This window comes from Patella vulgata, chromosome 2, assembly GCF_932274485.2.
Source record: "Patella vulgata chromosome 2, xgPatVulg1.2, whole genome shotgun sequence".
NCBI classification, from domain to species: Eukaryota; Metazoa; Mollusca; class Gastropoda; family Patellidae; genus Patella; species Patella vulgata.
This window is the reverse complement of record NC_065880.2, coordinates 23,484,879-23,556,967: the sequence shown is the minus strand read 5'-3', so window position 1 is coordinate 23,556,967 and position 72,089 is coordinate 23,484,879. Positions and strand designations below refer to the sequence as shown.

The following is a 72,089-nucleotide window of genomic DNA, read 5'->3' as shown; positions in this document are numbered from 1 at the left end:
CCAAATAGCACACTGTATGGCATATGCCAGTCTTCATTAACCCAGTCGGAACAGAAAAGTAGGGCGTTAAACCCTATTTCATTTCCTTTAATTTCTCCGCTCCAGTACGAATTGCGCATCATTTGCGGTCCACTGGGGAGCCGCGGTGGCTCGGTTAGTATGGCATCGGCACCTAACCTGGATGTCCCGTTGTTGGCTGAAAAATATCATCGGTATTTTGTACCGGCGTGGCTACCCTTGGTCAGTGTTGCAAGACTGATCAGCAAAGCACTTGAACAGAATTATTTTAATTAAGTTCACGGAAACTACTTGGAATCCTAACGATGCCGCTTTCCCGCTAAGGAAGAACTATACTTGTGACATATGTGAGATACGGCTTACTCGGATATCAGTTGGAATAAAATATAAGAGTAGGCTGTAGGACCCGTGTACATATTGGCGTGCAACTCAAAGAACCCTTGACAGTTGGAATTTCATATAAGAGACGTCGTAGTTCCACTATCCGTGCAAAATTGCCCTCATAGCACACTGTATGACATATGTCCGTCTTCATTAGCCCAGTCGATGCAGAACAATAGAACGTTAAACATAATTTCATTTCTTTTCTATGCGTTCCACTATCAGATTTTATCGTCCCCTCGGCTACAGGAAATATTTTCAAAAATGATTATTAAAATTTAACATTTGCTTTAAGTAATTATTTCAAACAAATTTCTCCAAAATTCGGCTTTTCACTTAGTCAATTCTGTTTCCGTGGAGTGGGTGATTAACCACTGCTGAACCACTAGTAAATTAGAATCCTCTATCGTTATTGACACTACCTTTTTGGCGCAAACAATGTTTATAAATCGGCATCAGCAAAAAGTTCAGGAAAACTGTGACACTTACATTTATGGTTTGAACCAGCTTCCCATATTCTTTTTAAAATTCGAGTTTCATCCCTGCTTTGCCAAACAGAAATGTCAGATGCTTATAGTACTATGAAGATGCCCATAACATGGGGGTTAATGTCCTACTTTTCTTCACCAACATTGTTAATGAAGTGTGATACGGGAAATTTTGCGCTACACCTACTTCCACCTGTACACATCGGTTTTACGTCCCACCCAAACAAATATACGCTTGCCAGGCCCCCCGTCCTGCACCACTGTCACTGATAACTGGAAACCTCACTGGAAAATCCCTAAGAACTTCAAAGCCAATCATCGGGATCTCGAAGACGAGTAGGCTGAAGCGACGCTGTTCGGGCAAAATGGCCCGTCATAGCACATTGTCCGTCTTCATTAATCCAGTTGTTAGAAAAGAGCAGAATGTTAAACCCAATTTCATTTGTTTTTCGCTAGATATGGGGAACGAAATTATCGGTTCAGCATGTAACTAAATCGACAGGAAAGTACTTAGGCGATATAATTTTCAAATTTTCTTTGAGAGGACCCTCGAACCCTGGTGACTAGGGCCTTTCAGAACGTGCCGATCCCTTAATCTTAATCCGCCCCTGATTAGGGCATTAATTCAAACCTTTATAACTGTTTGTAAATGTTTATAAATATCTCCACGTATTGATTATGTCAGTTCTCATTGAACAATCTATCGGTGTTTCAGAGTTATTTCCCTTCACCCAGACTGGCGTGAAATCACAAGTACACTATTCAAAGAGCCCCTCAACATTGAAAATAAATTACATTACAAATAAAAAAAACAAAACCGATTTTTTTCGAATAAGATATTAATTATGTTCTGAAATTTTTATACGCCCACATTTTCATGTGGTCGTATATTGTCGTCGCCCCTGTCCGTCCGTCCGTAATTGTTTGTGAACAGTCTACAGGTCACAATTTTTATCCGATTTCAATGAAACTTGAAATATAGGTTTATCACCCTAAAATCTCGGTTCCTTTCGATATTCGTATGTATCGGACTGTAACTTCATGGATTATGGCCCCTGGTTGTACGAAAAATCACGTTTTTAGCTTGTGAACACTGTAGAGGTCACAATTTTTATCCGATTTGGTTTAAACTTGATATGTATGTTTATAACCCACATATCACGGTTCCTTTTGATATTCGCGCATATCGGACCATAACTTCTTGAATTATGGTCCCTTATTGTACGAAAAATCGCGTTTTTAGCTTGTGGACACCATAAAGGTCACAATTTTTATCCGATTGAAAAAAACGTGTGAATATATCACCGTTACACCCCAAGAATGGTTGAGTTCGAATTTCGTAAAAATCGGACCGAAACTGACGGACAAAATGGCCGCCTCTCGTTCGGAAATAGTGTCAAAATATTACGTATCAGGGTTGTGGACCCTCTGGAGGTCACAATTTTCATCTGATTTTGATGAAACTTGAAATGCATGTTTATAACCCACATATCTCGGTTCCTTGTGATATTCGCGCATATCGGACCATAACTTCCTGAATTATGGCCCCTGATTGTACGAAAAATTGCGTTTTTAGCTTGTGGACCCCATAGAGGTCACAATTTTTATCCGATTTACAAAATCGTATGGATATATCACCGTTACACCCTAAGGATGGTTGAGTTCGAATTTCGTAAAAGTCGGACCGAAACTGACGGACAAAATGGCCGCCCCTCGTTCGCAGATAGTGTCAAAATATTACGTATCAGGGTTGTGGATCCTCTGGAGGTCATACTTTTAATCCGATTTTGATGAAACTTGAAATGCGTGTTTATAACCCAACGATGTCGGTTCCTGTAAATATTCGCGCATATCGAATTGTAACTTCCTGAATTATGGCCTCTGGTTGTACGAAAAATCGCGTTTTTAGCTTGTGGTCCCTCTAGAGGTCACAATTATTATTCGATTTAAAAAAGCCGTCGAATATATGACCGTTACACTGTAATGTTTGTTGAAAATTGGGCCAAAACTTCTGGACAAAATGGCCGCCCCTCGAACGCATATAGTGTAAACATCTGGTAAATCAAGGTTGTGGACCCTCTAGTGGTCACAATTTTGGTCCGTAAAAGATCCCTTGGGAGTTGGAATTCGATATAAGAGTAGGCCGTAGCTCCGCTGCCCGGGCAAAATTTTCCACATAGCACACTGTATGGCGTATGCCCGTCTTCATTAACCCAGTTTAGGAGCAGAACAGTAGGACGTTAAACCTCATTTCATTTCATTTCTTCAATCACACATACACGTTGCATTCCCATTACCTTTCTAGAATATGTAATAGTTATATACCTTGTTTTCAAGGTGTATGGGTTGATACACCGTCTCTTTTTTGAGTGGGGCTCCGAGGCGAATTTCAAAAGCATTTTTCATTTCACAAATTTATCAAAGTTTCACATTCAGAGCCCCCCAATTATCTCATCGCAAACGCTTATTTCTACTCAGGTAAATGATGTCAGTACACCGCACGTGCATTTCATCGTTTAAATCAGGTCAGGGGAAATGTTCATAACAGGGATATTGATTGGTTGAGAAAAGCAAAGGTCATCCAATCATTTTGTATAATAGCCATTTCTTGTTGTTTTGCCAACATCCTGACTGCATCGATTGTAGTCGATGGCAGAAATGAATGCGGGAATTCATCGAAGAATCCTACTTTATAATGTCACAGATATATATTTCTAAGACCGAGAATATCAGTTCTGCAAGAGATGTCAATGATCGCGAAGATTTAGAAGCCCGATCCTTCACAGAACAAGAAATTAAAGCCACGCAGATGAGTCGAATTTCGCCAAACACGAGGAAAAATACCAATTGCATAGGAATATGGTGACACTTCGAGATCAGTACAAAAGATTGGATTTTAACTTTTTTGATAAGCAAGGTACATTTTCTAATTTTTCGCACATATCAATTCATTAACTTCGCGAGGTATTGACATCCACTGACAGACAAAAATAAGAACAGCCATTAAATGAAGACGAGTTGGAATTGTAGAGTTCTCAAGTTTGTAGTGTAGAAAATGCCAATGGATTAATTTATACAAGTAATATATTTGGATTACGTGCTGCGGATGAGCATAAACCGCGACAAAATGTGAAAGTTTTTACTGTTGAAAATATTTGGATTATGTGTTGCGGATGATCATAAGCCGCGACAAAATGTGAAAGTGCGACAAAATGTGAAAGTGCGACTAGATATCAAAATGTGAGACAAAATGTAAGAATATGACTGAGAGTCGCACATTCGAAAAATGCTGAGACAGTTGAAAACGATGACTCTTTTACCATAACATGTTCAAAACGGGTTGTAGATGTTCAAATAAATATGTAAATCATGATTTTGTGACTTTTGTCCCTTTTCAACTGATACACGGCCACTTTTCAACTGATAAGTGGCCGTGAAAAGTGGACGTGTATCGGTGTATACCCTCCCATTTTCATCAAAGAGTCGAGAAAAAGTATGGGTATAAAATTACTTATCACAGTGTTCTCTGATAGAGGATGGTCGTTTATGTGTCAAACATTAGTAACCCGCTGTTATTTTTCTGTTTACAGATTTACAAATGCATTATTATGACACTTTCTCCATGTTGTTTATTATAACTGTGTATTAATAGATCTGCGGCATGGTTGTTCAAAGCTCCGTTAACTTATAACGACTCGTTAACATGGAGTTAACAGATCGTTATCTTCATCAGAGAGACAGTCTGTTGCTGGAAGCCCCGTTAAGTTTAACATGTCGTTAACTTGCCGTATATGCCGAAGTGTTGGTCTCCGTTATCTGTTTAACTTTAAATGAAATGAAATGAAATTGGGTTTAACGTCCTACTCTTCTGCACCTAACCTGGGCTAATTGAAGACGGGCATACGCCATACAGTGTGCTATGAGGGAAATTTTGCCCGGGCAGCGGCGCTACGGCCTACTCTTATATCGAATTCCAACTGCCAAGGGAAGTTTTACGTGCACGCCAATGTGTACACGGGACCTCGGTTTTTCGTCCCATCCGAACGACTAGGCAGCTGTCCTTGTCAGGCCCTCCGTTCTGCATCACTGACAAGGGGAAACCACGCCGGAAAATCGAGATGAACTTTCTCGGCCAATGCAGGGATCGAACACCCGACCTCCAGGCTAGCGAGCCAGCGCCTTACCCACTTAACCACGTGATCCCCTGTTTGACTTTAAAGGACAATATTAATGCCAGTCATTATCACATATGTGATAGAACTAGTTAAACACGTTCCAAATATGATTTTATCACAGAGATCATTGCTACGATAGATGCGTAATCAATGCTTCAGCAATCGGAAGTGACGAACGCAAAAGGAAAACACGAGTTATCCCTCTATATAACTGACTGAAGTGACGAGAGATAACAGATACATGGGCGAATTTCTGCTCACTAATAATTCCTTCGAAGACCAAAAGTTGTTATATACTATTCAAAAAAAGTAGGGGATATTTGATTTTGGGGGCATAATACTAAAATATGCAAATGACTACGAAAAAGTCACTATAGAACCTAACAGAAGAAACATTTCCAGTTACATGTGACGCCCAAACGCACCAATAGCTACCGCATGGAATGCAGGTGATGCTTGGGATCATCATGGGGGTCCAACCCAAGATTTGCACGACTCTGACTTTGAATGTTACAGTCATTGTGGCATTGAATTCCAGGGTGGGAACATCAGTTTAATTGTTTTAGTGACCAGAAAACAAATTTTGATATGCGTCGGCTTACCCAAAATGAAAGGTTACGTGCCCTTGGCATGCTACAGATCGGCACAACACAGGCGGTTGTGGCGCGGACGATGAATGTTTCTCAGTCTGTCATAAGCAGGCTATGGTCCAGATACCGTGATACACAATCTGTACAGGACAGACCACGCTCAGGTCGACCAAGGGCGACAACTCAAGCTCAGGATCGATTTATCCGTACCTTGGCCTTGAGAAATCGTGTCATCACAGCAAATCAGATCAGCGCTTGTCTTCAAACAGACACTGGTGTGAGAGTGAGTGGCCAGACGATTCGGAATCGACTGCATAGGGGTCACCTTCGCGCCCGACGTCCTCGCGTGATTCCTTGTTTGAGAGATCATCACATTCAGGCAAGACGTCGTTGGTGTAGGGATCGTCAACACTGGGATAATCGACGCTGGAGCAATGTGATGTTTTCAGATGAGTCAAGGTTCACTGTTGATTTTTTGGACAGACGTAGGAGGATGTGGCGTCGTCGAAACGAGCGCTTCCAAGACGTTAACGTCATCAGACATGATCGATTTGGGGGTGGTTCTGTTATGGTGTGGGGAGGCATCACTGTTGCTGGAAGAACGGCTTTACATGTTGTTGCAGGGCGTGTTACAGGCCAGTACTACCGGGACAACATCTTGGCAGTCCATGTTGTGCCGTTCGCACGACGTCATGGCCGCCGTTTCATCTTCCAGGATGACAACGCAAGATGTCACAGGGCCAGGATCGTTACAGGTTACCTCCAACAACAGAACATCACCACATTACCTTGGCCAGCACTGAGTCCCGACCTCTCTCCCATCGAGCATGTCTGGGACATGCTTGGACAGAGGTTACGTCAACGTCAACAACGTCCTGCCAATGTCCAAGAACTTGCTGCTGCGTTGCAACAGGAATGGGACAATCTGGACCAAAATGACCTTAGACGTCTCATTAGGAGTATGCCACGTCGGATCAATGCTTGTTTGGCAAACAGAGGAGGATTTACCCGTTACTGACTTGGTTGTGATGCTGTGGTAACTTTGCTGTTTGACCCCGGGTATCATTTTACCCTTATAATGGTCAGTCTGTGCCTTACTTAGTCTAACGATCATTTGGAATAAATCGATGAATGTGAACTTCATTTCATTTTGTCATTTGTTTCTTCGTCAGTTTCATTAGGTGACTTTAATAACACTTAAAAATCAAATATCCCCTACTTTTTTTGAATAGTATATGAGACTGTAAAAGTATATCTGACAATTCAACAAAAAGTAATTAAATGTCGATCCTGGTGCGGGCCGAGAAAGTTCTTCGGGATTTTCTAGCGAGATTTTCAAAGTAGTACAGGACGTAGGGACTGACACGGATAGCGTCTAATCGTTTGGGTTGTATGAAAAACGAGGTCCCGAGAATCCTTTATAAGAGTAAACCTTAGCACGACTCTCCGGGCAAAATTGGACCATCCTCGGTATCCCAAGTGGTCTCATTCCGTTCTACTCCAGTCGGTATTCACGTATTAAATTATCTGCCCTTGATGGTAGCTTGATTCTACGAACCAATAAAAACAGTTTACAAACCAGTCTTAGCCCCATTGTTTAAGTCCACAAGAATATGGCGGCTTGACCTCTCGATTGTAAGAAAGGTTGCAAGAAATTTAATATGAAAGAAGTGACATGCACACAAATATAGCGGAAATGACCTCGACAGATTGAATTCTTTGCCATATTTTAATCATAGTATATTTACATAATGTATTGAATACGTCTTTTCGATCTTTTTTTTTACTTAAGCCGTGGTGTGAATAAACATAAGTGTTCATATAGATGCATTTATCTGTTGTGCAATCCCAGGAATATTTTCTTTGATATGGCTGTAATCGGAAAATTGGCAAGTGTTTTTGAGCCTGTGGCATGTAATCAGTCATATATCGAATAATTTAAATCCAGTTTGTATAACGCAAATAATCAAACAAAGTATTTTTATGTGACCATTTTATGTGCTCATTACACCCTTGCAAAATAAACATGCCGCGTGAAAATGATATCGAAATCCCTCCCTTAACAAACAATATCGTACACAAAGTCATGTAAATTGATCAGACCATAAGACCGGAAAATAAAGAACAAGGAAATATTTTACAAACCGATTGTCTAATGCTATTTGAAATAAAGTAAGAAAATCACAAATCATTGTAATATTAAAATGTTTTTTATTTCTATGGTCAGGTGTGCATTTCTAGATTTCTAGTGTCAAGGTTGAGTGCTAAGATTTATTGGTTTCATTTCATCGCTATTTTATCTTCGTCATTAACAACCTATTATTATAAATGATACCATGACCAAATAAACAATAACCATAGATCAATTCGTCTTCACACCACTGTTTCAAGGTTCGTATTGGTTTTATTTGAAGATATTATCTTTTTATTATTGTTGGAGCCGCAGTGGTTCAATGAGTAATACACTGATTCGCAAACCAAGAGGTCTCGAGTCCGCTCCCTGTATCTGCCAAGAAACCCCCTTGTCAGTGGAGAAGGGTGGGGAGTCTGGCAATGACATTATCTAGTCCCCTGGATGGGACGATAAATCAAGTTCCCGCGTGTATATTGGCGCAAAAACACCCCCGACGGTTGAATGAAATTCGGAACTGTACGAATAAAGTTTCCATCATGGCGCACGGTATGGCGTATGTCCGTCTTCATTTTCTTTATTATTAAATATAATAACTGCTTGTTGATGTATTTGTTTGTTTTGTATATCAAATTCTAGTAAGAATAAAACTGTGATCGTCTTCTGGATCAGTGAAATCGGAGTAAATTAGTAAATTGTTCGTGTGAATAAACAACATATTTCATCACACAAGAGGGAAAATAATTTTCAACTGTATTATCAGAACTGTTCCTGGTATGCATTGAATGACTTCTTTGTTAATAACCAACACTTTCCTCGTCGTATAATAATCAATCCAAGATGTATAACGACTCATCTTTCCTAGCCCTTAATCGGTTTATTTATAATTCCCTAACAGCCATATGTATAGCCATATACACATAGAATGATTCAAACTAAAAAAAAAAGAAAAATACAGCTGTGAACTTACTTTATTGCATTGTTTCGAATTTCATCAGTCAAATAGCTAGCTTCTTTAGTGAGAAATTTTCTTACATTAGTGTGCCCTTCAAAATTTATCGGCACACTTGGACCATAAGTCGGTCATTGAGTCATTTGGCTTGGATTCATCCGTACATTTGTACGTGAGGAGTAGGATCGCCTGTCCGGTTTCATCTCACAGCTAAAGTCCCATATGCGAGAACGAATTATTGAAACATAATTGAACCATTTGTCAGTCTAAAACTGACCCAGTGGACGTTAAACACTATTTCTCTTTCTGTGTTTATATATAACAATAATATCGTCCTGTGTAAAGTCATTTTAACTGTGGATTAAATTAATGTCAGCCCACTGATTGGCGATCAAGTCCTTGGTCTCCTGTTTGGATAACATTTCTTCTGAGTTAGCAGCTTACTCAGTTCTTGATTTTGTATAGAGAGTCGCAAAGGCTCGGTGAGTAAGACGTTGGCTCGCTAACCTTTAGATGCCGTATTGGGCACGAAAGTTCATCGTAATTTTACGGCGTATAGTCGTTCGGGTGGGACAAAAAAAAAACGTGTACTTATTGGAGTACAGGAAAGTAAAAATCTAAACCACATTTCATTTCGTTGAATTTCTATCGTATGTATGTGTCGGAGTAAATGGAGCGGTTTCATATAATTGACACAAACCAATTATTTATGACCTATCCATCTTGAATCTCCGGTTGTAGGGTCGCCTGTCCAACCTCTTGAGTTTTCTCCGGGTCCTCCGGTTTCCTCCACCTGCTAAAGACCCCTACGCGCAAGCGAATTATTGAAATAAAATTTAACCATATGTTAGTACCGAAATGACCTAGTTTGTGTCGAGTGGACGTTAAACCCCACCTCTCTCTCTCTCTCTCTCTCTCTCTCTCTCTCTCTCTCTCTCCTATTCATCTTTATTAACAATAGATTATAATGTAAATAAATCTTATCATTAACTTTATCTATATAACATAATCAATGAAGTCTGACTACACCACTTCCTTCAAAATAGCAGTCAATGGTTCTTCGGATAATCAGTATAGTCAATCAGTTGCCGCGGTAGCTCAGTAAATAAAACCCTTGTCGCTAACCAGGAGGTTTCGGGCCGCCCCTGGTTTTGGCCGGGAGGAAGTTTCCCCTTGTTAGGGGTGTAGGACAAGAACCTGGGGTCCCGTGTACACAGAGCCCAGTCGGTGCAGAAAAGTAGTACATTAAACTCCATTTCATTTTAGCTTGCGGGCCCTGTAGTTGTCTTAGTTTTTATCCGATTGTGAATAACATTAAAAAAAAATTCATAGATACACCCTGATGATGGTTGAGTTCGAATGTATAAGGCTCAATTTTTGTCGGATTTGTACGAAACATAAAATATATGTTTACATCCCAAATATCTCAGTTCCTGTCGATATTCGCGCATTTCAGACCATAACTTCCTGGATTATGGCCGTCGTTGTACGAAAATTCGGGGTTTTTTTTTTTTAGCAATAACTAACTTCTGTAATATTATATGGTATATCAATATGTGGTATGTAGTATATGTTACGTATTTCATTTGTTTGGTCGTGTTCTGGCAATACAGCCACTCGAGCTATAAAGTCATGTGGTTCCTTGAATAATTAATCAGTCTGATTGGTCGAACTTCTAAATTCATGACCGTTGTATGAATTTTAGCACGCTCTTAACGTTCAATTAATGTTCAAAAAGTATTACCCTTGAGAGAAAAGAATTGGATACTATTAATTGAAGGTGATAAAGATACATTATCCCAGGGCTAAATTTGCCTATTGCAGGTCTTTAATTAGGCCATTAATGTTATATAAATTATTAATATGGCAAGACCATAATCAACTCTCTAGTCCATTGGATGGCTAAGTAGATTAGAACGGTTCGGCCATTTAATGTTTTGATTTAAAATGGAGAAGCGAGGCCAAGTCTCGAATATACCAGTACCGTGGTTACGATAATAAACAATCAATGCACACATCTTATCGAAACTACAAACAGTGATAACTTGGCTCATAATAAAGTAATCTGAATGAAATAAATCTCGCATAATGTATCTTTAACCTTAGTTTAATTAATGTCGAGTTATTTATTTTTTTATTATTATTAACATGTTGTAACCGAATTATAGCCGAGTTTAATAGATATTATATATATGTAGCTTAAAGTAACGATGCGTCATTTTTGAGACCGATATTCCTAGAAGAGATTCATTTTTCACATATTATAGTTTCCTACTGCACTAAACGGTGCAGCGAGACTTTAATAATTTTCATAAAACAAAAATTTATTAATCTATATAATATTCTTTTTAAAATTTGTTCTTGGTCGATTACCAGTCTATTTTAGTTTAAGGATAAACAAATCAGTCACTGGTATTGATTTGTGTAACATATTGTATGAAAATCTGTCAACGATGAAAATAGGTGAGTTATGTTGGTGTCATTTATCACACATTGAACATTAATTTTATTGGCGTCTTATGTTTTATAAACATTGTTTTTTATTGAATATTGGGATTTGAAAAGCCTATATAATTCCCCTCCCTCAAAATATACATCTACAACGGTAATATAAATACAACATTATATACACTATTTACAATATCATACATAAATATAAGTACATTCAATTTCTCTTGCATTCACTTCACTGTGGGTCAGAAACACAGTCATTACTTAGTTTTATTGAATACTAGGATTGGGAAAGAGGAAACCCCTCGTCATCCCAATAGATGTTCAAAAATAAGATAGTAATACAAACACAACATTATATTCACTATTACTTTAGATATGTATCAGTTTCAAACCCACCCCAATTCATTCTCTAGGTCCTTAAAAATAAACTTCTTTAGAAAATAAAATAAACCATTTCATCCATGACTAAAACTTAAAAAAAAATCTCTATTTATTAACTTTGGTATATAGACTATAAAACCGAACTTCGAGTTTCTTTATACGACACGTTTAAAAGTAGACACACCCCGTTGTAACTTAATGCTAAATCCATACAATAAAACACGCAATACAATACAGCAGTCATTATATAGGATGATTATCTTTTCCTTATATTATATATAAAGTGATAACAGGACAATGCACAGAATGCTAACCAATGAAACATCAGCTTTATCTTCAAAATAACAGTCATAGATGTCCTGACATTGTCCCAAAATCTGTGTAAGACGAGACCAATGATTAGTTTTAGAGGGCATTCGCAAGCGAACTGGTGATCAGCAACAGTCTAAATGTACATCATGATATTAATAAGTACATGAACTTAACGTTGATTAGTACATTGTCTTGTTACCGGAATAAAGCATCCTTGACGCTACGATTAAGACAAAAGGAATTGTGTTTAATTACATTTATCTCACTGTTGTTATTCCGCTTGCTTGCGGATTTGAATAATGAACAGTTTGTGCATGGCAGCACGAATCAACGAAAAAAGTCAAAATCATTAAACATGCATTTCAAAGATGATTAATTTTCCAATAAATCTTATGTATTAACTTTTCAGCCCGTGGATTTATAAACATATGTTACCATAAAGATTTTACTTAGTATACCAGCCCTGGATTAACCATAAAGCGAAATAAATCAAGCACCACAGATTAGTTATTCCAGTGCCATTAATCTAGGTTGACTGAAATTATCCAGGAATTTGGAAGCAGAAAAAGAGCTATTTTAATTTCAACAAACACGTAAGTTTGCTTCTATTTCCAAAGATACACGTTTATTATACGCTTCAATACCGTTTTAATCTTTGAATTACATGATAATATTGGGGGTACTATAATCTTGTCGGTACTTAGGATATCTAAAGTTCTAAATCCGATCATGTTCATTGGGAACTTAAGCAACAGATTATGGCCATTTTTGGGTTTAAAACACGGAAATATAACGGATCTTGTTAATTGTAGCTCAATATAAGATGTTAAAAGTTTGACCGATTAATATTGAATGTTCACGGCCTTCGGTAAGAGGATAATGTTTAAATATAGCATAATTGGGAAATACATTTCATTAAAAGAAGGATGAGACCACGCTGATTAATTGAAATGATGGTTACTTCTTCCGTGACCATATTGATACTTTGAGTAATTAGTCAATTAGTCATAAAGCATACTTTGTAATTTTTAAAGTGGTTAGAAGCTTCCAAAGTTGTTCACATGGACAATTCTCGAAGAGTACCATTAAGGCGTAGTAATCTGGGGGACAGTGACCGGTGAGTGGGTCAATAATATTTATTAATTGAGAAGGTGAGCGGGTCAATAATGAGAAATATAAGAAACTGGCGTGTGCAGAAGAGTTACACATAGGCATAGTCTGTTTCTCAATACAAATTTAGATTTACTGAATAAAAATATTGTTTATAAAAAAAACAAATGTAAAAGATGTTTAATTGACACTGATTGATATTGGAAAATATTAGTTAACTGTTCGTGCAATTAAAACACTACAGAGCTATTGCATAGAATCTCAACAACCAACATCACACCAATCAGACAGCTGACAAGTTGACAAGTTATATTATAGACATGTCATTTTACATATGGTTATAAATATGATCACTGGTTTCACAAATAGATAATCGAAATAGTGCGGATAAAAGTATATTCTCAGCATAGGTTATTGTTTTTCTTCTCGGTTTTTTTTTCAGAAACGCCGCACATTGGAAGCTTTTATTTTGAAACAACACTATTGAACGTTACAATGTCCATCCATGTTAGGAACTACAATATCTAATGTATTTAACTGCATTTGAAAAAAGAAAGAATTATCTCGCAGCGACGAAGTACAAGAAATGGATGTTATTAATCTGAAGGTACACGGATTCTAGGAATATTAAGCAACACATGGATTTTAACTGAGCTTAAAAATAGAAAGTTATAAATATGAAGCTCCGGGAAATCTTATGCAAGTTGATTATGAGTGGTATTGTGATAATATATAAATTAGCCTGAATATATCTATATATGTGTATAAACGTATTTACCCGGTATCTGATAGTATTCAATTTCATTAATTTGCCATCGGATTTTATTTAATTTGTTACGTAGGATTTTATGGAGAACCTTATTAACTGGTGTTTACTAAAATTTAACTTTTAACGTCGGATTTTATGGAACACCTCATTAACTGTTGTTTACTAATATTTAACTTTAAACGTCGGATTTTATGGAGAACCTTATTAACGTCTGATTCTTGGAAAACCTTATTAACTGGTGTTTACTAATATTTAACTTTAAACGTCGGATTTTATGGATAACCTTATTAACTGGTGTTTACTAATATTTAACTTTAAACGTCGGATTTTATGGAGAACCTTATTCGATGATGTTTATAGATATACAATTTGAAACGCTGGATATTATGGAGAATCTTAGCTGGTGTTTATAGATATTTATAGATTGTCTTTGATAATTAGCCGCAACAAACAACGGTTGAATTAGTATTGTCACCATTTATAGCTTTAAACAGGGAATTTGTGTAGTGTATTGATGATGAATCTTAACAGAGGATATTAGTTATCTAAGTGGGTATACTTCATTTCACATCCTTCCGATCTTTATAATTAGAATCTTAAAGGTCGATAGTCAATATAATATATCATTTCGAGGATATTCGCAGTAATACAGAACGTCATTTGGAGACCACAGAAATTCTTATGACATTTTAATGTAACCTGGAAATTGCTTGAAGTTTGGGACCGATGTTTAAATTGTATTCAAGAGTTTTGTTGTTTAAAAAAACAAGTTGAATCAGAGAGAATAGGGAAGTAACAGAGCCATGTATTGCAATTACAACTGCTCACATGGAAATACCACAGAACCAATGATGTGGCAAAATTATGTTTTCATCACAATTAACGTTGTGCTGATTATTTTTATCTGTTCAGGAAATGTCCTTACCATCATTGCTGTGTTGAGAACTCCTGTGTTACAAACTGTACCAAATATGTACGTAACGTCTTTGGCTGTGGCTGATTTACTTGCTGGAGCTGTGCTACCGTTACAAATCCTGATCTTTATACCATCGGCAAAACATATCGTCAATGATATTAAGTATTTGTGTTTATTTCGTCACGTGACATTTTTTGTTTCTGTATCTATGTCAGTGGCCAGTATGATGGCAATAGCAGTTGACCGTGCCCTTTATATATCTTACCCATTGCGTTACGAGCAATTACCAACGACACAAAGAACGTGGATGGTTATTGTATGCATGTGGATATTTTCTTTGTTAATTGGCACTATGCCTTTATATTATAATAACTGGGAACCATGTATTGAATGTTCGATATTTCGAGTGTTGAAAATGGAATATCAAGTATACATACAAACTTCATTATTTGTAGGTTCGTGTATTTTAACAGCCTGTTGTTATGGAAGCATTCTAAGAATTGCTCGGCGACAACAGCGACACATTTTAAAGCAAACTGCGTCACAATCTAGTAAACCACAATTGGCAAAGGATCTCAAGCTTGTTAAGCTATTTGTTTTAGTATTTGGAGTTTTTTTTATTTGTTATCTTCCAGCAGTTATTTCCGTAGCAGCCGGCCATCTTGGAGTTTACGTTCCGCAGATGGTCACTAATATTACTGTGCCTATTTTAGTGCTTAATTCAGGAATGAATTTTGTAGTTTACGCCGTCAAAAATAAAGACTTTAGACGAGCGTTTGTTAAGATGATTTGTACCAAGAGAGCTAAACGTAACTTAGTGGGCCCAACTGTGGTAGCGACTGTTTTAAATCGATCAGACTATAATAACAGATAACTTGTATTGTGGTGTGCTACATAAAATGAACTAAGAGAAAATTGTGAAGTCACTGATGGTCAGTTGAATCTCTAAAAGGAATATCCCCAGACCTAAATGGTTGAATTCCGTTCACTATTTATCGTCTGTTACAGACGATACAAACAAACCAGCACCACATATAAGGGCTGTGTAAACTGAATCCAAGACCTAAGATCTTCCATTGTTAATATTTTGTGTTCTTTTTTTTAATTAAATAGATTTATCCGTGAAAAGTTATATATTGTACAAAAATGCAAATGACGTTCAGTGGTATAAATAAAAACAATAATAAATATTTTTGAAATATTGTCACCAATTTGTTGATGGCTACTGGTAAAATATAAAACGTGATTCCGCTGTTTCATTTTCTTGGTGTTTCTGTGTGTTTGAAAAAGAAATATGCCAAACATCGGCATATCATTCACTAACTATAGTGTCAGTGGTTTGTAACGCCATCATTATTGTTCGATTTCCTATTAGACGCTTAACTATAATCAAAGCCATTCTCGGTATCCCCAGTTGCATCATTCCGTTCTAAACCACTAAGTCCTAGCTCCATTCACGGGGGAGACACATAGTGGGCGGAAGGAAGAAACTAGCATTTTATTGAAACTGAGATTATTGTGATTGACGTAAACATTGACGCTAAGAGCAATATGACTTAATGTATTATAGTTTATAGTGACTGTATCTCATATAAGTTATGGTGACTTTATCTAATATAAGGTATAATGACGATTTCTAGTATAAGTAAGAGTGATTTTATCTCATATAAGTTATAGTGACTTTATATAATATCAGTTGTAGTGACTGTATCTGATATAAGTTATAGTGACGTTGATATATATATATATATCAACTGAGCGTAATACATTTCGTGGGCACCCATTTTGCGCGTTATGACATAATGTAGCCGCGTTTGTCACCAGACAATTTACGGTACCATATTTAAAACTCTGGTTAATTCTGATTGATTTTGTTTCGTAGTAATGTACTGGTTGTGGTTGTTGATCGGACTGTTAACCAGTCATAATTTGGGACAGACTTTTGCGCTGAGCATGGTAGTGTTTGTGTGGGATTAGGTCTAATCAAACGAAACACTGCGAGGGGTATGATGTTACAGTGACTTTATGCAATATAAGTTTATAAACCCGCATTTTGGTTGTTAAATAAAATGAATTCGCTGAAGTATTATAGGCCTGCAGCCAAAATTACTAGCTTGGTTCGAAACACAAAATACGGTTACTCTTCACTTAAAATGTCATCAAAGTTATTCGTTATCATCATCACTGTCTCTACATGTATAAACATCAAATTCGGTTTCTTTAACAGTCTTTTTGTTTCATTTTCACATTTACTACACTTACACAGATTAGATATGTACAGGACAACCCCCGATGCGGTTTCCCCCTGTCAGTGAGATGGGAAGGGAATGGAAGGACAACGCCCAGTCGTTCGGATGGGAGAGAAAACAATAGTTTAAACAATATTTGATTAAACAAAAGGTAAGGGTCTACATAGGCGTAGGAGGCCAATTACTTTGTTTCTTTGTCACCCGAACTTTCTGAATGGATGCATCATTATCTAAAACAATTTTTCCATAAAGCTGTGATGGTTGTTTATTTTCAATTAATTACACAATTATAAAATTATATTTCCATGATATATGGTCGTATTCTTTGATGTGTGTGCCCGTAAAACTGACATACATTGCCCAAAAAATGGACGGTTCTCCGAATCTGGGAGGTGTGTGTGGCTGGGACGGGTTGTAGCACCATGGGCCTTTCTGTCAGACGTGGAGAGCGGACACGTACTAAAACCGGTCGCCACATCCTACATACAACCCATGCATCTCTTCTTACTACATATTTCTGTAGCCTGTGATCGTCAAGAATTTGTCCCTGTCTTTACTTCTGCTTCACGTTGTGTGTTTGCTTCTTACTGTTTTCTTAAGACGTTTGTCTTACCAGGAATAACAATGCAACAGTTCGTTTCTACATTTTATATAGCATAGCCGAATACATGTGTACAAGCATGGCACAGATTACAATACTAGCTAAAACCATTTCTCCACCCTAGCCAGCCTAACGGCTGTCTGGGAACTCAGATGGAACCTCTCTGAAATCTAATGGAAGTCTGACTTAAAAGTTTCAAATAGATATCTTATATAGCACTCACGTCCGGACACCTGTTACCACTGTTTGTCGTGTATTTTATACACGAAGAGCAGTCCATTTGTTGATTACACTATTTTGCTTGAATACACTATTTTGCCTATAACGTTTTTTAGGACTTCGAATTCTGTCTTATGGTTTTGATTGTTCGTACTTGTTTTTGTTTATTTATATCACGCATAGCAACGCGTGTTCATGGCCCTGAACTTGTGTAATTTCTGATATGATTGGTTAAGTTAAGCCAAATGATGCAATTAGAATAATTCCGCTCACGTGTAATCTGGTGGTATTTTATTGACACATGTTTTGGCTAAATAACTCTTTTTATGTGTCAACTGTCAATTACAGAGTAAGTTGACTTTAGTACAATTCTACATATATCTGAATTTAATAACTTGCCACCAAAGATATTAATTAATGAAATATAATGCCATCTTTTTTCTCTATTCTTTGTCTATAAATTTAAAACAATGTCGCAACGACAATATTGCTACATGGGAGGGGGCATATTATATGTTCTCCCAAAACAGTATTTCTACTAATATATCTGTAAACCTTTAGTTCAGATTAGATTTTAGGCTAAATTCCTAACAAATACAAATTTTCTCACTAAAATAGATACATGTAAAATATAGCAAAACTGCAGTAGTAGTATTATGTTTAAGAATTTGCCTTCTCTAAGAGCCCCGGGGAAGAACGATCTAAGTCACTTTTTCAATGAACCCTATTTAATGGCGCCATCTGGTAAATTGTATAAGCTTTCTGTGGAACAGTCAATTTCAGGTAAAAACGATTGGAGTCACATCGAACCAAGGCCCTTCTAAAATGGCCTCCCGGGCAAATACGTCTATCGTACGCTTTATTTGACCTTAATTTGACTGAAAAGTTGAAGTCAGTTGCTGTACTGGGAATTAGGATTCGTATTAAACATCATGTTGAAGTTATAATTAAACCCACCCGTAGTTCTGTTCGCGTCAAGCATTCTCGTCCAAAAGTCGGTAGTGCCTTTTATGCGAAAAGACAAAAAATGTGACTTAGATCGTTCTTCCCATGGATTCTTCATATGATATATATTTGAACTGTTATGATAAATTATTCTCATTCACGGCCTCGTATTATATAGATTGATTTTACATTGTTTTACGACACTGATGGTAATACGATACCCTGTCAATAAAAAATAGACAAAAACCTGCATTATTTTTATTACTCAATAAAATTGTCAGATATTTTTTTTCTTGCTGTTATACTTTATTCGTTGGATCCCAACGTTTAAAAATTGATTAGAAGACTTTGTTATTGTGTTTAATTATGTCTAAGTGTATTGAGAATGAAAAAATGCATTTTAGCAATTTATGTATAGGTCATTGTTATGCCGTATACAATCAATAACTTAAAGGGCAACATCAGCAGTCAAATATTTTATATGTGTATATATATTTATGCGATATAAATAATTACATGAATTCCAAATATATTTTCAGTATAGATATCTTTGCTATAGTTGATCCATAATAACATGTATTTAGTTATTGTTACAGCTGTGCACAGTCGATTTTCGTCCTGCTGATAATCCCTCTTAAGACCACGAGTTGTTATATGAGAATGTGAAAACCGACTATCAGGGGCATGGGCGTCACACATTGGGGGCGGGGGGGGGGGGGGGTCATCTGAATATACTTGGACCCCCCCCCCCAATTTAGATAGTAGGCCCTAACTCCTATTTATTTACAACAATTATTAGGATTAGTTAAGATTCTGTCTGTATAAAAACTGTACAGATCCCAATATGCATACGGCATACGGAACTAATTTCATCCTATCTGGAATTTCGAAAACAACGAGTAGTCTTAGGGGCATGTCATTCAACTGTTACTGATGTGAATGTGGGATCCAATATTGGTCCATTACTTTTCTTGATTTTTATAAACGATCTCCCACTTCATGTCAGTAAATGCCATACTGATATTTTTGCTGACGACAGTACCCTTCACTTCTCTAGCAACAATCTAGCTAATATAGAGATTGCCCTTCAAGAGGATTTACTAAATGTATTTAATTGGTGTAATGATAATGGTATGGTAATGAATGCTAAAAAGACCAAAGCCATGCTAATCGTTTCAAAACACCAAACAAACACAAACTGCTTATCACTACAAATTAATGGAGAATCATTAGAAAATGTATCTGAAGCAGTGTTACTTGGACTTACTGTTGACCAATATTTAGATTGGAATCTCCAAATTAACAAAATTTCCAAGATCATATCCTCCAAAATCTACCTCCAGACAATTAAAACCTTATTTACCACACCATCTTAGAATTTTATTTTTCAACGGCTATATTTTACCATACTTAGATTACTGTTCCACAGTTTGGGGTAATGCCAATAAAGGTAAACTAGAGGTCCTGTATAAACTTCAAAAGCGTGTTGCAAGGAGCATTTTGGATGAAAAACCTGATTCACATTCGGCACCTTTGTTTGAGTCTCTAAATTGGCTTACAATCAAACCAACGCATTCAACATAACCAAGGAATGCTCACCTTCAAAATTCTAAGAGACAAATTACCATCATATTTATATAACACATTCTGTGAAAATTCTAAATTGACCGAAACTACCATGACATTGAGATCAGAAAGTCAACTTAAATTAGCAATTCCAAAAAGTAAGAAAAAGGCAATGACAAGAACATTCCAATATACCGCCTCTGTATTCTGGAATTCACTACCTCAAACTGTGAAACACGCGTCTTCAAGTTTTATCTTCAGAAAGGAGTTAGTAAAACACGTTAAATCTTTGAAACCTTGTTAATTACTGTTGTCCTCTGAAGATATGTTTATTTGCCCTGTTTTTCTTTCTTTAGTGTTTGTTTGTTTCATATTACTTTATTATAAGCTTATATAATATGATATATATACACTTTGTAAATATTATTACTGTGTAGTTGCTAGTTTTATAGAGTAGTAGGGACATGTTGAAAATTAGAACTCATGTACTAAATATGTTCCCTCAGAAAATAAAGTCAGATATTATTATCATTATTATAATTTTTTAAATTACTTCATTCTGCGCGAGGTTATGTTCGTTTGAAGAATAGTGTTGTCTCGATTGTCATTGTTACCGTTGTTACAGTAATAAACAAAGTCTAGATTATTTAATTTTAATTAAATCATTAACTGACGACCACCCGAAGTTCTAGAGTGTTGATTATTGGCGTGGCATGTGAATAAATGTCTAATTGATGATTTATATCACATTTAAGACAAAACGAGAGATCTACATGAACCCTAACTCACCCTAATAAAACTAGGAAATATCACGAAACAAATTTTCATCATCCTAGGCCAGTGCTTATGTGGAGACTTAAACCTCTCCACCAAATTCTTAAACCTAACCCATTCACCGTAAAAATAGATAATCGAAACTTTGTTTATTACCGTAATAACGGTAGCAATGCCAACCGAGACTACACTGTTCTGCAAACGACGATAATTCAGCTCATAATGAGGTAAGTTTACTGAACTTGTCAACGTATTCCCTTTTCATTATCTACTTTTTAACTATTATAGCCAGAACTGTTAGCTCTTTATCTAAATAAGGCATCTTTAAGCTTGAATTTCACATAGTGCGGTAATGTCACATGTATAATGTACAGTTTGTGTGAATACTTCAAGGTAGTAAGTGATGTAAATCTATATCAAATCAATACTTATTTAAAAACCTATGTCAAGATGCCCCTACTCGTCATTGTATATTTAATATATTGATCTGGTTCTTAACAGCAAAACGATTATCAAAACCAATTTACACGTTTATTTACTCGCATATATTATGGCCAAGCCAATTAAATTTTCAGTTATTCTGGTCAGGATAAATAAATAGCCAATTGAATGACATAAAGGTGTTTAGTTTAAATATTTTCAAAACTTTAAATGTTTTCAAATCTTTAAATTATTTTCAAAACTTAAAATGTTTTCAAAAACTAAAATCTATTGAACAGTGCAACCATTTCTCTTACTTAAAAAAAATAAGATAACATTTAACAGAGGTTCCCAAGAATAGACAATCTAACTGGTGTGGCCTAATACGTTTTCTATGTTAGAACTATAGATAAGACATAATCCTTCGAGGGTTTTGATAAGACTCTTTTGACATGAATCGAGAAATCAAATGGTAAGATTGTCATAAACAAATAGCTCACAAGAAACTCGATGTTCAAGCTTTTCAATGAGTTATAATGTCATGGGGATAATTAATTATACCTAACCTTCTAACTCAATATTTTCCTTAATATTCGAAATTAAAAACATAAATGAGAATTCAATATTGGTCCATTTCAATTAATATTGATGCTATTATCTTTGCGTGAAAATATTGGATCCTGATATTCAATATTTAACACACAATGAATTAACATTTCAAAATCAGTACGCAAGTCGTGTACTTTATGGTTTTGGGCGTAATTTGTAATGAACAAAGAAAACACATCTTACAATACAATGCTGAAGTAATCCGTAATGGCTGATTCACAAAACGACGAAATACTAATAATAAAGACATATAAACGACTGCCGTTTTCACCGAAAATAATTAAATGTATTAGCAATTACAGCCATATTTAATTAATAGGCCTATGCGATTTTATACCCATTTTCGTCTATTTTAAGTTTCAAAAATATCAAACCATACACCCTTTCACTACAGCACGAACGTTGTGGAGATATGGGCAATATCATCATTCATTTAGAACTGAATTCGGAAACCATGGTCACGGAGGTCATTCCTCTTTAAATACTACTTATCACATTTCTAGGAGAGATTGTTAGCATCAATTAACAAATACCGAGCAATCTGGAGCATCTGGCCACTTCCGGTGCTTAACGAGAATATAAGATTTCATACAAAGGGGAACAACCCGAGAACAACCTTTTTAAGTAAGGCGCACATAGACTGAGGAGGCTAACTTGTAGACTCTTCCTCGTTGAACTCAGTGTTAAATTCACACCATTCCTTGGCCTTTAAGCAGGGGCGTCGTACAAAAAGAATTCGGGGAGCGGGGGGCAATTTTCTGCAAGTGTGTTCATGGTAAATTAAATTTACTGGCCGCGGAGCGTGTGGGCCCCACATCGAATGCCGCAGGCATGAGCATGCAAGGGAGGTCTGCGGGGCCTTCCCCCGGAAAATTTTTAAAATTAGAAGCCGGGAAACGCCATTTCGATGGATTAGAGACAATAAAGTTACTCTAAAATTGAATTATATTTTATTCATCTCAACTTCGATTTAATTATTGAATGGACATTTCGAACAACTTCATGCAAAACCCCATTCCTTCCTCCACCACAACCCATGCCAGGGTTATGGTCAAATAGGTATTTAGATTAAATTAAAAACACTTATATGGATATACTACTTCTGAATTTATTAACATGCTACGTTTCGATACACATACAGATTAATGATTAATCTGTTACATGGTTTCCAATTGTTAACTATATATTGCACAACATTTTTGTTATAAATCATTATTTGCTTGATAATGATATCTGTATGTGTATCGAAACGTAGCATGTTAATAAATTCAGAAGTAGTATCAGTGGCGGCGCCAGCCGTCGGTGATTGGAGGGGCAAAGCTGGGGCAAAGTCCAAGGTTAAGGAGGCAAAGGCACGAGCTTCAACTAGAGGTAGGGGGCCTCCCCCAGAAAATTTTGAAAAACAGGTTGCCGGAAATGCAGCCTGGCAGTATTTCAGGCACTGATCGATGAGGTAAAGTGTCAAACGAACGGACTTGCGAATCACGACGAAGCCCACTCACGAGCGTCAAAGTAGGGTGTCCTCCACCAGAAAATTTTGAAAAATAGACTGCCGGAAATGCTTTCTTACAGTATTCTGTCAGGCACCGATCGTCGAGATAAATAGATCTGGCCAGACTTTTTGAAACGTAGAAAATATTTTCATACGAGTTCAAATTCCAAATTTTTTTTAGATACTTTCAGAAACCAATGTATTGATTTCTTTGTCGTGTAAAATTAAGAAATTAGTTTTTAATTTTAATATTTAATGATATATAATAGTTACCGATAAAACGCCGAAAATGAAACATAAAAGTCAATTTTTTGTTTAAAATGTTCAAACTGGAATGTAGAAACAAGAATCATGAATATTGTCCCATTTGGGCTTCCATACCGCACAGTGGACCAGAATGCAGTCGAAGTGTGGCAAAATTATATACTCATTGGTGAAGTTTGATGACATTAATATAGGGAGTACCTAGGGTTTTTTTAGACCAGCAGAGTGCAATGAATGTCTTTATGCATCTGTATAACGTTATCAAAATATAAGGTTTACATTTCATAAAGTCACAACGAATTCTTAAAAGTTGCCACTTTTATTGCTTTTAGAGCAAACTTTTAACCTTTTCGTGTTCACAGTGGTAAATAACGCTATAAAAGCTTTAGTTCAGTACATGTGGTGCAGGACGGGAGCCTGACAAGAACAGTGTCTAGTCGTTAAAACCGAGATCCTGTGTATACATGGGCATGCACGTAAATGATCCCGTGGCAGTTGGAATTCGGTATAAGAGTAGGTCACATCGTGCCGCTGTCCGGGCAAAATTTCCCTCATAGCACACAGTATGGCGTATGCCCGTCTTCATGAGCCTAGTCGAGGCAGGGTAGTAGGCCTTTAAACCTTATTTCATTTCATTTCAGTTTAGTGCAGTACTGCAATTCACGTTTAGAACACGCTACCTTATACCGGTTCTCTCAAGATTGTATGGATCAATCTCTATCAATGCGATATATACACTATATTAACCATTCGATCAAATTAACCCAATCTTAATTATCCTCTCGTAGTCGTATAGATCTATACATGGCCTGATCTGGTGGGTAACAAACCAATCGACAGTAGTGTTTGTTTACATGACAAAACACGTTTCCTTAAGATTTTACGAGTTGTGTTCCCTGGTTTTGGGAGAAATACAAAAGTAAAACACATTTTTGTTTGTAAGCTTTGTAAACTCTATAATAAGAAGTGGCATTGGGTTTATGCACCGTACAAAACAAATATAACTTTATATCGTAGGGTTTCCTTAGTTATTTTAAACTCGATTACGGCCATTTAAATTCACAAATTCTATGCTTTTATATTATATTATTTAAAGATGAATTATTACAATCAACAAGAAAAATATGTTTGAACTATTAATTAACAGTATACTAGTATTCGGACAATAATACGTATTGTATTGTCTTGTATTCTATTGTCAGAGTATGACACCATGAACGAGCGCCCGGGGAACTCTTTCCGGCAACTCCTCGTCGAATTTCAGAGAGAGAGAGAGAGAGAGAGAGAGAGAGAATCGAGAGAGTGATATGGGGTTTAACGTCCACTCGACACAAACTAGGTCATTTCGGGACTAGCCCACGAGGTTGGACAGGCGACCCTTTTCCTTGTCACGTACAACCGGGGAATCGAAACCACGCCAGTTGACTCAATGACAGACTTTATGATTCACTTCGCACGTGCTAATCATTCAGCCATCCAACCCGTCGTCCAATTTCAACTATCAAGGGAACTTATACTGTACACCAACTAATACATCAGCGGTTTCCATACCTTCCGAACAACTTGGCGCTCTTTCATGAGATAGACCATTTGCCTTGCATCAATGATAAGGAGAAAGCAGGCTTTAAACTCCCAAGGAACTTTCTCTGTCAATGCCTAGCTGGAACACCATAACAACTGCTTTTGTCGGTACTTGTCGGCGATAAATTAGTATAACGGACGCACATTTTTCGACAAATCTCCCTGTGTTTTGAACTATTTACTCAATCTCCTATGATGTACTGGGAGTCTCTAACAAATGCATCTTCCGGGTGTTTTGATTTTAAAAAAAGAAAATGTATAATGAGTTGGAATTCTGAGTTGTTCAATCTGAATTTCAATATAGTTCCTGCTAAGAACTTAGCCGATAATTCCATGAGTTTGAAAATCTAAAAACCGCTCAAAGGGTTTCGGTGACAATGGTAATAACTCTGGAATATTTGTGTGATTCAACGATGTTCCCCTTTCGGACTAGCTAAACAATCCAACGTTTGGATTTTGGTAGCAAAAAATGATACGTCTGTTCATCTGTTCAAATTTGGTATCAATAATTAATTAAGTAAATGTTTCTATTTCCCAATCATAACTGCTAATAAAACTTATTTATTGCGAATTTTTATTTGTTCTGGAATTAATGAACAGTAGCGAAAATTGGAATCCAGTATTAGATCATTAGCTCGATCAAACGGCAGGTGAGCAGTAATATTAAGGCACTTATTCATTTTTTATAATTGCTTGTAAATAGTTATATCTATATATTATATACAAAGTGAGAACTAGGACAACGTACAGAATGCTAACCAATGGAACGCCAGCTTTATCTTTAAAAAAACAGTCATAGATGTCCTGACATTGTCCCAAAATCTGTGTAAGACGAGACCAATGTTTAATTTTAGTGGGTGTTCGTAAGCGAACTGGTGAGTCACTAACTGCCTTAAAGGACAATATTGGTGCCAGTCATTATCACATATGTGTTAGAGCTGGTTAATCATATTCCAAATATACTTTTAACACAGAGATCATTGCTACGATAGCTGAGTAATACAGGATTCCCGAATCGGAAGTGACGAACGCCAAAGGAAAACACGAGTCGCCGCTCTATATAACTGACTGAAGCCACGAGTGATAACATATACACGGCCGAATTTCTGCTCACTAATAATTCCTTCGAAGACCAAAAGTTGTTGTGTGAGACTGTGAGAGGATATCTGACAATTCATAAAAATAACTGACTGCCACTAGATAAGAGAACACGAAAGAAAAACAGAAAAAGTCCGTGCATTACCATGTTTTTATAAGGTATAGAATGAATATAAACAAGGGAATGTACGGACTATTTCTATTTTTCTGGGGAGTTGGATGGCTGAATGGTTAGCGTGCGCGCGCTGTATCATAAAGTCTGTCATTGAATCGACTGGCGTGGTTTCGAATCCCCGGTTGTACGTGGCAAGGAGTAGGGTCGCCTGTCCAACCTCGTGGGTTTTCTCTGGGTCCTCCGGTTTCCTCCCACTGCTAAAGACCCCTACGCGCAAGCGAATTATGTAAATAAAATTAAACCATATGTTAGTCCCGAAATGACCTAGTTTGTGTCGAGTGGACGTTAAACCCCATTTCTCTCTCTCCCTCTCTCTATTTATCTCCTGTTCTCTTATCTAATGACATTCAATTACTTTATTGAATTGTCAGATGTCCTCTTACAGTCCCATATAACAACTTTTGATCTTCCAAGGAATTATTAGTGAGCAGAAATTCGGCCGTGTATCTGTTATCACTCGTCGCTTCAGTCAGTTATATAGAGCGGTGACTCGTGTTTTCCTTTGGCGTTCGTCACTTCCGATTCGGGAAACCTGTATTACTCAGCTATTGTAGCAATGATCTCTGTGTTAAAAGTATATTTGAAATGTGTTTAACCAGCTCTATCACATATGTGATAATGACTGGCACCAATATTGTCCTTTAATGTCCACAATGATGATATTTTGTTATTGATATATACATTAAAGAGCCAATCCTGGTAATATTTTGGAGAATAAAACAGCTTAATTTTGTGTTGAAATCCCTTACCTAAGGGTGGAGCAACTAACTCAATATTTATGATACGTTTTCAAACAACTTAAACCCGCCAGTCCTCATCTGGAAATGGAGAGCGGTGTCCTAAGCTGTATTATGCGGTGTATGCGTAAAATCATACTTTTATTTTAAAAAAATAATGTGAAGGTGAAATTTACAGCACATGTGTCATTTACTGTATAGACCTCTAAAGGAACGGGAATCGATTATCAGGTCACCCAACGAAAAAATTGACCCGAAATGTTAAAAGGGTTACGTGTCCGGATAAGCATTGTTGACGTTCAAGTCCAAACGACTCAATATTTTGAGCTGAAACTTTGAGACAAGGTAAATACACCATTCCTCTATATTTTGGCGCTTAAATGCCATACATACTCGGGCTTTTATTTTTGAGACAGTTCAAATCGGGATAGTCCCTTTAACTTAACGTTGATTTTAAAACATTGTCAATTGTGACCGAAATAAAGCATAAATGAAGCTACTGACTAAAGACAACCAGAACTACATGTATATTTAATTTCATTTGACTCCCTATAATTCCGTTTGCTTGCGGATCTGAATCAATGAACAGTTTGTGCATGGCGGCACGTATCAGATTGGCACAATTCACCGAGGAATGTCAAAAATCATTAAACATGCATTTCAAAGATAATTAATTTGCAATAAATCTTATGTATGGACTTTTCAACCACGTAGTATAGCTTACCATAAAGATAAACACATTTACTTGGTTTATCAGCCCTGGATTAGCAAATAAATGAAATGAAATAGGGTTTAACGTCCGATTGGTCTAATGAAGACGGAGAATTCATCGCACTTTGAAGGGTAAATTATCATGGCGATAACTCCCAAAAACCAGGTGGATTTCGATGGAATTTTAGTATGATGTACAGGTAAAGGTCATCAACAAGCTTGTGCCAAAAAACCTTCTAATGGGATTTGTTGTTTGTCGTTCAGTATGTTGACAAGACTATTATTGTCTTATCCTTCAGTGATATGATATTAGACTGTCAATTTCGGGATCCGAAATGAATGGAAAATAACACACATGTCGAAAAATGCATATGGACAAATTTACATACATGAGTAAATTTTGTGCATGCGAACAAGGCTTAAAGTAGCTTAATAACTTAATATCATCCACAGTCTTCGGCATTGAAAACACGAATTAGTTGTCAGTTGAAATCAACATTGATGTGATCTTACCGGGAAAAGATGGGCTTCTGATATCCAATATTTAAGAAAAAAATGAACATTTTACCATTGGTACACCAATCGTGTGCCAGAATGCGTTTCATCGCCATTTGTAACAAGGGTACTCACTCGAAGAACGAGGCTAGAAGATGACGTCAAACGATGACGCCATTTATTCTTATCTGGAGAGCATGCGCAATAAATACTACCGGTGTAGACTGGAATAACCACACGCTAGAGATTGCCATTCGCTGGAGACTTCTCGCGTATCTCGCCGAACATAACTGATTATAAATTAGAGTAAAAACCGAAACGATTGAATGTAAATCGATTTATATACATTCATATTCCATTATTATATGCGTTGCGACCCATTTGTGACAATTTCTGGGTTCCAAATATCAACGATTTAGCTCCTTTAAGTAGCTTGTATGCATTGTTATATTCACCGGTGTTAACCTGTTTCAAAAAGCCCCGAGGCAGTATGCCTGACGTGATTTAATAGAAATAAAAATGCTGCTATAAAGTTACTCCAGTTTCGACATAGAAACAAGCTTGGTTTGTATTCGTATGTCACATGATATTAACACGAATGTTTTAGGATAAAAATAAATAGCAACAATATAAATTCAAGTCATATTATATTCATATCAGCGTGTTTTGTATTCGTATGCCACTTGAAATCAGCATAATCTTGCATTTCAAAAAACGAACACAATTTCTTTTGTAGCTATAAAAATAATTTGAAAGGGTACGAGTAATTAAGTTACAATCAATGGCTGCCAAATTATCATCCATGTACGTTAATCGCCTATCGCTAAAATTAAATCCTGTCGAAGGTAGTGAAACGTATTGAGATTTTAACGCTGTGGATTAATCATGCTGAATGTTGTGAAACTTATTGATATTTTATAATAACTATAAAGGATGTTATGCTGTTCAAAGATACATTATTTAAGAGCTAAATTTGCCTATTGCAGATCTTTCAATTGCTCCGAAATGTTACATAATCATTTATTCAACATTTATTTATATACCAGGGCCAACTGAAATATTTTATCTGCCAAAAATGTGTGATAGAAAAGACAACACCTTACAATTTTATGTCTCAGCTAGGCTTATTATAAAACAGTTATATACAATACAATATACAGCAGCTTTAGAAATATGTCTTTACATAATAGATTAGAAACGTTTGGATTTAATAGGGTCAGAATTTAGTTTTGGTGACTTTAGTCTATTTGAACACCGTACTGCACAATATATTTTCAGTATTTACACGTCAAATATCATCCAAGGATTGCTAATTTTCTATAAATTTATGTGTTGCGTACACAATGGGCCTATTGTTATTTTCAGGTACCGTAAAGATATCAGAATCTGAATCCCTGATAGAATGGTATAAATTTCAATTATATTTGTTAAGATGGAGCCACTGTAAACGAATTCAGCTATCAAAATATTTAATTCTCTTCGCAAGGAACTGTCGGCCATTTTGATTACATGTAAGTATTATCATATTTTAAGACGAATCTAAACGGGTTCACCCCACTATGCCAGTTTTAATCCCTGAACAGTTAATGATTATCGGATTATAATTAAGACCTTAATCAAGTGGGCCAATTTCATGGTGTAGAGAACTTAGTAGGCTTGTAAAATTAATTTTAGAATGTGAATGGAAAATGTTTGTAAGTGAATGGAAAATGTTTGTAAGTGAATGGAAAATGTTTGTAAGTGAATGGAAAATGAGTAAAGGAAATGTTAAAATGATAACTTGTACATTCTATGCTAAAATGATAAAAATCTATACTAATGTGTAAAAGAGTGGATGTGAAATGGAATAAAGTATTGAATAGAACTATCTTTCAGTGAACTGTTTTAATCCTCTGGTAGACCCTTAATTAATCCTAACTAATCCCCATTGTTGCATCGTTAATTAATCCCTTAACAAAGGAACTGGCATAGTGGGGGTTAATCAACGAAACATCAATTAATCACCGCTTGGATTAATCATTTGGAGTAAATAATTACTTGACATAGGCTTTATATAAATCATTCACAATTATCAATCAACCAATCATTAATCCAAGACAACTGATTAGTATTATAAATTGACGCGATCCGGATTATCGGCGGCCAGTTGATTAATTTATAGTATCCCGCCACGTGATTGGCACTCAATAATGGTTAGTCCAGGATAAATACGATTAGAATTTTAAGATTTTTTTTCCGCCAGTTCTCAAAAAGAATCGCCAGTACCGCAAAACATTATCGCCAACATGATCGCCAAAATCAAATTTTAATCGCCACTTTTATATTTTTATCGCAAATTGCGACTTTGGCGACCGACAGTGTGAGCCCTGTACCAGGCCCATACTCAGCTCTTTAAAACTTCGGATGGTTTTGATTTTGAACAGATTTATGATTTAGTTTAAAAGTGACAGACAATCGAGACTACACTGTTCTGTCAACGACGATAAATCCTCTCAGAATAAAGTAATTTGACTGAAATTTTCAATATATTCCCTTTTCATTATCTATTTGTATTACTATAATTGCAAGAACTGTCTGTTCTTTATCTTAATCGTAGGTAATGCATCTTTAACTTTGTAGCACTATGCGTCGCTATGCACAGATCGGCAACCAAATCAAATATGTCATACGATGCAGTTCTGTGAGTCGCTGGCTAGATGCATGTGAATAGGACAAAGCTACAAAAACTCCCCACATCCAACGTATGACGCATACTATCTTCTCTGCTATATATTTATTCGCCTTGTGATCGTCTATTATTGTCTCTGGTTATATTTATAATTCTTTAACTGGTTAGGACGTATCTTTAATTGTATCTTTAACATCTCACATTGTGTAACATCTCAAAATATCGTATGCTTAATAAACAAGACGACAGGAACAAAAGTATGGTTTCTACAGTTTTATATCAAGCTGGATATATAGATTACAAGCCTAGATCAAAATAAAGTCATTCTCTCTATCCCTCAACCCAGATGTTGCCACTTGAACCTCAACGATCTCTCCCAACAACATACATGGTAATTGCTCTCTCATATCTACATGGTTATCCAAGAATCGTGCACATATCGAGTCGGTTTTTTTCTATGCCTTAAATTTATTTAATTGGTCAAATATTACGTAATTAATTATAATGATTGGTTACCAAGCCAAATATGACTAGGCCAAATATGGGATGGAATGCCTCATACTTTGCATACCAATATGTGGCATATGACATTATGTGTTTATTAATTTCAATTCATGTAGATATCTGTTGTTTCAGGTGTTATTTTGCTTGACTATGAATCTGTAAACTATAATTAGTCTAGGCCATGATATTATTATACATATGTCTTTTTTTGCACAAATCCCGTCATCCATATTACTACAACTTTCCCTAATTGATCGCCATGTAATGATGTCTTAAAAATACAAGATATCTTTACACCGTCATCTATTATGCATCAATAGATACATTTGAATGTAAATAATTCAGAGACGACAAAGCGAAAGCGAATGAAATTAAATCAAGTATATAATATAACACATATTAAAATAACGGAAAAAGCAATACGATACATCCGTCGTCTTCCAATAGTTTTATTTATATACAATAGAAATACATAGCGTTCGGTCACGGCAAATGCCCAAGTAGTCAGCTAATGTTCTCGATTTATATGATTCACCATGTAACAAATACTAGTACTTATTTAATTTTATTGCTCCTTGGGTAAGAGGGGGTGGGTGGCCGATTGTTTAACGCGTGCACTTTAGATCATAAGCTCTGTCATCGGGTCGGATGACGTGGTTTCAATTGCCGTCTAACCTCGTTGCTATTCTGCAGGTTCTATGTACCTCTCGTCTCTCTCTCTCCCTCGAATGTTTTGAGTTGAGTTTCAAATTGCTAGCAATTATTTTCAATTTCTTATGTTAATCACTTTCAAACATCTATTTCTTTGTGTTAAAGGTAAATGAAATGATGTCTAACGTCCGACTGGGCTAATAACGACGGCATACGCCATTGTTTCCTATTAGGAAAACTGTGCCCGGGCAGCGGCGCTACGGCCTATCGAATTTCAACTGCCAAGGATTCGTATGTCATGCACTACGGACAATGGGTAAATAAGCCGGAAAATTCCGGTGAAATTTTTCAGTCAATACGGGTATCGAACGGGCGTGTTTTTCCGGGAGGGAATTCGTCGCATTTTGAAGGCTAAATTGTTACGTCGATAACTCCCAAAACCCTTGGTGGACTTAGTGGATTTTTAGTATGATGTACAGGGAAGGGTCATCTACATGTTGTTGTCAATAAAAACCTTTTAAAGGAATTTGTGGTGGGTGTTTCGGTATTTTGACTCGACTATATGCCATACAGTGTGTTATGAGGGAATTATTGCCCGGACAGCGGCACGATGGCCTACTCTTATATCGAATTCCAATTGTCAAGGGATCTTTAACGTACTGGCCAATGTATGTATACACGGGACCTAGGTTTTTCATTTCCTCCGAAGGACTAGACAGCTGTCCTTGTCAGACCCTCCGTTCTGCACCACTGACAATATAGCTCAATAAACGATATGAAACGTTTGATATTTTAAGAGGTAACATTTGATATTTGATATTATATGTAGTATAACGAGGAAATAAATACCATTAAAATAAGGACGAGGCGTTGATTAGTTGAAATGATGATTACTATCTTGTTACTTTGAGTTATTAATCAGTGAGTAATAAAGCATACTCCATAATTTGTAAATTAATTAGATATGTACGACAACCCGCGAAGAGCACCATTAAGGCGTAGTTATCTCAGTGGCAGTGACAGGTGAGCAGGTCAATACCATTAACTGAGAATATATGAATCAGACGTGTGCAGAGCGATCGCAGTTGAAAACGATATTTGATTGGCACTGATTGATATTGGAAAATATTAGTTAACTGTTCGTGCAATTAAAGCACTCATTTAAGACTATAGCGCTAGTGTATTGATAACCTAAGGCTGTTTTTTTTTTACAAATATTTAATTTTTAATGTCTGATTTTATGGAGAACCGTAGCTGATGTTTAACGTCCGATTTTATGGAGAACCTTATTAACTGAACGTTGCAATGTCCATGTGAAGAACTACAATATCTGATGTATGAAATGCATTTAAATAATTAACTATCTCGCAGCGACAAAGTACAAGAAAGAGATGTTATTAATCTGACTGTACGGATTCCAGGCATATTAAACAACACATGGATTTCAACTGAGCTTAAAAATAGAAAGTTATCAATATGAAGCAAGTTGATTATGAGTGGTATTGTGATAATGATCCGTTATATAAATTAGCCTGAAGATATCTATATATTTGTATAAACGTATTTACCTGATATCTGATATTATTCAATTTGATTAATTTACCGTCGGATGTTTAACCAATATTCAACCCTAAACGTTTGGTTTTATGGAGAAACTTAGCGGATGTTTACAAATATTCAACGTTTAATGTCTGATTTTATGGAGAACCGTAGCTGATGTTTATAAATATTCATATTTTAACGCCTGATTTGACAGAGAACCGTAGCGGAGGTTTAGACATATTCAACTAGCAAAATAAATAACGGTATTGTGTATTTATTTATTCTTTAAACAAGCGGATTAAAAACGTTCTAAAAGACATATTAACAAATAATCTTTAACATTTACCAGTAAGTTCAACGACGATTTTCAGAATGTTAGAGAAATATATACACCCAGGAAATTGGAAGATTACAAATCAATAAGAAGGATTTTGCAATTAAACGTTCCAACTATGATAATAAAACTAAGCATGTTTTTGGATAATATCGCGTACCAGCAGCATGTGTCTTTGACAACAACGGTGAATATCACATTGTGTTCTTTTATATCGTACAATAATGCCTTGAACATAGAATTTATATAGTGTACTGATGATGAATTGAAGCAGGGGATATTATATATCTAAGTGGACATGCATCATTTCAAATCCTCCCGATGTTTATAATTACCATCTTAAAGGTCGATAATGTACAATTTTCCAGGATATAATAAAACTCGCAGTAATAGAGAACGTCATTTGGAGATCAAAGAAGTTCTCTTGACATTTTAATTTAACTTGGGATTTGCTTGCTGTTTTGGGATCGATGTTTAAATTGCATTGAAGAATTTTATTGTTTAAAAATAAGTTGAACCATAGAGATTGGAGACGTAACACAAACATGTATTCTGGTAACAACTGCTCACATGGAAATACCACAGAATCAATGACGTGGCAAAATTATGTTTTTATCACAATTAACGTTGTACTGACTATTTTTATCTGTTCAGGAAATGTTCTTACCATCATTGCTGTGTGGAGAACTCCTGTGTTACGAACTGTACCAAATATGTACGTAACGTCTTTGGCTGTGGCTGATTTTATTGCTGGAGCTGTGCTACCGTTACAAATCCTGATCTTTATACCATCGGTAAAACATTTCGTCAATGATATTAAGTATTTGTGTTTATTTCGTCACGTGACATTTTTTGTTTCTGTATCAATGTCAGTGTCCAGTATGGTGGCAATAGCATTTGATCGTGCCCTTTATATAGCTTACCCTCTGCGTTACGAGCACTTCCCAACGACACAAAGAACGTGGATGGTTATTGTATGCATGTGGATATTTTCTTTATTAATTGGCACTATACCTTTTTATTACAATGACTGGGAACCATGTATGAATTGTTCGATATTTCGAGTGTTAAAAATGGAATATCAAGTATATATACAAACTTCATTATTTGTCGTTTCGTGTATTTTAACAGCCTGTTGCTATGGACACATTCTAAGGATTGCTCGGCGACAACAGCGACGCATTTTAGATCAAACTGCACCACAATCTAGCAAACCACAATTGGCACAAGATCTCAAGCTTGTTAAGCTATTTGGTCTAGTATTTGGAATTTTTTTTATTTGTTATCTTCCAGCAGTTATTTCCGTAGCAGCCGGCCATCTTGGAGTTTACGTTCCGCAGCTGGTCACACATATTACTGTACCTGTTTTAGTGCTGAATTCAGGAATGAATTTTGTAGTTTACGCCGTCAAAAATAAAGACTTTAGACGAGCGTTTGTTAAGATGATTTGTACCAAGAGAGCTGAGCTTAACTCAGTGGACCCAACTGTGGTTGTAACTGTTTTAAGCAAATCGGACTATAACAATAGATAACTAAATAAATAAATTTGCAATAATTTATTAAAAACAATTCCTTCTAAAGTCGTTGATCGTCATTTACGGGATTTTAAATATTTTACAGTGTTTCGAAAGTTGAATTTCTACAGCGAATATCAGCCCAGAAATGGTTGAATTTCCTTCACTATTTATAAAGATAGTATAAATTGGATATATCAAAGCATTTGCCATCCTTTACAGACGGTACAAACAATCCAGCACCACATATAAGTAATGCGTAAATTGAATCGAAGCGGAACGATTATCCATCGTTATTTCTTTTTTTTTCTTTTTTTTTTAATGGACTGAGCCGTGAAAAGTTAGATATTGTCCAAAATGCAAATGACGTTAAGAGGTATTAATAAAAAAAATATATATTTCCAGACATTGGGTCAATTCAAGTCCTGATTTAAGGTGGTGTAGTGTCTAACACCAGTTAGATCAGTGTAGCACTGGTGTAACGCTGTGCTAACTCAACCTCAGACCCCCTCAGTATTTGAAATCAGTCCGAGTTAAGGTCTGCGGTGTTGAGGTTGTGTTAAATATGGATATATTTACACAACACAAACACCAGTGTTGTATCTGTGTTACCCAAACACTAACATATACCTGAGCCCCTCAGTTTTTCTATATTTTCAATATCAAGCTCGGTTTCCTCCCACTATTAAAAGACCCTTACGCACAAGCGAATTATTGAAATAAAATTGAACCGAAATTATCCTCTTTCCCTTTCCCTATGTACCTTGACAAGTATTAAAAAATAAAATCTAATTTTCAATAAATTTCTTAATGAACTATTTAAAACTAAATCATATAATGACTTTATCTGTAGTGAATGTATCTAATATACGTTTTCGTAACTGTATCTGATATATGTTATAGTGACATTGATCTATTATTTGTTATAGTGACTCTATCAAATATAAGTATAAAAGCTTGCATTTTTGTTGTTTTAATAGAATGAATTCTTTGAAGTATTAGCTATGATTACCTTTGGTGTTTCTCGATTTTGATGATTTGTTCATCTGGTTATGTATTTGGTTTGGTCGTATACTTTATTCCTTAGATCTTCAAAACTTTTAAAATTATTTGGAATACTTTATTATTGTGTTTATTTATGTTTAAGTGATTTTTATATAATGTAAGTTGTAGTCAGCTTATCTAATATAATGTTATAGTGACTGTATCTAATATAAGTTGTAGTGACTGTATCTGATATAAGTTATAGTGACTGTATCTGATATAAATTACAGTGACTGTATCTAATATAAGTTATAGTGACTGTATCTGATATAAGTTACAGTGACTGTATCTGATATAAGTTATAGTGATTGTGTATGATGTAAGTTATAGTGATTGTGTATGATGTAAGATATTGTATCCGATATAAGTTATAGTGATTGTGTATGATATAAGTTATAGTGACATCTGTATCTGATATAATTATGTTATAGTGACGTTGATCTAATATATGTTATAGTGACTTTATCGCATTTTGGTTGTTAAACAGAATTCATTCGTGGTTGTATTAACGTATTTGGTGTTTTTAGATTCAGATGATTTGACGATCTGGATATGTATTTGGTTTGGTAGTTACGACAAAACGTTTTTGGACTATACATACAATAGCACAATAATCTCCCCCTTACCAATCTTGATGAACTTAATGTCATCGGAGTAGTATTATGTTTAAGAATTTGTGTTCTCTTATGATATATCTCAACTGTTACGATCAATTATTCTCATTCACAGCCTCGTATTATAGATTGATTTTACATTGTTTTATAACATTGATGATAATACGATACCCTGTCAATAAAAAATAGACAAAAACCGATATTATTTATTGCTCAATAAAATAATCAGATATTTTATTTTCGTGCTGTTATACTTTATTCCTTATATCTTTAACGTTTCAAAATTGATTAGAAGATTTTGGTATTGTGTTTAATTATGTCTAATAGTAAGTGCATTAGGACCGCACTACACGCAAAACAAAACTCTACAAGATAAACCTGCGGACAAGACAGAAAATAGACATTGCAGTATTTGCACCAAATAAACAAATCAAATCAAGTGAATGGAAACCCGTTGGCCAGCCGTAAGCGTCCACTGCGCTGTACATTCATGATTGAAAATGAAAAAACGCATTTTATGTAAAGGTAATTTTAAAGGCGTACACAATCAACAACCTCAACAGTCAAATGTTTCATATATATGCGATATAAATAACTACATGAATTCCAAATATATTTTTAATATAGATATCTTTGCTATAGTTGATCCATAATAACGATTTAAAGATTCTGGAGCTGACGCAACAAACATGTTATTAGTTATTGTTACAGCTGCACAGTCGATTTTCATCCTGCTGATAATTCCTCTAAAGACCAAGAGTTTATGAGAATGTGGAAACCGAAAATCTATAAGATCAGGAGTAAGTTTTAATTTTGTGCCTACAATTCAAGCGCTAGTTCATTAAAATAGCCACATAAATGAATGAAGTCACACTCGCAATAATAACCAATTGGGCCATGTGTGTGCCTGATTACCTTAGTAGTAAAAGTAGCATACGCCTCGCGTTTTAAAGGGCTCCGCGTTAGTCCGGCAGCTAGCTGGGTCTTGTTCAACATGGAAGGTGCGGAAGGTTTGGGATGCTAGCGGTGTATTGCTGGGTTAGGAGACACTATTCTTAGGTTGTGCCAGTAGTGGGTGTGGTTTGGGAAGTCACCCATAACACCCCCAAAATTGGTTTATTTAACATGGAGGGCGCAAGTTCCACTTCATGTGCCCCGAATTAGGGAATATGATTTTTGGTTTAAAGGCCAAATAAGAAGAGGTGAGAAACTTAAACGTACAACAGTTTCTGAGATAAAAGACGTGTGCAGGGGATAATCCGAGAATTTACTTAGGCTTCGATATTTATGGTAAATGGAAATGAAATGAAATGGGGTTTAACGTCCTACTGTGCTACTCCGAACTGGGCTAATGGAGATGGAAATGTTGCCCAGACCGCGGCACTAAGGCCTACTCTTATATCGAATTCCAACTGTCAAGAGATCTTTTACGTGCACTCCAATGTGTATACGGGACCTCAATTTTTCATCCCATCCGAAAGACTAGACAACTGTCCTTGTCAGACGGTCCGCCCTGCATCACTGGAAGGGGGAACCACGCAGGAAAATCTGACAAACAGTTTGATTAAGGGCTGTTTTTTTGAAGCTACAAATCAAACAGAGAAATTTATCGACACTGCCTGTAAACATATTTAAAAGAAAACTTCTGTTTAAGAAACATAGAATAAGAGAGGAATAATTATGGTGCGGAAGGTCGTGGAACGTTGGATAACGATAGAGTTCGTCCTCTTGTGACCACACCGTTTCACACCAAATTTGAAAAAAAAAAGATTCATCAGTAAATAGGCCAAGTATTGCTGAACACGCAGTAGGCCTAAAATTTTTTATCTCTGGATTTGTTCGCCGTGTTGCAATTTGTAATCCATATGGCGGAGATAGTCGTAGCTTTTAAGAATAAAATAGTATGTCTATAGTTATAGGGCTACCAGAATAAACTGTAATTATCGGTTAAAATATATAAGTAAGGACTGAATAAAAACAAAGTAATGCACTGAATATTTCTATTTTTTTTTTCTCGCTTTCTTTTATCTAGTGACTGACAAATCTTTTTACGAATTATCAGATTCGAACAGATATCCTCTCAGTCTAATATAACAAATTTTCGTCTTCAAAGGAATTATTAGCGAGCTGAAAATCAACCGTGTATCTGTTATTGCACTCTACGTCTTGTCCCGTGTACACATTGGCTTGCACGTAAAAGAATCCTTGACAGTTGGAGTTCAAAATGAGGGTAGGCCGTAGCGCCACTGCCCGTGCAAAATTGTCCCCATAGCACACTGCGTGGCATATACCCATCTCTATTAGCCCAGTCGGTGCAGAAGAGTAGGACGTAAACCCCCTTGGAGATTGATAAAAACAATTATTTTCGTGGATAATTGGATTCCTTTACAGTCACATCGTCTACAAATCTGGGGTCTGTTTCACGAAATTTTAACTAAGAAAAAATCGAAATTTTAGTAATTTGATTGGATAATATAAGATTGATTTTAGTGCTTAGCCAATCAAAATTGAAGTATGTACTAAAATTTTGATTTTGTCTTAAGTTAAGATTTCGAGAAACAGGGCCCTGATCTGGAACTTGAGATGATTAGATTCAAAACGTCACGTGGTAAACAACGACCAGGCTATTAGACTACATAACATAATATATAACTGGTTAGGGATTCAAACATTGACCTTGTTTAAAACTAATGTACACGACAAAATAATTATGGGCATAACTTTATGTAGTTTTGAATTAAGACCTGAATATAGAGTCTCTTAGCAAGTCTCCTCGCCCCCCCCCCCTCCCCACACACACGCGCGCGCCCAAACTTTTGAATGGACATTTTGTTGAATATTTGGGCTAGAATCAAAGTGTTTCAGCTTCCATGTGTAGGTTTTTGTGAATATTCATGAATTCGGACCATCACCCACTATAGTTTTCTTTCACTAAGCATACCAAAACATCGAAACGGTTATTTTTATCAGTTGAATGTGACATGTTCGACTCTTTCTGGTTAAAATCTTGAATGGTTTATACGAGTTATGTCCCCTGTTACTGGGTTTAAAACTTATCGAATGGCTTTTACCCAGACACTTTGGATGGCCTTTGGGAGAAATAAAAAAGTAAAACACAAATCTGTTTGTATAAACTTTGTAAACTCCTTTATGACAAATAGTATGCATATCCCGTCCTGTGCTCCACACCACACGACATAGCACGTGAAATTTAGATCGTAAGATCTGTCATTCCACTCGTTAATTCAAGTGTTGTGAGTCGCCTTCATTACCCCGTTGGTTTTCCTGCGATAAAGCTTTGTCATCAAGCAAATAAGAAAATCTAACGATAAATAATAACAAGTTTAAATACAGATACAGAAAATATTTATAATTTGATAATTTAATTGTCAGGGGATATGAAAGATGAAATGTTATCTAAACATCCGGAATATATTATTCACGAAGTAATACTAACTATAAGAACCAGCACAAGATTTCATTTGAGTCATTTGACAGACGTTATGATACAACGCGTATGCGCTAACCATTTTCGTCCCATCAGAACGACTAGACACTTTTTTTGCCTCGGAACACTGGCAAGGTGAAAGAGGGCTGTAAAATCCCGAGGCATTTTCTCGGCCATCACAGAACTAGAACCTGGAACTACCTGGTTAGTAAGCCAGTGTCCCCACCCCCTCCCGTCACCCCACCTCCCCCATCCGCCCTAATAATCCTTGTGTATACATTCCTATCTTTAACTCAATAGGTCAATCGGTGAATGTTAGGATCGAAACAAGAATTCTCTAGCCGAGATGAAACTAGAATTAAATTTTTTCTAGTCTACCAAACAGACAATTCAAAATAAGTGGATGCTGTACCAAGCATATTTTATACACATTGGCTAAAATTCCTCAAATAAGAAATATTATTTTTGGCTCACAAGCAAAAACAGTCTTGCACAAATGGTCACATATATTAATATCCATTCACAACCAGATTGATATTGTTATTACACAAATCCAAGATTTCGCTCTTTAGTATGTTTAATTATGTCACTATTTAGAATCGTCTTTCCATAAATATTTATTGTCAGCAAGGAGTTCTGCTAATTCTTCATTATAGCTTCTATATAAGTCGTCCAATATTTGTCGTGTTTCTTGCCACATTGGACCAGTAGATTTCTTTGTCTTAGACTGGTCAAAAGCTCGTTTTTGGTTTACAATTTTCTCCATTTCTTCATCTGATAAAGTATCTGTAAATGTACACGTGTATAAAATATAGTTTTAATAGAAAACGATAACATTATAATATTGTCTTTGAAAATCTGATCACTATAAACAGGTTAGATCTCTGTGATTTTTGGTAAATAATAAAGGTTTCTATATTAAAAATGTAATCTCCACAGATAGAGTCAAAGTTCAGATATAGCTGATTCTTTACCTCCAGAGTGCACCACGGAATCCGAGACCTAACGTTAGCTAGCCAATTCCTAACTCACTGGGTCACCGAAGCACCAGATGGATGCAATATAGACTATAACGTTAGCTAGCCAATTCCTAACTCACTGGGTCACCGAAGCACCAGATGGATGCAATATAGACTATAACGTATTTGAAAAGGTTTCCACACATAATTAACATGTCTGTTCACTAAAATATATTTCCCACTGCAACACTCGTACCAGATATCCGTCAGTTAAACCCCATCACATTTCATATCAGATACAATACAAGTAATGGAACATCCTATACTTACTTAAATCTAAGAACTGGAAAACTTTCTGAACATGTGATTTAATATCTTTAGAATATTCTTCATTTTTAAAAATGAGAAATCTATCTTTTTCAAATACTTCAAACCATTCTTTAAGATAAACAACATACATTCCTACAAAAATTCTCACCTGTAAAAAAATACACAAAGTCAGTTATATACAATAATTTTTTTTAATGCATCTCTGTATCAAAAGTACAATAAGCCATCAGAACTTACTAAATATCAAATATTTTTATGTAATGCATTTAAAAAAAAAAATGAATTCAAGTTAAACATTGTCTAACCCAGGAATTGGTCTTATCCCCCAACCCGATCCCTAATTATTTTCTGTTCGTCGCGTTCGTTCGTGGGGTTTCACGTCCGCTTCCACCTTGAGTGATATCACAGATAAGTTTTATTTTCCGTTTCGATCAGCTTCCTTGTAGATTCTGCACAATGCCAACGTTACAACGCATACAGAACTCTAGGGCCAGAACGGTGACCAACCCCATTCTAAAATATCCCTGTTTCTGCTGGAATAAATGTTCAATCTCCTTGTTCTTACATCCAATCAAAAAATCTGCGATTGAAATCTCTTAATCAACTGATCATATGGAGTTACAGGATGACAACTTTTGGTTATCGTTCGTTTGGAGTAGCTACTGGTAGAAGGTGGAATTTATTGTTTGTTAAAATACGTAAATACTACCATTCAAGAAAGATTTAAAACTAATTTGTTTCAAACAAGTTATAATTATTTATTATTATCATATTAGATGGACCTACCAATTTAACACCTTCAACTTACACACACCTTTGAAATGTTTCCATTGGTGACATAGATGTCAGTTAGTGAACCCGAAGTTCACGGCTGTTATAGGGGTTAAGTTTCATATACTATACTCTATTTGGGGTTTTATTTCTAACGATTGGTTGCGAAGAGCCTTGCCAACACCATCGACATGCAGTGGCCCAGTGAGTAGGACTTTGGTCCACTAACCTGGGGGTCCTGCGTTCGATCCCGGTATTGGCCGAGAAAGTTCATGGGGTGGGACGAAAAACTGAGGTCCCGTGTAAAAATTGGCCTGTACGTAAAAGACCCCCAAGCAGTTGGAATTCGATATAAAAGTAGGCCGTAGCGCCGCTGTCCGGGGAAAATTTCCCTCAAAGCACATTGCATGGCGTATGTCCGTTTCTATTAGCCCAGTCAGAGCAGAACAGTAGGACGTTAAACCCCATTTCAGTTCATTTCTAATATCTATAAATGGCCCTTACCGGTATATCCATATGTAACTGTTTATCATATAAACAGCCTTTTAATGTCTTTATTTTCTTACAATCTTCGAACATCTTGATAGATTTTATAACACCATGGTGAAAATTTTCTGCTGATATATTATGTACTGGACGAAATAAATCTAAAAACATGTAATCCGAATACATTCTGAAATAGAAAAAGTAACACCTATTTAACAGATAGTAGAATTGTGAGATATAATTTTTTATAGGAATGCTATATAAATATCGTTTGAAATTAACAACAAGTAACATAGTGGCTCCTCAAGGGACATCACAGTAGATTATATTACTGATCGACCAATATAATGAAGTAAGTAAACATCTGCAAACTACAATATTGTGAAAGATGACGTACACTGGAGTTCCAACTGTCATAAAATCGTTTAAGTGCATGCCAGCGAGTACGCGGGTGGGCCTTGATTTTTTCGTCCAATCGTCAATAACCAAGAGACCCGGTACGGGGTCAGGTCTAAATATTAAAACAGGGTTAGGGTACGTGATTGTTGCCGGGGATTGGGGGTTAGGGCTAGGGCTAGTGCTAGGTTTAGGGGTAGCGCTAGCCCTATTTACATCTCGTGACCTTGACGAAATCTGCAGGTGGCCTTAATATTTAGATCTAACCGAGGCCCGGGGTTAGATACCGGTGTTGGCCGAAAAAGTTCTCTTATATTTTTTAGCGTGGTTTCAGTGGTACAGGGTCGAGGACGACAATGTTTGAGTAAAAGAACCATTGACACATGGAATTAGATGAGGAGTCGGTGGAAAGTAAGACCATTGTGTATTATAACCTTTTAGTAACATAGATTATATATATAATATGGTACCTTTCTGTAGGATTTCTAAGTAATAATAAAAAGTAAGAGCTAGGTGTTAAATGATGTAAAGCATCGGGTGTTGATAAAGCATCATCTGCTATTTTATCTTTATTCTGTGGCATGTGATCCCAACCAGTAAAATCCCAGAACACAGTTGGACTCCCTTCCCCTGAAAAAAGAAACAGATGAATTGATATTCAGCTTGTCGGGTTTTAGGCTGGGTATACACTAGAAATATTTTGTTTTTAAGTCGTAACGATTTACTATGTAACGAGAATTCTTTGATTCTGAAGGTGAGGGTCGTAAAATATTTTGAGTATCAAGTTTGCATCAACTTCAAAATAGTAAGAATTTAAGAACACAACAGTTTAAAATTATAGTTGCACATTTTCCCAGATTGTCAAAACATAATTATTACTATATCTATTGCTTAAGAGGCTGTCAATTTTAGTAAGCAAAATTGCACAACGTCCACATCGCAAAGATTTACTGACACAAGGTCAAAACTGTAAACACAAATTATTCATCAGAATTGTTAGTTAATTGACAAAGTTAAGTCATTAGACGAGATGCCTATAATTGAATACAACGATCAGTTAACATAATTTGGTCAATTGGAAAGATTATGGTGAACAGAGTGAAGTTAGATAAATAAATGCCAGGTTGAGTCAGAGAGAAGAAATGCCAGATAACGGGTTGTAATCGGAAAGAAGAAATGCCAGATACCAGAGTGGAGTCAGGGAGAGGGAATGCCAGATAATAGAGTGGATTCACAGTGAAGAAATGCCAGATAGCAGCGTGGAGTCAAAGTGGAGAAATATCAGATAGCAGATTGGTGTCGGAGAAAAGAAATGTCAGATAGTAGATTGGAGTCATAGAGAAGACATGTCAGCAGAGAGGAGTCTGACAATAAAATGTTAGTCAGTAGAGTGAATCATCAGAAAAAATGTCAGTTATTAGAGTGGAGTCTGAGAAAGAAATGTCAGTAAGAAGAGTACAGTCAGAAGAGTAAACATCAGTAAGCTGGGAATGGACAACCTAGAATTATTTTGTGTACAAACTAACCTGTTATTAATGGATGATAATCGTCTTCATATCCCTCCATTTTCTCTACAACAGATTCGATTTTACTTGCAGCTGCATCAAATACACTTAAATAATTCTCAAAAGTCCAAGGAGTTCTGTCTTCAACCCAAATATCAAAACCTGAATTAAATGACGGCAATCATATAAATGAATACTATATTATAAAGTCCAAAAACAAATTATGGACAGTGTGGACTTCCTAAATAAATGATAACTGGTAATGGGTACTCTAGAAAGTGTAAGAATACACTACCCTTCTCCCCAGGGGTCAGCTGTCACCACTTATGGCTTGGACTTGCATTTCCGACACCGGAGCTACATGGTGCAATTTAGTTGTTAGCAGAGTCCCCACCCATTCGCTAAACATAAAAATAACGATTTCAGTTTACCTTTAAGGTGTATTTCAAACCCATGTTTATTTATATATGTAAAAATTCAGCCAATTAGAGTTCTCATACTCTTTGAACATCAGCATAAAACGTTCTACATTGGAGTGTTTTGTTTTTCCATTAGTCCACTTGGCTTTTTTCGCCAAGATTTTCACCATGTACCACGAAATCTTAGAGAGGATCTAATGATTAGCAATATAACGTTCAATCATTTTAAAGAGAAAATGACGTTACCAACCATTTCTCGCTTAGACTTTGAAATCTTTTAATCTATATCAGATTGTACAACCTCACGTCCTAACTCAAGCCCCTGGATGCTGCCTGTCTAGGATCACCGAGTGATGCCGCTATCGCCAAATTTGGATTAACAAAGTTTTAACGTCACTGAACCAGTTTATTTCAAATACAGAGAGAGAGAGAGAGAGAGAGAGAGAGAGAGAGAGAAATGGGGTTTAACGTCCACTTGACACAAACTAGGTCATTTCGGGACTAACATATGGTTTAATTTTATTTACATAAATCGCTTGCGCGAGTAGGGGTCTTTAGCAGAGAAATGGAGTTTAACGTCCACTCGACACAAACTAGGTCATTTCGGGACTAACATATGGTTTAATTTTATTTACATAAATCGCTTGCGGGAGGAAACCGGAGGACCCGGAGAAACCCACGAGGTTGGACAGGCGAGCCTACTCCTTGTCACGTACAACCGGGGATTCGAAACCACGCCAGTCGACTCAATGACAGACTTTATGATACAGCGCGCGCACGCTAACCATTCAGCCATCCACCCCCACCCCCCTATTTCCAATACACCTGATTAACTTGAAATCTTATTCGCAATCCAGACGGGCCTGTCATATGCATGAAGGCAATTGTCTTAAGCAGTTGCAATAATCTATCTATATATATAACAATTCAACATGGCATCTATTTACCCCAAACCTAACTGTCGACCATTTGTGGGTAATGACCACAATACACTAAACAGGACAGAGTATTCTTAAATTTGTCAACCTTATAGTATTATAAGTTTTATAATATTCATTGACAATTATGAGAACTAATATTTACCAAATCTTCTCCACGACCACCAATGTGTTTCCTTTCCACCAATTCCAGCGTTAGGAAGAATTTGTGGATGTTGTCGTATTCTCCCCCATAAATCTGTCGTTCCACATTTATCAACCCCCACGAGATGGAAATAGGGCAAACAGCGCACTCTTGTACTATTTCCTTCTGTCCATTCCCAGCAGGGATTTTTATAATTGGGTAAATATTTTGGTCTTTGCTGGAATAAAAAAGTGTTTAAAATGCTAATGTTGTTCCCGATTAATCCCAAGATAGTTAAAATAACAATTACGTTTCGGTTTTTTTTAAAGTTTACATTATTATTATAGACGAATTCTGACAAATTGAATAAAAGCGTGAGGAGCCGTGGCTATTGCTTGATGAAAACATAAAGGATCCACGGTGGCTTGGTGTCAAGGTATCCCAAGTTCGGCCCCGGTATTAGTCGAAGAAGTTTCTCGAGATTTTCCTATCTGGTTTCCGCTTTGGTCGTTCGGGTGAGGCCATGACAGTTGGAATTGGATGGAGAGCTTGTCCACTTCCCGTCTTCGTCGAGTGATGCACAAAAGTAAACATGTGTCCGTATTACCGACCGCTAAATAAATAATCACTACTTAGATCTAATCACTGATTAATGATAAACATCTGATTAGTTACATATTGATTGAGGATTTCAGTGAGTCTTTAAACCAAATTTTCGGTTTAGCCGATGACGGTCATAACAGAATGATACATTACTCAGCTTAAGTGAGACCAATTGCTTCAACGTGACCCCCCGAGCCACCCCACCCCCCAAAAAACGAGTGTTAATAATTGAAATATACGAAATAGGTAGTGTGTGCAAAGTCATATAGCTGTCTTCGGAAATCGGGACAAAATAATTGAAAATTATTTTGCATTGTCTAAATACCTATACATGTATTAAAATTTAGTTGGCTGCTAATATCATTTTGTCCTTTGAAAAACAAATACACGCCGTTAGTGTACTTTTGTCTTCTAAAAACTACCACCATTCGATGATTACATACTTGAGGATATGGACAGTATGCAACATATGGACATTATTTGAAACAGTAATTTAAACACCGATTAACGTTATATATATAATCAGCGTTCGGGTATGATTAAACGGTCCAGATAAGGAATAGAAACGCATCTAAAACATAACGAGATCATTTAAAAATGCCTTCACACGTACAAACTGTGTGATGTGATGATATATTTGGACAAAAAAATATATTCAAACTAATCTTTCTATCAAAAGTTTGCTTCAAACCCTTCTCAAAGCATTTAATCGGAAGAAAACTATACCAAGCTGTAAAATTATATTTGAACAGTCATGTTTGTCACGTGACTCTATTGAGGGGATGACGCGTATTTAGCTTGTACAATTTATAGGTAATCGCTATCCATTTATAATAAATATCTAAGTCAATGTAAATTTTTTGATTATCCTTTTCTAACTTCCCTTTCCGCCGTTTAATCATAGGGTCTACGGTACGTTTACGTCTCTCAATGTTCTCACAACCGCTAGCCATTTGATCAACAAAAACATGTGCTGTCTACGTCATTACCGCCGACAACAAATGGACAGGCTGCCTGTTAGTGATCCCAATGGATGAGTTTTAGGGAATCCAGTATTTTTCTAGTACGATTGGATGTCTACTTTCCATATAATACAAAATTTACCATACTTTTATTGGAAATAACTACTCTATAAATGCATTCGTGTGAATGTATCTTTAAATATTCCGTGCTTTTCATGTGAAATTTCTACGTGAATTAGAGAGAGAGAGAGAGATTGTGTTTAGCGTCCACTCGACACAGGCTAGGTCATTTCGGGACTAACACATGGTTCAATTTTATTTCAATAATTCGTTTGCGCGTAAGGGTCTTTAGCAGTGTGTGAGGGGGGGGGGCGGGAGAAAACCCACGAGGTTGGACAGGTGACCCTAGCCCTTATCACGTACAACCGGGGAATTGAAACCACGCCAGTTGAATCAATGACAGACCTTATGATACAGCGCGCACGTGCTAACCATTCGGCCATCCAATACCGCCCCGCCCCACCCCCACATGAATTAATACTTACCATTGATAATACATCTGTATATCTACTATAATCTATATTCCTTTTATTTTTTAATACGTCCATCTTCCTCACTATATCTGATTCACCATGCTGTTCTAATTGGTCATCTTCAACGCCATTACTCTGTTTAATAACATTGTTCTGTTTTAATTGTTCTTCTATTAATTTTTGCCGTTTTTCACTCAATTCTCCAAATTCGTCATATACATTCATTTTATCTAGCACTTCTCTATGTGTATAAGTCTGTTGCTGTACACGATTGTTAGAATTATATATAAGCACCACAATAAAGATAATAATCCCAGCGATGGAAAGTCTCTTTAATCGGAATCGAAACATGTCGTTCTTCTTAAAACACTGTAAACCTTGAAATATAAATCAAAAATGTATATAAATTTTCACTGAATAAGTTACTGACGGTCAAAACCTGAACAGGATATTGAAACCATAGTTGTATAATTCTGACACAGATATATTGAAATGCAACTTAACAGGTCGTTTTAAAATGTAAATGAACTATAAAAGGTACTGATTTGCAATTTAAATAAGCGTGTGACACTTATGGAAATTTGTGAATAGATACGTGCATATTATTATAACATGTATTTACAATTTTATGTATTTATGTGAATGTGCACACGATTGTGTTCTTTTTATTTTGTTGACACTTAAAAGGACACGGATGCTACTTTAAATTATTCTAGGTTGCAATCTTTTATCTGGTTGCATTTTCAGCCGTTAATGATAACTTGTGAAAATTTGAGCTCTTTGTATAATTGTTTGAATAAACATGTTTTCTATAAATTCATAATAAATAGATTTAAAATGATTTGAAAATAGAAGAATGTTACCTTCGCGATAAGTCAATATCGCTTGGATATTATGTCTTTTCATTTTAAATATTTTCACTGTATTAAAGACACGTACTTAAAATAAAAGAATATCCACTGGTTGTAAATATATATATTTAATATCTACTCGCTAGTAAACCTGTGATGATAACTGCTTTGTAGTGAGAACGTATTTCACTCGGGGATCACATAGGCGTGTGTAGAGTTAACAGCAAGTATTCCCTTGTCGTAAGTATACGATTATTCACATTTGGTGAATATTAAGTTATTCACTATATTCACTGCCACTAGATATAAACTATTCACTGATAAATAAATTATAATAAGCGCCACTTGAACTTTATAATTATTCAAACATTCGTATATTCACATAATTATCCAGTAGAGTAACAAGAATATTCACTTGACTGATAAGATTATTCACATGAATGATAATAATGTGAATGTTAAAAAGAACTTTCATTAACTCATAAATGAAACAGCGTAAACTCTGGATTAGACCCAACTATGTAACTCTTGATATAACATCTGTTGTTATTTAAAGATAATTATTAAAGAATAGCCACATATTGTGCATGACTTTAATAATACAACTATATTAGAATCTGAATTAGGTTATCAGAAACTTGTCGATATCTCATGTTTACATATAACATCACGTCCGACATGGGGTAACTATAGGCATAGTATAAAACTTGATACAGCTGTCGCCGTATGTCGTGTATTGTTGACTTAGTGAAGTTAATCTAATAATAATCACGCCATTAATGTCATTATTTTCTGTTAACTTTGACTGTGACCTCACAATGTTGTGTTTTGTGTCTAAATCAATAGTAATTCACACTGCTATAGAATTATTGGGAATTATGTTTATAACAAATATAGTGAATTGGAATGTTGTATGAGGTGTTCACGAGACAAGTTAAATGAATAGCAATTTATACTGCAAAAGAATAAACGTATGACAGTATCAAATTGTTTGGTTATATTAAATGTGGTGAAAACAGCAGCCAAACAAATATGTTAAGGATCAAAAGATCTTGAATAAGAGGACGAGCCCTCGTCCCCCATACATTTCTTGCAAAACGTGGGTGTATCTTGCATGGCAACCGCTTGTTTCAACTGGTCATAACTGATAGCAGTGAATTATTTGATGGATAAGGAACAAAAACAGTATCACGTCGATTTTTTGTAATTACCTAATCTGTCATAGATACAACGCCAGTGAGATGGGGTTGAACTAAAGATCGTGACCCTCGCAACTGGTGATCTCTCAACCCAGGGATTAGTATAGGGCATAGCAGGGTTTTCTTCTGAAAGTCCAACTTCTATGTTAAAATCGGGCGTCGTTGTATTTAACCGCATAATTACATGCGTGCAATAACCTGGAGAAAAAAAGTACTTGAGACCAAATTATTGGCGGGGGGGGGGGGTGACTAAAGCCCACCCTAGCCCCAACCCCCACCACACACACACTCTGCCGCGCCTGTTTTATGTTATTTGAATTCAGTAATTTCTTCCAAAGAAGAAATATAAGTTACCGGATCGGAAAAATATAGCATGCAATATGTTAATAATTTCTGACAGAAAAATCAGAGTTATTTATGAATAACTAGCAGTCGATGAATATTGTTTATTGTTATCTACAATGTTGTTCATATTATTTATCATTTATTTATTTCTCTTTTTTATTTCTTTTGTGAACCTGCCCCCAAACATTGCCACTAAAGGACCGGACCCCAAGTTTTTGTGGTTTCAAGGGTTATCGATCATTTTCTGCTTTTGTCCTTTTTTATCTGATTCGTTTTTCATAATTTCTGTTTTTGCTTTTTTTTGTTACAAATATTTATTTCAGTAACAATAGAAAAACTAATGCATAAAAGAACCCATTGCAGTTGGAATTCGCAGAAAAGTAGACGCTAACGCCGCTGCCTGTACAAACTTTTCCTCATAATATATTGCATGACGTATATCCCGCTTCGTTATCCCTGTTGATGCAGAAAATGAGGCCGTGAAAGATACCTTCCCGCGTACAAGCTGTGTGATTTGATGATATATTTAGACTAAAAACATATTCAAACTAATTAATCTATCAAAAATTTGCTTGAAATCCCTCTCAAAACTCTGTTTCTCGCGGGGAGATACCGCAAGCTATAAATAAACTGTTGTTAGACAGTTTATTAAATAAACTGTTGTCACCTCAATTCATTGAGGGAGGGTCCATTTTCAGAACGTATTTTTCATTACTTACTGCCCATTTATCATACATATTGCGGCCTAAGTAAATTCTTAATTATTTTCTGTCAACTTTTTTTTCCGATGTTTAATTGCCGAGTCTTTTGTACGTTGTCACATTCAATATTCCCCCACCCCCAACCATTTGATCAAGAAATAACAACCGTTCCCTCAGTCAAGCTAACACACAATAAGCTGGCATATTTGCCCAGTGCTTGCCCCATGGGTGTTTTGTGTGTAATCCAGTATTTTTTCAGTCAATACTTTTCATATATACCAAATTTGCCATACGTTTACTGGAAAAAACACCCAATAAATATTTTCGGGACAATGTATCTTTAAACCCCATTTCATGTGATATAGGTAATTAACAAAAGTGTTGGTATAAGTTTGATGAGTTAGTTTGCTTACAAAGTGGGTATCTGTCGAATGGCGAATGCCTGCCTTCATTAACCCATTTGGTGCCCATAAAAGTAAGATGTTTAACCCCATTTCATTTCACTTAGTTTGATATGCCGATCTCAAATTTCCAGACAAAAACAAACAAACAAACCCTTATATTTAATCAGTTGATTTTCAGTAGAAATTCGACACCTGAATGCGTGACAGTTTGTCAGTTTGCAATATAGCAAATGAGCAATACAGACACACGCAAGCTATTTACCTTTAAAATTGTGTAGGTCACATCCCTTCTATGTATTTAATGTCATCAAAACATCATTTAAAGGTCAGACATTCATTTGGAATACTTCCATTTATTCTCTTTACGCGGCTGTTTTCTTTCTGTTCCACTTAAAATGTGATATACATATTACCCTATACATGTATATACTTAAGATATTTTCAAAAGTTAAAACCTCCCTGTACATACCGAATGGATATCGATAATTTAGCGTCAGGAGATGACTGTTGAACCTTTTGCGAATGCTTTAACCAACAGCTGTTGGTGATTGTATTAGGAATCAATTTTAAATATCATGAATATCAAAATGGCTCCTGAAGTTTTCTCCTTTTACATAGATTTCTTATTGAATTATTGCGAACCCTTTAAACTCGAATGCCTTCATTGCCTACTTCTGCCTCCAGACCGTCCACTGTTTTCCATTTAATATATGTTTTCTATCCGGGTCAGGGTATGCCTATTTTATTCGGAACACCTGTTACCACCTATTTGACAGAGAGATATATGCTTTGACAGATTTGCGTCGATGTCCGCCATGTATCGATCTGGACGTTCAAGTTAATTTTGATACTTCCTTAAGTGTTCTTATATCGTTTTAAAGGACTCAGTCACACACTTTAACAGTTTTAATTATCTCTGCTGGTTTCTGTTATTTCTTTGAGCAGCTAGTGCTACACTGTCTGTTAAATTGAAACACTGACAAAAATGTATTTACATTACTGAATAATCAAGAGAGAGAGAGAGAGAAATGGGGTTTAACGTCCACTCGACACAGACTAGGTCATTTCGGGACTAACATATGGTTTAATTTTATTTCAATAATTCGCTTGCGCGTAGGGTTCTTTAGCAGTGGGAGGAAACCGGAGGACCCGGAAAAAACCCACGAGGTTGAACAGGCAACCCTACTCCTTGTCACGTACAACCGGGGATTCGAAACCACGCCAGTTGACTCAATGAAGGCCTTATGATACAGCGCACGCACGTGCTAACCATTCGGCCATCCACCCCCACCCCCCTGAATAATCAAACATCATGAATATAATATATTCAGAACACCGTAAATCTGTATTTATTATTGTGACTATCTTGTTCCTTTAATAAGGGTTAGTTGATCATCATCACTGGTTATTTCAGATTTTGAAATGTCAAGTAATAGTCCACAGTAATCAGTAATTTTTGAATATGCGTATTCATTTAGAAATTCTAACTGTGTAAGCGTGTGTACTAATTGCTGTATTCTCGAATAATGGCCATTGTTTATCTCATTTCAGGACATTTCGTTCTTCCGACTACACTCTGTCACGTACAACTGGGGAATCGAAACCACACTAGTTGACTCAATGACAGACCTTATGATACAACGCGTATGCAATAACCATTCGCTCATCCAAAGATTCTTTAAGGTTGTAGTTGATCAGACTATTTCATGTTTTAACTCTATGCTAAAGATAATTTATAAATTAATAAAGAAATATATTGCTTATACATTAAGTGCATAAAATAGTTTTGTTACTGCTATGTATAGAAAAGAGTCCTTACCTTGTTGAACGCTGTAGCTGGTTAAGTAGAGTGAAGAAGATGTTTTTAAGTTGTATTAATTTGGCCTAAGGTATACATATGTATGTATGATGTTATCTTTTCTTTCTTTCCCTACAATAACGTAGATATCTCTATTTTCTTCCTCCAGGCATTTACATTTTACAAATTGATTTTTGCACACCAAAATGTCGACTAATCCGTTCTAAAATAATACGTACGCCAAACATTTTACAATATAACTCGTATTAAAGTTAAACTCAACGATAAAAATAAAACAATATTTACCTAACCATATTGCATTGGAATTGAAATAGATGTGAGACAATAATTAGAGTTTAACCAATAATTGAATCACCTGTTTAATTAACCGCATTATAACTCATATAACCCGTTAATTTCAATAATATATCATTTCAGTTGAGTTTTTTGCTATTTTTAGCGAATACGTGTACCCAAACAAAAAGTAACAATTTGTCAAAAATCCATCAAAATAATAGCCATTTTGTAGATGTCAAGCCTCAGGGTAATTTCATATTTCATCACACCGTATACATTAATATTCTTGTTTATATATCATTTTTCATAAAAAAAATACGAGCAAACTAGAACACTACACGAATTTGATTTGAAAAACGATAAGAATGTGTGATGATTTCTTTGATTTAGGTTAAAATAGTATTGAATGGGGTTGATATGATTTATTTTTTACATTAAGGATAGATCTATACAATTATATTATCGTTACGAGGAGACTATGCAGTTGTGACACTTCCATCTTGCGACAAGGGTCGGTAATTCAGTGAATAGCTTATATTTTAGATTGAATTATCAATGTTGAAGACAAAAACAATTACAAAAGATAATTTTAAAGAGAGGATTTCATATTCATGGCTAATTTTAGTTTGGTAATTTTTTTAGAATGAACAATATCAACCGTTGAACAGAAACACAAATACATCTAAATGTCTTTGTTCATAAAACTTTAAAGTAGACACAAGCCCACTTCACAAAGGGGCATATTAGGTGGTTGGTGTCATGTCCTGTTCCCATGCGAACAGTTTTAGATACATTTTGGTTTACTATATGGTGTTTTGTTATATCTTCGTGCGTATGCTTTGTTGGGCAGTTTTCCAGCGTTGTGTATGAGCATATGGTTATAAATTAAAAGACAAGAACATATTCGGCCACTATTTTAGAAAATACCGGTATGTCTGAATTACATTTTCATCTTGTTTAAAGGGATAGTCTCAGATATATTTTAGGGGTTTAACGTTCACTCGACAGAAACTAGGTCATTTCGGGACTAACATATGGTTCAATTTTATTTCAATAATTCGCTTGTGCGTAGGGGTCTTTAGCAGAGGGATGAAACCGGAGAACCCGGGGATAACCAACGAGGTTGGACAGGCGATTCAACTCCTTGCCTCGTACCACCGGGGAATCGAACTCACGCCAGCTGACTCAGTGACAGACCTTATGATACAACGTGTACGCGCTAACCATTCGCCCCCCCCCACACACACACACACACCAACTCCGCCCTCCAGTTTGGGAATAGAACTGTTCAATTCTAGCTGAAAGTTTGTAACAGACATCCATCCTTGTCTTGTTAAATTATTTGACAGTGTGTGATACGATTCAGAGGAAATACAAACTTCCAGTTGCAAGGCACAACCTGATTAAAACGCGGATCCATTTTCTTTCCGTTATTCTCTTTTTTTATTGTTTTTTTTTTTTTGAGGGGGGGGGGGATTTTATTTTCGTTGTCGTCAGCTCAGTGGGATGTCAGATCTTTTTGAAGTAGACGGCATCAAACGTATAACACAAACAAAAACACCAACAAAAAACAGAAATGAAATGAAATGGGGTTTAAGGACCTACTGTTCTGCTTCGACTGGGCTAATGAAAATGGCAAAAGAAACAGGCCAAATTTAGATTTCTATTTTAACCAGATTTGTTCAAAGCACGAATATAAGTGCCCGTATCGCCATGCTTTTATTCTTTCCAACGTTATAGTAGTAAGTAATCGTCTCGAGTATCAAGCCACTCATACAACTGAAGAATAAAATTCCTTATTACTCAGTTACGTTATCCCGTTAAGCAAATCTAACGATCATATCCGGACAGATGAATGTTTTAATTTAAAACTATTTAAAACTTCCCAGACAAGACACGTAGGCTACATATGTTGTACATCCCGTCGTTTGATCTACGTACTTAAATCCACTTCTATTTATGGTGTCCTGAGAAATATGGAAGTTACCCTTATAGGGCTTGTAAAAGTAACAGGCTTATCAGATAACACAATGTTAAAAGATTGTACACTCCGGGCAGTACAAATAACCAACTCCCCTTCCCACTTATCATATTGTGCTATTCTCGAGCAACAATTACAACATAATATAATTATTTGTTGTTACATAACCACTTTTTATCATGTTGTTTATTATTAAGATAAAGATACACCTTGATCTTTGATATTTCTTATCGCCTGTACATCGATACGTGAGCAGACCAAGATCTTTATTGAATATGTCAGCCTTTGTAATGCTCAAATGTACACGTTATCCCAACATAATAGAATAAAGGTGAAATGTAGAGAGTTTAAGAAAGTCTATGTAAATGCATAACGTTATGTGATTGTAAGTGAGTCGTTATGACCTGACAAAAATATTGACCTCCATATACTGGATGCAATAACAAGAAATGATATACCAAGAAACGTCCTACTTTTCTGCACCGACCGGTGCGCTATAAGGGATGCCTGGACGTTTTTGTTTGCTCGAATTCCAATTGTCAAGGCTTCTTTTACGTGCACGACAATAAGTACGCGTACAATCCCAAAAATGAACTTTGCCATACTCTTCGTCCTGACAACACCCGGATTGAAACTGGGAAACCACTGGTTAGTGAGCCATAACCATATTCACATCCACGGGGGTCTGGGTGGCCGAATGGTGCGCGTTGCATCATAAGGTCTGTCACTGAGTCAAGTGGCGTGGTTTCAATGCTTCTACGTGTTAAGGAGTAGGGTCGCCTGTCCAACATGATGGGTATTCTCCGGGTCCCCCTGATGTTCTCCCAATGCTAAAGACCACTACGCGCAAGCGAATTAATGAAATAAAATTGAACAACATGTTAATCCCGAAATGATCTAGTTCGTTTCGAGTGGAAGCTAATCTCTCTCTCTCTCTCTCTCTCTCTCTCTCTCTTCACAAGTACATACCTGATAAATATACTGTAGCTCTCAATAAAACTCCACGTGTTATTGCAATTTTAAATGTTAATATAGTCTCTTTATTAAATAAAATATTGTATTAATAAATATTATATCTTTATCTATTATAGTTATTGAATTTCATTACTATTTGTAATTACCGTAATGGTTATTAAACATGGTGTGTATACTAGTCCGGTCGCCAAACCCAATATTTCGAGTGAACCTGGATATTGCATTGTATACAAAGTTTTTTTTATGATTGATTTTAGTAGCCTATGGTGTCCTCTTTCAGAATCTACCGGATGAACCTCGGTCACCCTTGAGCGTTTTGAAAAATTCGAGATGGCGTCCAAGACGGCCGCCACATCAAATAATCCCCTACAGCTCCCATAGTATTTATTCTAGGGTGATAATTTTGGTGTCTAACCGTAGATTTCTGGAGTCAAGGAATACACTGAAATCCTTCTGTATGTTGTGGGGTGATTAGATGATGGTAATATCCAAAATGCCAGACAATATGACCCTTTAACTCGTTAGCGGCCGTCGAGGGCCATTATTTCACCAAAACAAACTAAACAAATTCTACCCGCAAAACAGGAACATAACCTCCACAAAACTAGGAAATATCCAGTTTAATCCTTTAGTCGTGTTTCTGGCTGCAACCTGTGTCTCGATTTTCCATTTTTACGGTTATTTCATCCACCACAAAACGTATTCAAATCCACTAAATGTCACAGGCATCCGATGGCATCGAGGGCTGATTATGGGAGTGGTAAGTTAATTAATATCTAATTAATAATTTATATAACATTTCAGGTCTAAAGAAAGACCTGCAATAGACAGATTTAACTCTTGCATAATGTATGTTTAATATGCTGTGATAGTATAACTTTCTCTCTAATTTAACATTTTTCCACGGCCATCCAAATTTTCAGAAAAAACTCCCGTCGATTTGCTTTCATTGTTGTGGGTATAAACGATGCAAATACATAAATTAAATATCTTAATTCTAAACAGATCTAAAAGATTAAAATATATCAAAATTTAATAATAAACTGTAGAAATATATGAAACAAATTTAAAAGTAAAAACTCTATTTTAATAATTCTCGAAATATATAAATTACTTACTAGAATCAATAATTTTTATGATTTGGAATGAGTTGGTATGAGAATATAGAGTTCAGAAAATGTACAATACTTGGCAGTTAATTAAAAAATGAAGCACAAAGACAAGCACTAAGAAAGCACTAAGAAAATGTACAATACTTGAAATATTATTAAAAATGAAGAACAAAACATAACAAATTATTAATATCGTCAAACTAACATAATACCATAAATTAAATTTCCCTCAGTTAGGAATTATATGTAATAGCCAGTATAGTTTAATGGCAAATTAAAGAACATTTAATTTCCAGCTGTTCTAGTTGTTGAGGACTCATCAGTCGTCACCATATTGCACCCATTCTGAGATAAACACTAATATACACATTTAGATAGTTTATAACAACAGACGTCTCCTGCCCTCGAAATGTAATTATATAATATAATTTTGCCTTAATTATCCATAAAAACGTTTTCCGGATAAATCTTTTCGTAGAAGCAAAATATTTAAATATTAAATATTGTCCCTGCATGTATGTATGGTAGGTGGGTGTTGTCATTATACTGGCATTATACTAGAATATATTTGTTTAATAGAACATTTAGACATATTAATATCTTCATGTGTGTTTTCTACAACCTCGTTGTGCTGTCTCCACCATTCGATGCATACTTGGATCTGAACTGTAATGATGATATTATAAAGGATTAAAACCCATTCGTCATACCCTAGAAATACAAATTGGCTTTTTAAAAAAAATCATTGAATCTCTTTCCCTGGAACTGCGACCCATTGATGAAGGATTTCAGAATATAACACAACTCGCCACCATTACCCTTGATGTGCACGAAAAATATGAAATGGTCGAGAAATTTACGAAAGAGTCTTGAATCAACAGTATTGCCAATTTAAAGACGACAATCAAATGAACTCACTGCCTAATACCATTACGCATTATTTAAATTATGACAAATACACCGAGTTCAATGTAGTGCATGAAAACGGTCGTATTACAAGAGAAACCGGAAATACTATGACCCACCCCCACCCTTATATACATGTATATGAAATGAATTAAAATGAAATGGGGTTCAACCTCCTACTGTTCTGCTCCGACTGGGCTAATGAAGACTGGCATACGCCATACAGGAAAATTTTGTGACAAAGTGATTTATATTTCTCACCAAATTGAACAGTATCATTTAGGTACATAGAACTTAATGAACTCTGCTAGTTTTAACAATATATGATTTTTGACTTTCACCTCTATATAAACTTCTGTTAAGCACGAGCTTATTAAACAATCTAATTGATTCAGTATGTTCTTTACTAACTACGAGTGGTCTTTGCACACGCTCCGCTTTACTTCAAAGGAATATGCATTGGTCAGTAGGCATGCCGTGACGAGATAAAAGAGACAATTGCATGTATGACCATGTGTGCAAGGGTATATATTGAGGAGTTCACTGACAGTTAGGACAGAGGAGCCGGGCGGAGAAGAAAAACTTGGACGAGTGTATGGACTCAACCGAGTTCAGCCGCTGTCTTGGCAGACGGGCAGAATGGTGGAATTAACATAGTTAGATGTGTTCCTGTCGTAGACTAGTTCTTGTATAGTTTAGGACCTGTATTTACGAAACCGATCTTCTGTTATACACTAATAGTGTTACAATTTTGCTCGGACAGCTGCGCTACCTTATATATGATTTCAAAGTAGGAATCACTGCAGAAATGGAATTAAATGAAATTGGGTTTATCGTCCTACTGTTCTTCACCAAGACGTGCATACGCCATGCATTGTACTTTACAATTTGCTCGGACAGTGCCGCTATTCTTATTTTGAATTCCAACTGTCGGGGTTTATTTTACGTGCATACCAACATGTATATTGCACCATCCAAATGACTAGACACTTTTCTTTGTCAGTCCCTCTAGCCTGCACCACTGACAAGAGTAAAACAACGCTGGAAAATCACAATCTACTTTCTCGAGACCCAATTTACTGAGCCACCACGGTTTAGACTTGTCCGGAGAGGGAAGGGTGTTCGACAGCGAGTATATTAATCTAGAGTCCAATTTGTACATTATAACGTTAACCGTTATCAAAATGAACATGTGCTTTTAAAATGCGTATTAATACTTACCCCCTCAACTCCATCAAATCTTGCAGGTGAGGACGATTTATATTTCGTTAAGCAGCATACAGCCACACTCAGACATAGTAAAAAGGCGGCTATGATGGATACGACTATAATAAGAGCTAAAACTGGTTCTGAATATTTTGAAACTGGGGTTTTATCTCCATCTGTAAATAAAAATATATCTGATGTAATGTGTGTATCGTACCCGGAATCCTAATATGCCAACCATCGCGAAAGGCGTTCAAAATTTACCATCGTTAAAATGTCCATAAAAAATAAATTGTTTGACCTGATATGCATCGCAGTACTCAGTCTTCAATTGCGTTTAATTAAAACCACCTATAACCAAGTTATAGTTCGATCTCTGCATCTTCGCACAAGCGGGCGCTATAGACGGTCGTTTATTGGTCGATTTATCACCATTGCTTTAAATCAGTGGATTGTAAAATGTAAACATAAGAAATCATTTGACTGAGGTCGTATAAAATAAAGAAATTAATCTTACCCTGCCCTTCACTTGTAGATTTATCATCATCCCTGTCATCCTGTCAAAATAACAATCATAACACAAATAAAATATTTATAGTGTTTTCATTTATTAATATGTGTTTAGATTGTTTTATAATATTATCTATTGTGTTTTCATTTATTATTATGCATGTGTTTAGATTGTGTTATAATATGGTGTTTTCATTTTTTAATGTGTTTAGATTGTTTTATAATAAAGGTGTCGTAATATTTGTGAATATTTCCATAGGCATAGAAATTGGATTTAAAGTATCTTCAACACAATAATTTTGAGACTAACATACACATGCCTTTGAGTTTTGCCTAAAAGAGTTTTGCCTGGACAGTGGCATTTCACTCTGCCCTTCGTCGAATTCCAACTGTCATGTTTTCTCGTGTGTGCACCCCAGTGTGCATAAGGGAGGACGTGGATTTTACACACCATCAACTAGGTAATATTTCCCTTGTCTGCCAGTCATGGATTACCCATGAACAGTGGGAACAGGGCTTGATAAATTCCAAGGATTTTCTTGAAACACGTCGGAATTCCATCCTAGGGCATTCTGTAGTCGTCCTAACGACTCGACTACTATAAACATACTTACCATAAAATATATCATAGCTATTTCATGTCTTTTCAAATCTGTTTGTTCTTCAGCCTACAAATAATAAAATGATAGGGTAATTGTTTGTTTGACTGTAATGAGGATTATTAAATACACATTGATTTGTTGTAGCTACTGGATCAAACAATGAATTGGAGATCGAGCAACAGGCAATGCCTCTGCCAGACCCCTATCTACGTTTATTGTTTGAAATGTCTGTGTATATTGTGTCCTGTCCGTGGGCGTGGCTTGTGTAATTGTTTATGATTGTATTGTGGGGTCCTCCTGAACTTATGTGCGCATATCGGACTTCCACCAATCACATTAGAGAAATTAAATTTGCCCTAAAGGTCTCCAAGTTGAGTTTGGGCTGCTGCACTGACAATAGTTTTAACTAACGTGGGAACACCCGATATCTCACGTGAAGGCTATGGTTATTAAATATTATCATGCCAAGTATAACTATGCCTTTCGAAGCAATTTGATATTTGGGTTTATAGTTTGCATTTATTAACAAACAGTAACTTATATCACACCGTCTTCATTAGCCCAGTTGTTCCAAAAAAGTATAACGGCAAACCGCCGTTTCATTTCATTTCCTATTGCCATTGGAACTGAGAAAAAACATTTTCAACGTGTAGCCAATTGGTACTAACACTATTACCTTTAAAAATATTTCAAAGCCTTCTAATTTTTCTGGTAAAGCTTCAGTCGGTATAACATCAGCTGTATATAATCCCATTTCATCTTTTGTTGTTTCTACACGGAATTTCTGTTCAGAACCCGGTGGAATAGCTGTAAAACATAAATCTTAATAATAAAACTGAATTTAAGGTGTCTTGTGGGTTATCTCCCATTGTCATAGCACAGGAGAATTACATCACGTGCTGGTCCTACTATTCAGTACCAAACAGGCCAATAAAGACGGGAATAAGCCATGCAATGTATATAAGAGGAATTTTGCCCAAACATCGAAGCTACGGAATGCTTAATTCGATTTCAAACTATCATGTTTTCTTTTACGTGAACGCAGGCGTTTACACGTACAGGACCTCGGTTTTTCGCCACATCCAATCGACTAGGCGTTGTTCCTTGCCAGGTCCCGACAAGGGGAAAGCACTCCAGGATAATCCGAGGAACTTTCTAGGCTAACATCGAGATCGAACCGGGAAGAATGTTTACTTGTGTCTGGAACTAAACCAATAAAATAAACCCATGTCTACTTACTTGAAGCAATGGTGAATTTGATTTCAGCTGCTAAAGTTAAGTCAAGATCTCTAGCTTGTATTTTTGTAGAACTTGAGATTTTATTAGGAACTGGATAAGTTGTTAAACTTTGTCCCTAAAAGTAATTTCAACAACTTATTAAATAATGAAAGTTTTAAGATGACCTATTTATAGTAATTTAAATGATTCGATAATCTGTTGATATCGATGTTAGTGCATACACTCGAATATAATTTAAATTTTGACAAAAGCATAAAGATACCGAGGTGAAATGTAAACTTCAAATGGCAACAACTTACTTGTCGTTTATTCTGCTGTCCATATGTTTTGTTATTTGATGTAAACAAAGACCTACAATGGGCATATTTAGCTCTTGCATAATTCCTGTTTAACTTTACAAGTAGATATAGGCTACGCTTAATTAAAACCAGACGAATTGTCGATTAATTAAGGCAATACAGAACAAAAACAATACTGACAGTGACACTGAATTCATATATTTTACGTACTAGCCTACCTGCTTAATTTGACTGGCTAATGTTGTATATTTTGGCCAGGCACATGTACCCATGTGTTGAAAACAACCTTGGTAAACGTAGGCCACGCCCTGGTCGTTACCATCAGTAATATACACTGTCATGGTTGTTTGGTTAGATTTCCTCTCATTCGGACCACCATCCTGAAATAACAAAAATAAAGGTCTCTGTTATTGTCAAATATACATAAACATTTTCATATGACAGATAGTTTATTATTTGTGTAGCTTTAGAACTAGTGCGTATTAGCCACCTCTATCTCCATACACAAATCGGATTATATTAATGAATTAATTCATTTCAAGAAAATCTAATAGGGGTAAAGAAAATAAAGGAAACTTCATCGAACCTGCTCATGCGGCATGGGTAACTTATAACTAGAAACTTATGCTGTCCTAATCCATATGGGAAATAGGATCTTTCCATCTGTCATACTCGCCAATGATTACCGGATTTTATCGAGGAATGCCGTTCAGGAGCGGTTGAAGACGGGTTGGAACCTGAATGCTTTTACCATTTTCGGGAGATGAAACCACCATGTACACAATATAAACGTATCAAGGTAATTAACTTGAAGGCGTTTGTCAAATCATAAATTATGTTTACCGTGACTTTTATTCTAACAGTAAGATAGTTGTTGTTAACACCAAGTTGATCGTAGTCTAACGTTTTTTTCACCATTAAACCACCAGTATACATATCTATGTTAAAATATTGAGAGCCATCCGTCTGAAATAAAACGAAAAGAAATAAAGATACATTATAGGAGATTAGATAAAGAACTGACAGTTCTTACTATAATAGTTTAAAACTAGATAATGTAAAGGGAATTTGCTGTAAATTTCAGTCAAATTGATCCACTCGGAACCGAGATTTTTAGCGATTGAATTTTCGGCATCGCTAGCCTCTATCATCATTACTAAAACACATTATCCATTTCACGATTAAATCATGAATGAAAATCGAACAGCAAATCGGAATTGGCAGATTTAGCTCTCGCATAATGTATGTTTAATCAAGAGAAAGATAACCAAATTACGCTATAGCAATTTAAACAGTTGACTGTTTAAACGAAATTATCACATAACACCAAGACTTAAATCGATAAATGGATTTTAGATATGTTACTAAAATTTTATATTAATAATAGCACGGCTCCTATCTATAGCTTGTATTTAAATATATAAATTAAGAGGAAAATGTCGAATACGATTTGCCCAAAGATTTTCAACGCCATTAATTCTTGAGAAAACTGACAAAAAATCTCTCCAACTATGAATATCTGTTCTTTTGATAATCTTAATTCTTAATTGCATAAACTTAATTGCATTAAACTGTCTTCATTAGCCCTGTCGGTCCAAAAAGTATAGGACGTTAAAAACTATTTCATTTCATTGCACAAAAACGTCTTAGGCATACAAGCGAGAATGGTCGGTGTTCATTTATATTTTGATTATAATTGAAATATAAAGCATTACTAAGAAGCCACCTACCAATGATCCAGGCATAGATATTATCTCATACGTCATATTTCCCAATAAATTAAAATCTTTATCTGTAGCCTGTACAGTAAAAACACTCATTCCCTCGGGCGTTAGCTGAAATAATAATTTAAACATTTTCATAGCAAAATCCAAATATATTAAGAATAAATTTGTATATTGAAGGAGTAGACAGCAACCGGTTTGTTTAAACAATTTAGTCGACCTGTTTCTTTACTTTAGTTTTATTTTTTCAAAAGTTCAGATAAAGTAAATGTTTGATAGGATTATATTTGATGTATTAGTTCAAAAATCAGGATTTTTCGGCGATGTTTCCTCTTTCTTATCAGTGGTATATATTTGTGCAATTCCATAGATTGTAGGATCTATTACTACAACATATATAGTAGGATATGTTTAGTTTTATTCGGATATATTACTAGATTGTAAACCCCGTTAACTAAAATATATTCCTAGATTATTGTCCATAGAATATATTACTAGACCTTATTACTACAATATAGTAATAGTTTGTTGGCCCTATTACTAGAACATATTATTATAATGTACAAAACTTACTTCACTTAGAGTAATATTGTAAGGTGATTCTTTGAATTGAGGATAATTATCATTTATGTCTAGGATCTGGATTCTGACGTCATAGAACTTCTTTTAAAAAAGAAAATAAATTACATGTAGTATGATCACAATTATTTTCAGTCCCCAAACTGTATAAAAGATTCCACAAATGCAACAGATCATAGTTCCGTGCCCTTATTTGTAAATATGAAAGGCTCACAGTTTTATCAATAGTCTAATTCTATTTTATGTTCCATCCAACATGGCGGATCACCCATGGGCCTAGAGATATCAGCCTTTATACCTGTACAAATCGTGTAAACAGGTGGAGGATTGGTCTTCAAATTGAGATTAAACAATTTCTTTGAAAGTGTGACACTAGAATATGCTAACTCTTTCCGGAACACCTGATGCCACTTGTCACTGGGTTTATTTGTGATGATGAATTTGGCCTTTGGCAGGAAAACGTTTGGGCATTTAGTTTACCATGCACTATTTCCGTGTAATATTTTGTTATGTCACTGTACAGGGATTTTCCCCCGAATATTAAAATAAACTCCGGAATTGTCTGAAGTCTCCATTTCAAGAACAAAGTTGTGAGTAATGTATTCATCATAAATAAGACAAACACTCCTACCATTGCTGTAGTATTGGTGACTGGCGTACATTTCAGTGTGAATGTTAGAAAGTTAATGTCATCTTCCGGATCATCTGTTGGACCCTAAAATAAATTTGACAAGGAAATAAGTATACTATTGGATTTATGAAGTTGTGGTGATTGCTAATGGTCGTCATTATATTTCATATATTACATCACAGGAGTCTTATTTTCTATCCGTATATAAATACACCATACGCTACTAGACAACATACAATAAAAAAGGATAATTTATTGTATGTTGTCTGTGTATGTATATACGGATAAAAATTCCTACTCGTTTGATTACATACAATACAAATCTCACACAATTCATAGTAAATCGGTTTTGTTCCAGTTCAACATCAATAGGCCGAAGCATTTGTCCCGTATGCAACTAGTAGCCTTTTGAAATAGCTTTTATACACCTACAAAATGTTGCTAAAACCGATCTGTATTTCTATATAATAACTTTAGAAAGTTCTGATAGAATTGGTGTATTCCAAAAACAGTATAATTCGCAACAATTTTACTATCAGTTAAGACTTCGAAGCTGCCGATGCCCCCTTGTATTTTTCGTGTTTTCTATCAGTATAATAGTTCATGCAATATACATTTTTATTACTTACATCTCTAACCACTGGATTAACTAATCGAACAATATTGTCACCACTTGCTAAAGTTTCAAACGTTACCAATGATCTCGGATCAATCAAAGGGAAGTTTTCCATGACGGCGACAGTTATGCCATCGGGAGTTGTCTCCCCTATTTTACCACGAAATCTTAACGCATCTCTGTAGTTTTCACTATTTGGGTATTGTTCCAAATCTGTTTAAAGAATTAAAACAGTTACCAAATTATTGTTGAAAGAAAAGAAGAAATAAAAAACTAGGCACTACAAAAATTATAAATATAAGTGTATTTTCTAAATGTCGAACCAGGGCATAGCTATAAAATATCCAATCTGTTTCACAGAGGAATAACGAAAGTCTTCTTATAACTCCGTAAGACATTGTGAGCGTGAACTGGTCCGGGCCGAATAATGCCTTTTACTCATTTTATATACCATTTCCACTCAATAGGAAATATTTTTTTATCTAGATATAGGCTACTTGAAACATCTTTATTTATTTTTCTAATGATTTAAAAAAAATGTTCTAGAATTTAATTTGCAGAATGAAAAAATAATACTGCGAGCTCATGTCATCTCTATCAGTGAGGGGAGCCACAGTGGCTAAGTGAGTGAAGACGCTGGCTCGCTAGGTTGAAGGTCACGGGTTCAATCCCGGTGTAGGTCGAGAAAATTCATCTGGATTTCCCGGCGTGGTTTTCTCTTGTCAGTGGTGCAGGGCGGGGGACCTGACAAGGACAGTTGTCTAGTCGTTCACGTAAAAAATCCCTTGGCAGTTGGATTTCGATATAAGAGTAGGCCATAGCGCCGCTGTCCGGGCAAAATTTCCCTCGTTGCATTCATTAGCCCAGTCGGAGCAGAACAGTAGGACGTTAAATCCCATTTCATTTCATTTCCCTATCAGTGATTGTAGCGAATATTTACTGCTGATCAGTGTGTAAAATATCTAGAATGATAAATAATAGGCGTTTGTTTCTTTATTGTGTGGCGGTGGGCGGGTGGTTTTATTTCATTGAATTGTTCCCAAAATTCGATTTTACTAAAGTTTATTCCCGGAGACACAATTATACAGTAATGTTATATCCTCTTTGTCACATGTCTTCTAAATAATATCCTGTTGTAAGTACAATTATATTTAGATATTACCTTCTTTTGTAGCCTCTAATAACCGGATATTCAATGTTGGTGTGGTCGCCAGAAATGGCCCGTCATCCAGTGACTCACATGCTGTAATAAACGACAATTCATGAATTAATCATTTTAATTTCATTATAACAATTTCGATGACGTCTACAACAAGTTCTGGTCGTGAACGGTGGGGGTTGGATGGTCGAATGGTTAGCACGTGCGTGCTGTATCACAAGGCCTGTCATTGAGTCAACTGGCGTGGTTTCGAATCCCCGGTTGTACGTGACAAGGAGTAGGGTCGCCTGTCCAACCGCGTGGGTTTTCTCCGGGAACTCCGGTTTCCTCCCACTGCTAAAGACCCCTACGCGCAAGCGAATTATTGAAATAAAATTAAAATCATATATATGTTAGTCCCGAAATGACCTAGTTTGTGTCGAGTGGACGTTAAACCCCATTTCTCTCTCTCTCTCTCTCTCTCTCTGGTCGTGAACGACTTAAAGCCGAATGGCCGAAATCAATATTTCGCCTGTAATGCTTTGATCGTATTCCAAGAAATGACCCTGTACCAGGTATCATCCAGATCCTTTGGCAAACCACGGACAAAAAAACTGTACATAGGAATTATTATATAATTATGTGATATCTACCCTAACACATAGACATCTCTTTATTTATAGCTACGTATTTCTGGGGTATTAAAAAATCTATCAAGCTGATTTGTAAATGTACAACATACATTCGATAGTCACGTGAACTGTTCAAGTGAAGTGATAATTTAGACTTGGGATTTAGCAGTCGAAGCTACTAGTACTTGGGATGATCTAGTATGTTGAAATACAAAATGGAGTCGATATAGCCAGAATCTGTCTATCATTCAAACTATCTGTATATCAGAAGAAGGCAATCAAGTAAGGCTGTTAGAAAAAAATAGTTTAAAGTTTCTTAAATTAGCTCCAAAATGAACAAATTCCTAAAACCTGTACACATGTAAGTTGTGTAAAAGTTTTGACCCCAGCTGATCATTACACATGTGTTATGTAATTATACATATGATAGAAAACTCAGCTGATCCGTGCGGTCATAAATACATTAAGCGAAAATTGCACATTTGTCAAATCATTATTATACAATCATGGGAATCATTCTACTAATTCTAGCGCTTAAAAAATCATTCGCGTAAAAATTGGAAATAATTTCTACTCGCCGACGGTATTTGGAATTTGTATCACTTCTTTTCACTATATAACTAAGTCTACACAAATGAAAGAGAGAGTTGACTCGATTAACCGGGTCCGTTAAACAGGTAAGATTAATGATGCCTAGCTGAGCAAGAGGCGAACCTTTTCAAACCTGCACACGTGATAATAACGCCGTAAAAGTGAACGTTGGATTTTAAAAGAAAATGATATATTTGCCAATTTCTCAACTGACACAAGGAAATTATAGGATTTAGGATTATTCTTTAACAAGACAGGAATGTGTGTATAGCTAACATGTATTTAAAGGCTTTATTTTAGCATATTTTAAAGTAGCTAAGTCTCTAACTCAATACCATCCAAAATCTTCGACATTGAAAACACGATTTATTTTTCGGTTTAAATCAACACTGATGTTGTGATCTTACTGGGAAAAGATGGCCTTCTGATATCCAATATTTAAGACAAAATAAACATTTTACAATTGGTACACGAATCGTGTACCATAATGCGTTTCGGCGCTATTTGTAATAAGTCACTCGAAAGTCATGTCAAACGTTGACGCTATATTCTTATCTGGAGAGAGCATGCCCAATATGTCCGGGCAAAATTTCCCTCATAGCACACTGTATGGCGTATGCCCGTCTTCATTAGCCCAGGTTAGGAGCAGAAAAGTAGGACGTTAAACTCCATTTCATTTCATTTCATTTCATTGCATGCCCAATAAATACTATCGGCGTAGACTGGAATAACCAGACGCTAGAGGTTGAAATTTGATTGAGAATACTGGCGTATTTCGCCGAATCTAAATGATTAGAAATTACAGTAAAAACAGAAACGATTGAATGTAAATCAATTTATATACATTCATATTACATTATTGTATGCGTTGCGACCCATTTGTGTCAATTTCTAGGTCCCAAATATTAGCGACTTAGCGCCTTTAAACATATGACTTAAAAAAAAATAATGCAATTCTCGCTTTAATACGTAACATTAGAATATCAGTTTTAGAGGGGTTTATTATTTGTTCTGTATCATACTTACGATTTTGTGCATTGACTGCTATGAAGCCCAGAACAACTATTATTAATAAAACCTTCATTTTCGTTCTGCACCAGTCTCTCTAATGGTTCAAGTTGTCTATATAATGATATTAATAATATGTTTATAATAACTTTTTTTTTATTAATAACTGTCTCTATAATTATATTAATATTATAATTACTTTTTTTTTATTAATAACTGTCTCTATAATAATATTAATAGTATGTTTATAATAACTCTTTCAGTGTCCATAAACAGACGGGTATTAGCAAACCAGCCATGGTCCTAAACAAGAGCTCTGACCGATAAAAATGTAGACGGAGGTGTTGTAAGGTCCGTTAATACCAAAACCACAAAACGAAAATACAAGGATTTCAATCTATTGTCTCTATAAAAGTAATCGCGACAACTTTGTTTAAAATCTGGAATTACGGTAAATTAAAATAAAACAGACAGGAATTAATTCCACAAGTTTCTTACAACAGCCACGTTTTCAATAGTTTAATAACGAAAGACTAAATTAATCATATTTTCTACGCTCAATTTTTGCCACAGGTGCTTAAACGATATATTTAGGCTATTTTTAAACAGAATGTGTAAGATAAAGTTTAGCTAGCAGACGTAGTTGAATTGAAAATTTGCTACTTTTCACGGACACACGCTGATTTTCAAAGCGATTTTTAAATATACGATCATTACTGTCGACAGGATATTCCACTAAATTTAGACCATTAATAAAGACGTCCTTACCTTATCGTAGCAATATATTGAATGATAATATCACAATACTTAAATAATCTTTATAGCATCAGTCTTATAACGGATTTAGTTTTATATCCCATAACATTTCATTTAGTCTTCACGTGACTTTAAATTTTTCCAGGATATTTCTATATGAGGTAATATTGAACGTTCTTAAGACGCCGCGTGTTTAATGCGGTATAGGTATAAGTGAGACTGGTCAATCCATTCTACGAAAACTAATCCTTTAATTTCCAGTAATTTAGAAGCCGGATATCAAATCACGTGTATTAATGTGAAAGCAGATCCGTTTGCTAAATATTGAAGGATTCAACCATCCCTTACAAAACAGACATACCACTGTCCCTAAAAAATATAAAAAAAAATAGTCTGCGATATCACCTAAGGTAGAAGTGGACGTAAACAACACTATAGTTGCAGTTGTAGTAAATGAAATCAAATTGTGTTTAACTTTCTTTTTGTCTCCACCGGCTGAGCTAATGAAAAAAGGCATATCTTGTTTTTTTCGTGCCCTTCCGAAGGAATAGACGCTGTTACTTTCCAGGCCCGCGAATGAAAGCAGTACCACAAAATACAATAAAAGCTTAGGATGGCCTGGCAAACAAAGAGGTTGGGGAATGTTTTATATAAACCCATTCTTTGCCAGAATCGAGATAGGATTCAAAAGTTGGGTTTTTTTTGGAAGTACCCAAATAATGAAGGGGAAGGGGAGCAGTTTTCAGAAATTGTGCTGTTTGACTAGAGATGCTTAAAATAGGATTCAACTCGGTTATGCAGTCATTGTATACCTCTGAGTATGATATAAGTATAAACACACGCAGCCTAGTTCATATACCTCTAAGTACATGTAGTTACTCTTGCAATTCTTTCTTTCTGTAAATGGGCTTTTCTGGAATAAAATGCGTTCGATTGTATGGCCGTGTTTACCTTAATTCAAAATAGGAATACATATGTTTTTGCGATACAATAGAAAGGATTGTATTTCTGAAAATGCCCATTAATGACTT

At 35.8% G+C, this 72,089-nt stretch overlaps 3 protein-coding genes across 8 annotated transcripts; 1 reads left to right on the top strand and 2 right to left on the bottom strand.

Annotated features, from left to right (window-relative positions):
* The first annotated feature begins 12,164 nt into the window (after window positions 1-12,164).
* On the top strand, window positions 12,165-15,843 carry LOC126811138 (adenosine receptor A3). The gene is made up of 2 exons (XM_050536623.1): window positions 12,165-12,475; window positions 13,435-15,843. Exon 2 carries the CDS (start codon window positions 14,565-14,567, stop codon window positions 15,549-15,551), a length of 987 nt encoding a protein of 328 aa, XP_050392580.1. The 5' UTR covers window positions 12,165-12,475; window positions 13,435-14,564; the 3' UTR covers window positions 15,552-15,843.
* A 25,493-nt stretch (window positions 15,844-41,336) lies between these two features.
* LOC126811134 (carbohydrate sulfotransferase 15) lies at window positions 41,337-52,915 on the bottom strand. Of its 3 annotated transcripts, none has more exons than XM_050536618.2 (8): window positions 52,721-52,915; window positions 48,971-49,335; window positions 46,882-47,098; window positions 45,401-45,541; window positions 44,345-44,504; window positions 43,497-43,665; window positions 42,222-42,369; window positions 41,337-41,718 (listed from the first exon to the last, which is right to left on the bottom strand). In XM_050536618.2, exons 2-8 carry the CDS (start codon window positions 49,307-49,309, stop codon window positions 41,522-41,524), a joined length of 1,371 nt encoding a protein of 456 aa, XP_050392575.1. In that variant the 5' UTR covers window positions 49,310-49,335; window positions 52,721-52,915; the 3' UTR covers window positions 41,337-41,521. The 3 variants fall into 3 exon arrangements, with proteins under 3 accessions (XP_050392575.1, XP_050392574.1, XP_055955151.1); XM_050536617.2 differs by lacking the exon at window positions 52,721-52,915 and adding an exon at window positions 49,822-50,338; XM_056099176.1 differs by lacking the exon at window positions 52,721-52,915 and having other exon boundaries at window positions 48,971-49,439.
* Window positions 52,916-57,576: 4,661 nt separating this feature from the next.
* On the bottom strand, window positions 57,577-71,200 carry LOC126811133 (protocadherin alpha-11). Of its 4 annotated transcripts, none has more exons than XR_008785957.1 (16): window positions 71,071-71,200; window positions 70,321-70,416; window positions 68,096-68,176; window positions 66,947-67,146; window positions 66,318-66,401; window positions 65,681-65,770; window positions 65,114-65,218; window positions 64,227-64,349; window positions 63,602-63,763; window positions 63,085-63,199; window positions 62,522-62,652; window positions 61,858-61,911; window positions 61,251-61,290; window positions 60,749-60,909; window positions 59,236-59,332; window positions 57,577-59,195 (listed from the first exon to the last, which is right to left on the bottom strand). XR_008785957.1 is itself a non-coding variant. In XM_056098483.1 (16 exons), the coding sequence occupies exons 2-15, from the start codon at window positions 70,376-70,378 to the stop codon at window positions 59,237-59,239; spliced, it is 1,455 nt and encodes a 484-aa protein (XP_055954458.1). In that variant the 5' UTR covers window positions 70,379-70,416; window positions 71,071-71,200; the 3' UTR covers window positions 57,577-59,195; window position 59,236. The 4 variants fall into 4 exon arrangements, 3 of the variants coding, with proteins under 3 accessions (XP_055954458.1, XP_050392573.1, XP_050392571.1); XM_056098483.1 differs by having other exon boundaries at window positions 59,236-59,287; XM_050536616.1 differs by having other exon boundaries at window positions 57,577-59,332.
* Between the last annotated feature and the right edge of the window lie 889 nt (window positions 71,201-72,089).

What these genes read in the sequence shown, in the direction of transcription:
- LOC126811134 (XM_050536617.2), bottom strand. Translation starts at nt 49,864, where the DNA reads ATGAAAAGACATAATATCCAAGCGATATTGACTTATCGCGAAG. An exon ending in TTATCATCCATTAATAACAG is followed by an intron (nt 44,505 to 45,400) that starts GTTAGTTTGTAC and finishes TTCTTTTTTCAG; the next exon opens with GGGAAGGGAGTCCAACTGTG. An exon ending in TTTCCAGTTCTTAGATTTAA is followed by an intron (nt 41,719 to 42,221) that starts GTAAGTATAGGA and finishes GTACATTTACAG; the next exon opens with ATACTTTATCAGATGAAGAA.
- LOC126811133 (XM_050536614.1), bottom strand. Translation starts at nt 70,378, where the DNA reads ATGAAGGTTTTATTAATAATAGTTGTTCTGGGCTTCATAGCAGTCAAT. An exon ending in AGCAGTCAATGCACAAAATC is followed by an intron (nt 68,177 to 70,320) that starts GTAAGTATGATA and finishes CGTTTATTACAG; the next exon opens with CATGTGAGTCACTGGATGAC. An exon ending in CTGTTAGAATAAAAGTCACG is followed by an intron (nt 63,764 to 64,226) that starts GTAAACATAATT and finishes TTGTTATTTCAG; the next exon opens with GATGGTGGTCCGAATGAGAG.
- LOC126811138 (XM_050536623.1), top strand. Translation starts at nt 14,565, where the DNA reads ATGTATTGCAATTACAACTGCTCACATGGAAATACCACAGAACCAATG.